Consider the following 72,089-nt stretch of genomic DNA (forward strand, 5'->3'; position numbering starts at 1 on the left):
GGGGCTACTCTTCTCATTGCAGTGGCTTCTCTTGTTGTGGAGCATGGGCTCTAGGTGCGTGGTCTTCAGTAGTTGTGGCATGTGGGCTCAGTAGTTGTGGCTTGTGGGCTCTAGAGCGCAGGCTCAGTAGTTGTGGCACACAGGCTTTGTTGCTCTGCAGCATGTGGGATCTTCCCGGACCAGGGCTTGAACCCGTGTCCCCTGCATTGGCAGGCAGATTCTTAACTAGTGCGCCACCAGGGAAGTCCCCCTACTTGTGTTTTTAAGGCACACCAACTCCTCTGTGTAAGGCTCTCTTTTAATAATGAATTATTTTAATTATTCTTACTACTCAAAAGAAATTTCCACCACTGCCCAGCCAACCACTCAACCCCAAGATGCTGAGAGTGGGGACAAGGACAGAGCCCAATTCATATCATGGATTCTGGTCCTTGGGGTCGCACTTGATCATGACTTTCAACCCCAGTCCCTTTTTGGATGTTTCAAAGGCCTCCAGAGCTTTCTCCAGAGGAAACCGATGGGTGACCAAGGGCTTTACATTCACAGACTTTGATGCAAGCATTGAAATCGCCATCGGCCATCTGGAAAAGATCACAAGCATCACACTCAACCTTCAGGAGGAAAGAGGGAGGTCCCCAAAACTACCCAGCACAAGATAAGTTTGGCTACATTTGTTTGTAGCTCTGTGGTTCTGCAAGGTCACTTCTACAGGCCAACAATGGTGGAAAGGATCTTATGACTTATAATTCAGGAGTACAGAGTCTGTTCCCAAATGTCCCCCGCCCGTCTGCAATGTCTGCCATGAAGCCTAGAATTCCTTTGGCATGAAGGCATAAGGGATATGGAAGCCACTGTGAAAAGGCAGATAAGCCTTCAGTGGGGAAGCCCAGGATGATCCAATCATACCCTTTAGCAGCTTGGCTTGGCAGAGTTTACTGGAAAACTAGCACTCTGCTGAGGGAATGGTTACAGACTCTAAAGATGGGAGAAAGGGCCACTGGTGGGGAAGGTGGTCCTGGACAGAGTGCCCCAGCAGGGGAGAGGATGGACCCACAGAACATGAGGTGGGATTTATTAAGACCCTCTCACTTCCCAGGGTGGAACCTGGGGCTCTGGAGTGAGAACCAAGGAACTTGAGTTCTTGCGGTTGTCCTGTTTCTCTCCTTCTTCCCTTTAAAGGGGGAAAATGGAGATCTGGCCACTTAAAGAAATGGAAAAGAGAGGGCCTAGGCAATGAGTGGCAGATATCCAAGAAGAGCATGTTTCAAAAACCCCCCTCCCTCCCTCTTTCCCTACAGCCCTGTCAGCTCTGCCCTCCCATTCTTTAACCACAAGTGAATGCTCTATCTTTGGATCCTTATTGTAACGCACGGCCGTCAGTGTGGCCAGGGAGTGCCCCTCATGAATAAACAGGCAGAGACTCTTGGTCCCAGAGGCCACGTAGGGCCTTCCCTGGACTTGCTGGCCACTCGCCACCCTGGCTCACCCAAAACATACTCACGTGTTGCAGTATCGAAACACACCCTTGATGTCCACCTCCCTGGTAGCTGCGTGCACTAGGGGCACACTGGTCATCTCAGAGCCCAGCCCCACAAGCACCAGTGTCCCACCAGATTGAGTGGCCTGAAGAAGAGGTAAGAACAAGAAAACCAAGAAGATGAGAAAATGCAGACCCCACTCACAGTAGCACTGTTGCCATACAAACAGGTAAGTAACCCAACAGAGCAGCAGAGTAAACAATGTCTCCTTTAAAGATCCTGAAATAATACACTTACCAGCAGAGGCACAGAGGGAGCATCTTCTGCTGTCCACAACATCCCAGGAAACAGCAAAGGTTCTCCAGAGAGCAATGAGAATCTCCCCTACAACCAACGCTGACCCTTCAGCAGCCACTGAGCATCTTTCAAAGGTTTACTAATTCAGGGGGCATCTCTGGTGGTGCAGTGGCTAAGAATCCGCCTGCCAATGCGGGGGACACAGGTTGGAGCCCTGGTCCGGGAAGATCCCACATGCCGCGGAGCAACTAAGCCCGTGTGCCACAACTACTGAGCCTGTGCTCTAGAGCCTGTGAGCCACAACTACTGAGCCCAAGTGCCACAGCAACTGAAGCCCACGTGCCTAAAGCCCGTGCTCTGCAACAAGAGAAGCCACCACAATGAGAAGCCCGCGCACCGCAACGAAGAGTAGCCCCCGCTCGCCGCAACCAGAGAGAAGCGTGCATGAGGCAACAAAGATGCAACACAGCAAAAATAAAATAAATGAAATTTAAAAAAAATAATAATTAAGAAAGAAAAAAAGCTTTACTAATTCAGTACCAGATGTTAGTGTCAGCCACTTCCTCCTCCAGAGTGCTCCCCACAAGACAGAGTGTCAAACCTCTAAGGGACCAACTTCTTGGTAAAAAAAAACAACTACCAAGTACTATACCAATGGGGAGGGCTATAGGACTTCTGTGGTTTAAAAACTGCCTTATATGTGCAGGCTGGCAATTAGAAATTTTTGTTCCAGAGACATTCACCCAATGGCATCAGTCATAATGGATTCATCAGTTTCCTCTTTGAGTGGGCAGAGAGCAAAATTTTCCCTGACAATCTCCACATAACTTCACATGAGTGCTAGGCCTGCTTCAGAGATTTTGGGTGGTCATTGTGCTCAATGCTGTGAGGGACAGAAAAATGGACAATTCATTCATGCTAAGTTTTCATTACAGTTAACAGCAGAAAGCACTTACTGGGACCATTCTAAGTGCTAAACAATGGAGCAGTAAGACAGCAAACATCACAGCTTCTACCTCCAAGGGGAAGGATACACCCTGGAGAGAGGCCTGTAGTGTGGAGGTGACTCCCAGCATTTGTACTTTTGAGCTCTGGGACCCTAGACGGTGCTCTCTCAGCCATGGGTTCCTCATGTGTGAGAATAGGACGATGCCTCCCCCTCAGCAGGGCTCTTAGGGGTCACAGTCACAGTGGCTGGCACTAGGATGGGCTCAACGTTTGGCACGTTTTCTGTTTTTATTGGCGCGCAGTCACTTACAAATCACCTGTGACATATAAACACTGTCAGTAAGGGGGAGGGTATCTCACAACTGAAAAACATTGCTGTCCTCATTGGAAAAGTGTTGGGGGAGGGGTTCAGAATCGTGAGGGAGCCACAGAATACACTGAGAAAATTTCCAGGAAAACTGTTGCCCATTCAGCACTTCCTCTCCACCTGGTAAGGAGGAAGAGGAACCTCTTCCGAACTGGTCATCCCAGGCTGCCAGGAGGCCAGTAGCTTACTGACCACAGGCAAAGGAAATCTCAGACCACTGTTTTGTTGTTGTGACTTCCACACCAAGGAGATGACATCAATTCTACCCTAAGCATTTGCTATGTCTCCTCACGAACATTATCTAGACATCACATGGCAGAAAGGTGACTCTCAGGTATGTCCATAAGGTGCCTCCGCCTAACCTGCCCCTTGGCAGAGTGACCTGCAGCATTCTACAGCACCTGTCATGCATGATGCTCCACTCCCCACTCAGGACAGGCACCGGCTTCAGGCTTCATAAGGCCCTTGGGTCACATTTACCTCCACGCCCACCTCAGGTAGCCTGGCAACTGGGCCCCCACCATCAACAGTTGGAGATATCAACTTGTTCTCAGATGCCCTCCAGGCAGGGCACAAGAGGAAGGAAGGACTTGCACTAGGAAGCCACGTCTTTTACTGCCTCTCTCTTGAGTGGGGGTCACTGACCTGCCGACAACTTGAAGACAGTAGACGCACCTTACTGGTCAAGCCCTCAAGGTGTCTGGCACAAAGCCAGGCACGAGGCAGGAACCCAAGACCTGCCATGGGTCGAACATAGCTCCACTGATGACACACAGACCCATCGCCCTCTGGGTTTTGGTTTCTCTTTGCCCCTTCCCACAGGGTGACCACTGACTGTCTCGGACAGTGGAGCAGAGAGCTGGCTGATTCCAGCTGGAACAAGGTTAGGGCAAAAGTGGCACCTGCTCCTGGCTTCTCCCGCTGCTTCCTTGGCCCCCGGTGCCATATGCATCTTGGTAGGAGGCGGGGAAGGCAGCTCTGCCTGGGTGTGCCAGGCTTGAGGGCCGTGCCACACAGCTCGAGGGATCAGGTTTTCCCAGAATGTCTTGTATGGTGGACAATGCCCTTGTGTGTGACTGGCTGTGACTCAGAAGGAAGGAAGAAGCATGTGCTGCTGTGGGAAAGCAGTTTGGGAGACAGGGCAGGAGTGCCCAGCAGTGGCAGCTACCGATGCTCTCCCCAGCCCAGCCCCTCCCACCCTAGCACTGGTTCCTTGTCCCCTCTGTCCCTTCCTCTCCGGAGGAGCCAGATGGAGTAAGGAAAGCCCAGGCACTGGAGCAGTGCGCTCAAGGCGAGTCACTGGGCCGCTCTCCTTGTAAAATGTGGAAGACGAGAACTCATTTTCAGGGCTATTATGCAGATTAGGCATCATGTTTATAAAGCACACAGCAGAGGACACGGTCCACAGTAGAGCTTGGAATCTAGCTCTTATTCTTTTCTTCCTTCTTTTCCTCATACTTTGATTTGTCAATTCTATTCCTCCCTGCCCCTCCCCCTCCAACATCCCATAAATTACTGGTTGGTTGCTGAGGGGTAAATCAGGTATTGGCAGCTTATCTGTTCCTAGTTCTGGGAAAGGACAGTAGTAGACAGCTGTGACCCTGAAATATCACGTCACCTTTGTGACTAACCGAATTAACAACTGTTAGTTTGGATCAAAGACTACAGTTTTCCTCAATAAAACAAGATAGGGATTTCCCACACTCAACTAAGGCATGGTTCCTTGTTCCTCCTGTTGATTTTTTTTTTACCAAGAGCACTATTTTCATGATCACAGATGTGATCATAGCAGCAATCCCATCCTAAAGGTATGGGTCACTTAACATCTTTCAAGGCCCATGTATATCTGTTACCTAGTTTGAACTTCACAGTAACCCAATGAAGATGTTAGGGAAATGTCACTACCTCCACAAGAGAGATAAGAAAGCAGTTAACAAGGAATTACCTGGTGGGGGCAGGGGTGGTCAACATAGCAAATCAGTGGAGAAGCTTGATCCTAGGAATCCTACTTGGTTCACTGCCCTGCACTGATTCCCTGAAGCTGCCTACCAGCTTAGCCACCCTTATTCCACTCACGTATATGCCCGCCTGGATGGAGGTCTCCACCCCTGTGCACTCGATGGTAACTTCTGGCTTGCACCCCAGCAGGCCTTCCACTTTATTGGCAATTTCCTGAGGGCTCTCGTTGGAGATCTGGAGGAGGAAATCAGCTCCAACTTCCTTGGCTTTAGACAACCGAGAGGCTGACAGATCTAAAGTTGAACAAAAGTTTCTTTCAAACTGAGAAACTGGATGGTGGATTAGGGAGAACAAAAGAAGGTGCAGATTCCAATGGCAAGGAAGCTCTGGTGTAGTGATGGTGTCACTGAGCCCAACACACATACTCTCTAAACACACCCTCACACACAATCTCTTAGATAACTTCTCAAACATCCACATCCTTCTACATTCCCATACACCCCCGTACATACCACACAGCTCTACACAGCTACACACATACCCTCTCACCTTCTCACACAAAACACGCAATGACACCCTTCTGCATCCCCACTCCCCTCAAATATCCACAACACCCCATACACCACACAACTCTACACGCTCACCCACACACTATCACATATAACCGTTCCTCACACGTACTCTCTCAGATACATTATACACACACACATTCTCTCTCACAGATGCCTTCTCCACACACACACACACCCTTCTATACCCCACACGCTCCCATACATACCACGCTGCTCCATACACACACACCCACATGTCCTGTCAGAGAACCCCTCCTCACACGCACATGAGTACATGTCTCTCACTCATACCACACACCTCACACATAAACATCCTCTTATACATCACATACCCCACTAACTCCACATCACACACACACACACACACGCACACACACCCTCTGAGCTTGGTCAAACAAACCAAGGGCTGAAACTCTTCTTAGGACCAAGTGGGCAGTATAAGCATCTGAGGTCCACATATAAAGAGCAACGTCCTCTTCTCTGCAGCAGCCACCCTCTCCCAGGAGCTTCAAAAGAGTCTCCTCCTCAGCCCTGACCTGGTCATCTCCTGGTGGGCTTTTCAACCCTGGAACCCAGAAGAAAAGAGCAGGAGCCTCTTTAGAAACCCACTACTCCAGGAAGGGAACAGGTCTCATGCCCCTGCTCCAAAACTGTAGGCCCAGCTGCTTCCATGCCAAGGAGATTTAAAAAGAAGAAGACCTTACCAGTCACCACCACTTGAGATGCACCCATTGCTTTGGCCACGAGCAAACTGACCAGTCCGATTGGCCCTAAATAAAGCAGGAAATAGGAGACATTTGTGAAATATTAAACACCAGCTCTCCCCCTTGTCTAGGCCATGGACAGGAACTGTATCTTTTGAGTACCTCTAGCATCTATCCCAGTGCCTAACATATAGTGAGACCTTAACACCTGTTTGTTGAATGCATGAGTAAATGAGTGCATGAGGGATTGTCCTCTACCTGGAATCTGCTCCCAGTGCTGGGCTCCTGTTCTCTCTTTGACCCCCTACCTTCTTAGAACCCATCATGCTTCCCCAAGGTGAGACGTATCCTTTCAGGTGCCCCCTGAGGACCACCTTGGAGGGTGTCCTAGGTCGACCCAGCTGCTCAGGCAGCTCCAGGATGTTCAGGTGCCTGAGAATCAGCTCAAAGACCACCTGCTTCCCCACTTTATAGGCACACTAGATGGTTTTAACACAAAAACCAGACCACAAATAAGGCTATGCAGAATATCTTTGAGGATTTGCTTTTCAGACACTCCCCTTGAGAATAATTTAGTGAGTTTGCCCAGAAAGCAAAACACTGAGAAATACCTGAAATAACCAACAAAGGGGTGATTAGTTAAGTAAACTACAGAAGGATACTACACAGCTATTAAAAATTATGTCATCTAACTCTTTTATCTAATGACATAGAAAAATGTTCACAATATATTAATTTTTTAAAAGAGTAGGTAAAATGAAGCATATTCAGGATGATCTCATGAATTAAACAAACAAAAACAAAAACCAAACTGAAATATTCTACATCAAAATGTTAACAGTGGTTCTCTCAGGCTGATGGGTGATGGGGCTATCAGTGAATTTTTGTGTGTGTGCACGTGCGTGCAGGTGTGGTATGTATGTGGTATGTATGACTTAACTTCTTTTTTTATGGCAAAAAAGTATTACTTATGCAGAGTTTTTTTAAAAAAAATCTGTCACGTGAATCCTACAGTCTGCTGGCTCATTGAGGCAAGTCTGTTCTACACCCATCACCCTGCTTAGGAAGCCCTGTAGTCACTTATTTGGTCCTGACAAAGAAAATCAGTCACAAAGTGTATGAGGATTAACTCAAAATGGATTAATGACTTGAATATAAGACCTGAAACCATAAAACTCCTAGAAGAAAACATAGGCAGTAAGCTCCTTGACATCAGTCTTGAGTGTTGGGATTTGACACCAAAAGCAAAGGCAATAAAAGCAAAAATAAACAAGTGGGACTGTATCAAACTAAAAAGCTTCTGCACAGCAAAGGAAACATCAACAAAACGAAAAAGGCAACATGTTGAGTAGGAGAAAAATATTTGTAAATCATATATTTGATATGGGTTAATATCCAAAAATATATATAAGAACTTGCACAACTCAATAGCAAAAAAGCAATGTGATTGAAAAATGAGCAGAGGATATGACTAGACAGTTTTCCAAAGAATACATACAGATGGCCAAAATAAACATGAAAGGATGCTCAACATCACTAATCAGAGAAATGTAAATCAATACCACAAAGAGATATCACTGTACACCTGTTAGCATGGCTATTATCAAAAAGACAACAAGTAACAAGTATTGGTGAGGATGCAGAGAAAAGGAAACCCCTATGCCCTGTTGGTGGGAATGTAAATTGGTGCAGACACTGCGGAAAACAGTGTGGAGATTCCTCAAAAATGATCCAGCAATTCTACTTCTACTCAGAAATGGAATTTTATCCAAAGAAAACAAAAACTTACTCAAAATGTTATCTCCACCCCCATATTCACTGCAGCATTATTTACAATAGCCCAGACATGGAAGCCACCTAAGTGTTCATCAATGGATGAATAGGCAAAGAAAATGTGGTGTGTGTGTGTGTGTGTGTGTGTGTGTGTGTGTGTATGTGTGTATATGTGTGTGTGTGTGTATGTGTATGTGTGTGTGTGTATATATATATATATATATATATATATATATATATATATATATAATATTCCATAGATATCGAGAATAGATATGGAGCTGAGCTCATAGATATGGAGAATAGATTGATTGCCAGAGGTGGTGGTGGCAGCAGTGAAATGGATGAAGAGGGTCAAAAGGTACAAACTTCCATTTATAAAATAAATAAGTCCTGGTTATCTAATGTACAGCATGGTGACTGTTATGTTAATGTTATGTTAATACTGTATTGCATATATGAAAGTTGCTAAGAGAATAGATCTTAGAAGTTCTTATCATAAGAAAAAAAATTTTATAACTGTGTGGTGACAGATGTTAACTAGACTTATTGTGGTGATCATTTTGCAATATATACAAATATCAAATCATTATGTTGTACACCTGAAACTAATATAATGTTATACGTCAGTTATACCTCAATAAAAAAATAAAAGTGTATGAGGAATACCAGATCACACCCACAAAGAGTGGAGCGTGCTGTTTGGGTCACCAGAAGCAGTTAGAAGCCTAGATGATTCAGTCTGAGGCTGCTAGGCTTGTTCAAGCGACTGGAAGCAGGGGAGGAAGAAGGCAGCTAGCTGCAAGCCAATATGGGCAGAGTGCTGACTCACGGTGGGCTGGACCCCACTCCTTCTGCTGGTCATAAGCATGGGCCGCCTCATTCTGGAAGGACCAGGAGACCAGTTCTCTAGGATGATTTGAAAGTTCCAAAAGTTGCTCTTCCCTTTACTACCAAAAATATTTCCCTAGTTTCCTGTCAAGGGTTGAAAAATAATCCCAAATTGCATTCTTTAAGTGAACAAAAGGGTATGTTGCCTAGGAAATAACATTGGTTACTACCATGCCTGCATATATTTATTTAGCAAAGTGCGTGTCATTGAAGGAATGGGACACTGTGATCCTCCCTAACCCGGAAAGATTCTAGGACCAATTTCAGCCCTTGGAGGGGGAATGAAGTGGGCAGAGGGATCCCCACATTCCCCTTTAATGAACTCATAACCAGGGTGTCATCTGTTTCTTACCAGCTCCGCACACAAAGACCCTGTGCCCCAGGGTGACTCCAGCTCGCCGGCAGGCATGGATCCCCACAGACAGTGGCTCGATCAGGGCCCCTTCCTCAAAGGTGACATTGTCAGGAAGTCTGAGGAGTCATACAACACACTTAGTTAGTCCCTCTGGTTTAACAACAATAACAATAGCTAATATTTATTGAGCTTTAATTTATGTGCTGGGCAAGGTGCTAAGTAATTTACATACACTCACTCATGTAAATCCTCAGAATAGTTCTGTGGTAGATATTATTATTCCCATTTTACAGACGAGGAAACCAAGCCTTGGAGGATTAAATGACTTGCTCCAAAATTTCAAAACCAGTGAGTTTTGAGAGGCTTAAAGGGTTTGAACTGGAAGCCAGATATGTCTGATTCCAGAGCCCATATCATACTGCTCCCCTCTGAAAATGCTATCCAAGATAAAGCGTGGTGTGGCTGTCATTCATAACTGAAAAGTTCATTTCACAAGGGTTTAACTTAACACCATTCCAGCATTTCATCTGCTTCTCAAACTTATAACCTTTCTGGTTTCGTTTTAGCAAACAATCCAGACTATCAGCAGCTTTGCAAAACAGTGATTAGAAGCTGACTTCACTCTGTACATTGTCTCCCATATTACACGCTGCAGAACCACATCTGATAGCAGCAGCTGCCTGGCTGTCCCTGGATTGGTTAAGCAGATTAAATGCTGTGTCACTTTTGCCACTGGGTTCTTGGTTTTCACTTCCCTGTCCACTGGCACCTTGACCCCCTTAACAATCCCACTGATGAAGACAGCAAATATTTGCATAATGCTTTACAGATTTAGAGAGCTTTCTCCTCCATATCTCATTTAATCCTCACCATGACCTTGTCAGGCAGGAAGGGCAGGCTTTGTTGTTGTTGGTTTTTTTTTTTTTGGCCACAAGGCTTGCAGAATCATAGTTCCCAGACCAGGGGTTGAACCCTGGCCCTTGGCAGTGAAAGCCCAGAGTCCTAACCACTGGACCGCCAGGGAATTCCCGGGCAGGCTGTGTTTTTACCTTTATTCTACAGAAGCAGAACCGAAGCTATAGACATTAAGAGACTTGCCCAAGGTTACAAGGCTAGTGAGCAGAAGAGCAAGACTTAAACCCAGATCTCCTGATTCCATACCCTCTGCCTGTCCTGCATCGGCTGCCTCTCGGTACAAGCAGCTCCGTAGTTAATATCTAACTTCTGCTAGCTCCTCACTGCCCAGTATTTATTCAGCGCACCCACAACCTCCACACGCAAGAATGTGAAAACCCTCAAGTTCCAAAAAGAGAAAAAAGCGGCAGCCAAACCATGTGCCCATCCCCATGATCCTTCTGTCCCTGATCCTCCACAGAATAAATAACAAGGCCTGCATTCGGCCTGACTGGTGCCCACCACCCCTTTTTTCTCCCCTCCCCTCTGCTTCTCTCACATCATTTCCCACACGCCAATCCACTCTCTTGCTCTGACTGTTTTCATCATCCCTTCTACCCACCAAACCTATCCCATCAATTCCAAATAAGGGGGAAAAGTTTGAAGTGAAATAATGAAGATTCCCAAACTCTCTCCAGGACCCCCAGTCACACACACTCTCTCCGACAGTCCTGCCTCTTCACATTTGGGCCTCCCCCAAAGCTGGTTCTGGGGCTAAACTGAGGGTGGCCTGTGGTCAGGAACTGTGTACTCCTCCCATCTTCTGCTCTGACTTCCCTTTGGAATAAGAATACCAAGGAGAAATGGGATTGGGGATGGTGATGAGAGAGGATTGTTACGTGGGAGATTATTCCACTGATTAGGCAGATGCTGCTTTATCACACATGCAGCCGTAGCCAGAGTCCTGGGGTCCAGCCCTTTTGCCACTGACCTGGGGAGAGTTCCTGGGTCCTCCTTCCCCAACCTTGTTCAGTGGAGGTTGAGGGAAAGGGGATGAGTTTCTTCCCGGCCCTAACTGTTCATGATTTTATAAACACCAGAAAATGACAAAGCAACTTGGTGGTTTTCACAATGGGATTCAGGAAATAGGAAAAAGGGTTAAAGAATGATCAAGAAGCCAAGGGGGAAGCAGGAAGACAGAAAGAAAATAAGGTGGGTCGGAGAATAAAGAAGGTGTGGCAGTGTACAAATCCGCACAAAGAGAAACCAGAGAGAAGGGTGTAGATCCAGGGCTGGGCTGGGGACATAGATACAAAGTACCCCGGGAGAAGAGGAAAGGTAGGGGTCGCATGTCCCCTAGAGGCCTTCCACAGCCCTCCCCTTGACATTGCCAACCAGAACACTTCCTCCCGCACCATTCCCTGCAGACCACTTGCGCCCCCGCCCCCCCCACCCCGATTCCCAGTGCAAGGCTCCTTTTCAGGCCTATCCCTGTAACATCCCCCAGATACAAGGTCATAGCTACGACACATCATGGCACTGTTTACTGAGCTCCTCTTATGTGCCAGGCCTCGTGTTGAGTACTTGATATGCTTTTCCCACTGAATCCCATCACTAATTCTATGCATTTCATCATGGCGATGCTATTATTTCCATTGCACAGGAGATTGAGGTTACAAAGTTTAAGTGCCTTGCTCAAGGTCACACAGTTGGCAAATGGGAGAGACCAGTGGTTAGTCTCAAGCTTTACCACCATGCTCTTCTGCCTTCCACGAAACACTTGTTTGGCACTTTGACTTGGAAAGGACCCAGAAAAAGTGGGCAGATTCAGGAACCACTTGCTCAAAGGTGGACTCTGCACAGGTAACCTGCTCTCTCCTAGAGTGCTGACTTAAACTCATCACGAGGTCCCTGGCCTGTGACTCCTCTCAAGGCTTCCAGTAGGCACTAGAAAACTCAGATCTGTCAGACTGCCCCTGTGACTGGCACCTGGACTTCAAAAGACAAGCCCCATCCTGGCCAAAAGAGTCACTGCCGGGGCCAGGCTGAGGTAGGAGGAAAATGCACCTGGTCGGTTCAGAAGGAAAGCAGCATCCCAGAGCTCCATGGGCTGGGCCCATGCAGAAGTTATAGCACTCTGCTTCTGCCAGACACAACTTCCCCAAATCACTTTGAGAGTTGAGGTAGGGTAATGAGCACAGGGCAGGAGCTTGAGAATCACAGCCACCCCAGCTTGACTCCTGGCTCTGTTCTGTGTTCAAGCCAATTAGCCAGTTAGCCTTCTCCTGCCTCTGCTGACTCTCACACAACACTGCAATACTGGTGCCCACCTCGCCATTACAGTTATGAAAGTTAAATAAGGCATGCAAAGCACTTATTAGCACAAGGCCAGGCACGTAATAACAATAATTGTGGGGACATCCCTGGTGGCACAGTGGTTTGGAATCCATCTACCAATGCAGGGGACATGGGTTCGAGCCCTGGTCTGGGAAGATCCCACATGCCACAGAACAACTAAGCCCATGAGCCACAACTACTGAGCCTGTGTGCCACAACTACTGAAGCCCACACACCTAGAGCCAGTGCTCCGCAACAAGAGAAGCCACCGCAATGAGAAGCCCGCGCACTGCAACGAAGAGTGGCTCCCGCTCGCCACAACTAGAGAAAGCCCGCGCACAGCAACGAAGACCAACACAGCCAAAAATAAATAAAAAAACAAACAATAATTGTGACTTTATGTGCATTGCCTTATTTAATCTCCAAGTGATTAAAAGAGACTGAAGCAGAAGAAGGTTAAGTCATTTCCTCAAAGTCACTCACTAGGAGGGAGTGGATCCAGGGTCCCAAAGCTCATGTCCTGGCTCCATGCCACAGTAAACCCTAGTTGTTGCCAAGGTCTCTACTGTTACAAGATCTCTTGCTCGTGGCTGCAGTGGAAACCAATAATGGAGGACAACCACAATAAATTATCTCCAAGATGGCTGGAGAGGAGTGAGTGATTTCAGCAATGATTTTCTATTATTGCTCTAGGTGAGGGAAAGTTAGACTGAAAGACTAAAACCAAGCACTGTGAGTCGGTCTTAGCCCTAGTCAGGCTACCCTCCCTCAGTGCCTCCAAGAAGGGCAGGCCTGCCAAGGGATGCCTCATGTCTAGAATTATGAGCTAAAAAGAATGAAGAAACCACTATAGGAAACTAGAAGAAAGAGCACCAAACAAACATTGGAGAAGAGGTCCCAGGTGGCACAGCTGGGCCATGGGCACTAACTTGTAGCAGAAGTTAGCATTGTGCTTGTAGAACCGGCAGAGGTTCCCGTCATCAGGGGGCGTGGCACAGAAGAAGATGGTTGGTGACAGATTGTATCGGCCAATCTTGCAGAATTCATCAGCTTCTCGGGGAGCACCAGGCTCGATGGCAACACGATCACCTGGGGGGGAAAAAAAAAACACAGGCAGGGGCAGAGATGCTGTGAAGAGACACGTGCTCATGGACAGATGCCAGCAGGGGAATCTGGCCGAATGAGCCTCCCTCCCCGCTGGGGACCCAGGGTACTCCAGGCAAGCCCAGCCCATTAGTGCTTCCAAAGGAAATACCAAATGCAGCACATACACTCTGGAAGAAAATGGCCAGTCCACCTCTCCACAGGCTGGTTTGGCCTGTCTGCTCTTTTATTGGCTCATGGAACACGCCAACTTGCCCCTCCAGCTCCACAGCCACCTCCCAGCTTGGGAAACACACAACCAGTCCCATCAAGCCAGGTTTAGTTCCCATTTCAAACTGCTGCGAAAGAGGTGGCTAGTGTGTGGAATTTGCAGGCATGTTTTTCTTCACCTGTTTTGATACTATGCTGAAGGGAGTCATAACGATGGCATGTTTTATGTTCAGTCTCCTAGACAATAACTGATTCCTGGTTAGCAGAACCACTAAGGCAAATGACGCACAGAGGCCTCGGACTCTGGTACAGCAGAGTAACATTCAGGCTTGTGAATGGCCAGCTCTATTGTACTTCTATTGTGTCTCCCTACGCCCACTTGGAAACCCAGCTTTAGAATGGCTCTTCCATCTTCTTAGTATGAAAATTTTCAAACGTGCAGCAAAGTTGAAAGAACTATATGGTGAACACCCAGATGTTCTCAACTTGGTTTCTTCAATTAACATTTAGCTACAAATTAATCTGAAACTTAACCTTCAAGGTAGCTGGGACAATATGCTTGTACAAGTGTTTGCTCCCCTTTGCTTTTATCATCCGTGTACCTCCTTAATCCCCTTCCAGCCTGATTCACTTATCTTGTTATGAGAATAATGTGCAACTTTGTGGCTGAAGACTTGCAAAGAATGAAGATAACGGGAACTTTTATTCTCAAAATAATGACATATTACCTGCAGCCACAGATTCAATATCAGCCCTGAGAATAAAGATCCTTGGTACTTAAAAAAAAAAAAATTTAGCTACATTCACTTCGTCACATATCCATCCCATCTATCTATCTCTCTTCCATCCGTCAATTCATCTTCTTTTCTAATGCATTTCAAAGTAGGTTGCACACATGGGTACACATCACTCAGCTTCCTATCATTATACTTCAGCTTGTATATCACTAACTAGAGTTCAATACTTGTTTATGGTTCCTTATTAAGGTAAAATTTAGATGCTGACAAAATGCACAAATATTAAGTAGATCATTAGATGAAGCTGATAAAGGCATTCACCTGTGTAATGTAAACTCCCATCAAGACAAAGAACATTAACACTACCTCAGAAATTTCATTCCTTCAAGTCCCTTCCCAGCCAATCCCCACCCCCGCCCCCAGAGGGTGTACTAACAGAGTTAGGGCCCACCTGTGCCTGAGGACTGTGTTAGGAGCCTGAGAAGAACCTGTGAGAGGTCTGCCCTTCACCAAGCAGAGACATGTTAAGCTATTTTTGTAAGTCTTTTGTGTTAAAACGACTTACCAGATAGTGTAGTCCTGGTATGTAGTAAGTACACATTAAAAGTACCGGTAGTGATGGTGATTGTAGTAGTAGTAATATATAGTAGCATTAATAACAATTTTTATTGAATTTATCATTATTATAATTATCTGAGCTGGTACTATCACAGAGGAAATTCAAACAATAAGATAAAAAGGCAGGAGGATGTGACCAAGATGGTAGAGTAAGAAGAACCTGAGCTCACCTTCTCCCATAGGCACACCAGAATTACATTTACAGAGCAACTATCAATGAGAACTAGCAGAACAGATTTTCCACAACTAAAGATATGAAGAAGGAACTACAACAGATGGGTAGGAGTGGCAGAGATACAGTATAGTCAAGACCCACACCTCTGGGTAGGCAACCCACAAACAGGAGAATAATTACAAATGCAGAGGTTCTCCTCCAAGAGAATCGAAGGTCAGAGCCCCACATCAGGCTCCCCAGCCCAGGGGTCCTACACTGGGAAGACGAATCCCCAAAACATCTGCTTTGAAGGCCAACAAGACTTTTGTACAAGAGAGCCAGAGGGGGCTGTAGGAAACAGGACTTCACTATTAAAGGGTACTCACAAAATCTCACACACTGAGACCCAGCACAGAGGCAGTAATTTGAAAGGCAGCTAGCTGGGTCAGAACCACTTGCTAATCTTGGAGAGCTTCCCAGAGAGGCAGGAGGTAACTGGGACTCCTTCTGGGAGCATAGATGGTGGCGGCAGCAATTTGCGGCAGCCTGTTCTACCACAAGAACACTGGTGCTAACAAGTGCCATTTTGGAGTTCTCCCTCTTGCTTATTAGTGCAAAGGGCTTACATGCCCACCAGTCAGTCAGAACCAGTCCCAGGACCCCACAGGCTGCACAGCCAGCCATGCCAGGACTCAGCCTCAGCTACCAGTGGCCGGCAGCCTCGGCACAAAGCAGGGCATGGCCGCCAACTAGGCCAGGGACCAGACCCACCAACCCACAGTAGTCAGCATGCCACAACAGAAGGCCCCATGCAGCCCACATAGGTGACACCCCTCTGGTGACCAGAGGGAGCATGCTGCTGGCCCCATAGTACATCTCTTACATCAGTCTAATTCTCTAAGATTGGGAAATGAAACTGATCTAACTGATGTATAGGAATAAAAACAGAATTAGGCAAAATGAGGTGGTAGAAGAGTATGTTCTAAACAAAGGAACAAGATAAAACCTCAGAAGAACTAAGTGAAGTGGAGATAAGCGTCTACCCAATAAAGAGTTAGTTCAAGGTAATGATCATAAAGTTGCTCAATGAACTTGGGAGATGAATGCATGAACACAGTGAGAAGTTTAACAAAGAGTTAGAAAATATAAAGAAGAACCAAACAGAGCTGAAGAATACAATAACTGAAATTAAAAAAAAATACACTAGAGGGGCTTCCCTGGTGGCGCAGTGGTTGAGAATCTGCCTGCTAATGCAGGGGACATGGGTTCGAGCCCTGGTCTGGGAAGATCCCACATGCCGCGGAGCAACTAGGCCCATGAGCCACAACTGCTGAGCCTGCGTGTCTGGAGCCTGTGCTCCGCAACAAGAGAGGCCACGATAGTGAGAGGCCCGCGCACCACGATGAAGAGTGGCCCCCGCTTGCCGCAACTAGAGAAAGCCCTCGCACAGAAACGAAGACCCAACACAGCCAAAAATAAATGAATAAATAAATAAATTTTAAAAAAAAAAAGGATAGAGCCAAAAAAAAACTTAAAAAAAAAATACACTAGAGACTCTGGTGGGGCTAATGGCGGACTTTGGGAGGGCTCACGTCAAGGAGTACTTTCCAGAACTTCTGCTGCCAGTGTCCTTGTCCCCGCGGTGAGCCATAGCCACCCCCTGCCTCTGCAGGAGACTCTCAAACACTAGCAGGGTAATATGGAAAATCAAAAACTGTGCTGTACCCCTACAATCATCCCTTGAACTCCCTCCCAAATTTCCTTATAATAGTTTTAGAAGATTTGCCTTTCTGAATAAAGTTATTTACTACTCCATCTGACTTTTATTTTCATGTAGGATATGAGGTGGAAGTATACATCATTGAGTTGGGACTTTTACTTTTCATATAAGAATCGAATGCTATAAACTTCCCCCAGACACTACTTTAGTCACATCCCACAACTGTCATTGTCTTTTTATTACCTTTAATTTCAAAAAAATTTCTTTTAGTTTCCTTAGTGACTTCTTCTTAGACATGTGGTTTACCTAGATGAGTGTCATTTAATTTCCACATATTTGGGAGTTTTCCAGATATCCTTCTGTTATTGATTTCTAGTTTAATTCCATTATGATCAGAAAATGTATTTTGTATGACTTAAATTCTTCTAAATTTGTTGAGGTTTTATTTCCCAAAACGTGTTCTATCATGGTGAATGTTCTATGTGTACTTGAAAAAAAATGTGTATTCTGCTGCTTTTAGGTGGTATGTTCTAAAAATGGCAATTAGGTCAAGTTGACTTTAGTGTTATTCAGGTGTTTTGTATCCTTTCTGATTTTTCCATCTTCCTGTTTTATCAGTTTTTTAGAGAGGAATACTGAAGTATCCAACTATAAATTTAGACGTGTCTATTTCTCCTTTCATTCTGTAAGTCTTTCCTTGGTATATTTTGAAGTTTTACTGTTAGGTACATCAATATAGAATTATCATGTCTTTCTGGTGAATTTTTGTAACACTTCTCTTTATCCCTTGTAATATTCTTTGCTCTGAACTGTATGTTTTATGATATTAATATAGTCACTCTGGCTTTCTCTAGAGTAGTGTGTGCATGCTAACATTTTGTATATTTTTATTTGTAATCTATTTAAATATTTATATTTTAAAATGGGTTCCTTATAGACAGCATTTTTTAATATGATCTGACAATGTTGAAACAGAGCAGGACCCTACTATGGTCCTTCCCCCCATGTCCTCAGCCTGCCTTTTGTCTGTGGAAAAACTTTAGCCAAAGAATAAGTTTAATCAGAGAAGTGAGAAAATGCAGAAACAAAGGAAAACAGTCAAAGGAGAACAAATAATAATAATTTAGTCATTAAGCATACTCAAGGACCTTTAGTTCCTTCTCAAGGGCTATAGATAATATTCTGAGCCATATCCTGTGAGCTGTCTTATAGATACTGAAACCCCCTTCCAGGTGGAAAAAATTAACTACATGATGACCAGACTGAAGCCATGACATAAGCTGCCACAACTCCAAGAACTGGCTTCAAGGAAATGGGAACAAACCAACCCTGGAACCGAAGACTAAATGTACTTAAGTCAAGATGACCCTGATCAGACCACCTCATGATTAGTTTCAAGACGACTGTCAGAGCTGACTGTGCTGCTTTTGCATGTAGCCCCCTCCCTCTGTCTATAAAAGCTGTAGCCAACTGATTGTCAGAGGGAGGAGTCGGCCTTTGGACAGGCGTCTACCCCTCCCCCCCGCCCCTGTTGCTGGCATCCAAAATAAAGCAAGCTTTCCTTTCCACCAAAAAGAAAACAAAACAAAACAAAAAAACACTAGACGTAATCAACAGATTAGATGATACAGAAGAATGGATCAGTGAGCTGGAAGACAGAGTAGTAGAAGAAAAAAAAATTCTTTAAAACAAGGATAATCTGGGACTTTCCAGGTGGCACAGTGGTTAAGAATCTGCCTGCCAATGCAGGAGACACAGGTTTGAGCCCTGGTCCAGGAAGATCCCACATGCCGTGGAGCAACTAAGCCCGTGCGCCACAGCTACTGAGCCTGTGCTCTGGAGCGCACGGGCCACAACTACTGAGCCCACGTGCCTAGAGTCCATGCTCTGCAACAAGAGAAGCCACCACAATGAGAAGCCCACGCACTGCAACGAAGAGTAGCCCCCACTCGCCGCAACTAGAGAAAGCCCTTGTGCATCAACGAAGACCCAACTCAGCCAAAAATAAATAAATAAATAAATTTATTTATTAAAAAAAAAAAACAAGGATAGTTTAAGAGATCTCTGGAACATCAAGCATACTAACATTCACCTTATAAAGGTTCTAGAAAAAGGAGAGAGAAAAAGGCAGAGAACTTATTTGAATAAATGATAGCTGAAAACTTCCCTAACCTGGGAAAGGAAACAGATATGCAGGCCCAGAAAGTACAGACTCTCAAACAAGATCAACCCAAAGCAAAAATTAAAGAGAAAAGGAACTAGTGACACACAAGGGAACTCCTATGAAACTATCAGCTAGCTGACTTTTCAGCAGAAACTCTGCAGACCAGAGAGGAGTGGCATGATATATTGAAAGTAATGAAAGGGAAAAATCTACAACCAGGAATAAGAATATTCTACCTGGCAAGAGTATCATTCAGATTTGAAGCAGAGATCAAGAGTCTCCCAAACAAGCAAAAGCTAAAAGAGTTCAGCACTACTAAAATGGCTTTACAAGAAATGTTAAAGGGACTTCATTAAGTGGAAAATAAAACCACAACTAGAAATTTGAAAATTATGAAAGGAAAAATGTCATTGTTAAAGGCAAATATACAGTAAAGATAGTAGATCAATCACTCATAAAGATAGGAGGAAGGTTAAAAGACAAAAGTAGTAAAATCATCTATATCCATAATGAGAAGTTAAGGGATACACAAAACAAAAATATGTAAAATATGATGTCGAAAACATTGAACATTGGATTGGAGGAGTAAAAATGCAGGATTATTAAAATGCATTTAAACTTAAGAGATCAGGAACTTAAAATAATCACGTGTATATATATATATAGGTTTTTATGTATATAAGTATCTATGTATATCCTGATATCTGGTCTCCTCAACTAAACTGAAGCATCCAGGGATCATATCTTCTCAATTTTCTATATCCCCCAAAGCACTGGGCACAAGGCTGGACCCATTGTAGATGCTGATTAAGCACTTGTTATAACTTAAATTTAGAGAAGCCCACTTCCTATTATGACTTATATTTAGAGACCTTGTCCCACAGGTAAGAACCAATCAGTGGCTGTTGGAAGCTATGAACCTTCCACTTTGGGATAACCCTGCAAAACTTCAGGGGCTTTCTCGACTTCACTGATGATGAATGGAGGGCCTGACCTAACATTCCCAAATGAGACACATGTCTAGCTTCTTCAAAGCTAGTGGATCCCTCACCATGCGGCCAGGCTCAGAGAGCCTTATAACACAGGATGGAACCTCCTGAGAACTCCCTCCTTCCCCCAAATAATCCATCATCTCCAGGCTATTCAGTGGCCTCATCAGGAAAGCAAGGTTAAAGCCAACAGCTGGCTATTCTAAGACAGCTTGGATTTAATCCACTTAGTTGGGGAACATCACAATCTGCCACAGCTGAGAATTCCTCCCTGAATTAAGCAAATCTAGAAAAATATTGGTGGTTTCCCAGTCATCCAATAAGGTCAATGCTGCACAGAAAGCCCTGGTTCTTAGCGTGTAGAGGCATTCTGTGGTTCCTGTGGCTGGAACGTTTTTCCCCTCCCCTTTACTTGGCTTATTTCTTACTTGCCTTCAGGTGTTGAACTAACTGTCCTTCTTCAGACAAGCCAGGGGTCTGGAGGGTAGTATACACTGATCGCACCCTGTATTCTCCTCTGCTGCCCTCAACACAATTTTGATTAATTTACTGTCTGTCCCAGCTGCCTTCTCCTGCAGAACATAAGATCCATGTGTGTAGGAACTGAGACTGTCTTGTTCATTGCTGTATCCCCAGTGTTTAACAGAGGGCCTGACCCTGAGAAATCATGTACAAATATTTGTGTTGAATGAATAAACAAATCCATTGGCTGAAGAGCTTTGCTGACCTGGTTTTAGGTGTTTGACCAATGATCCCACTTTTACGACTGTTCCTGAGGCTTCATGCCCCAGCACCATTGGCTTTTTCACAACAAAATCTCCAATTCGACCATGCTGCCAGTAGTGGACATCTGAGCCGCAGATTCCAACAGAATGCATCTTCAGCAGCACCTCTGATAAGATAAAGGAGAAGGAAAAAACAAGTGAGGGAGGGAAGGACCTCTCTGCCCCTCTGAGGCACCCTGGCGTTTTTCCTCTGGATGAAGGAGAGGGCTTGGTTTCAAAGGCCAGGTACAAAATTTAGATCACAGAGAAAAACAAGCTAAACAGCAACCTTGATTAAGTCTTGTAAGGCAAGAAAGCTTCCATAGAGCAAAATAATTACATGTGAGGGTTAATTCTATGCATCAACTTGGCTTGGATATGGTGCCCAGTTGTTTGGTCAAATGCTAGATGTTGCTGTGAAGGTATTTTTTAGATGTGATTAACATTTAAGCACATCCATGTTCATTGCAGCTTTACAATAGTCAAGATATGGAAACAATGTAAGTGTCCATTGATGGATGAATGGACAAAGAAAATGTGGCATATATACACAATGGAATATCAGTCATAAGAAAAGGAAATCTTGGGACTTCCCCAGTGGTGCAGTGGTTAAGAATCCACCTGCCAATGCAGGGGACACGGGTTCGAGCGCTGGTCTGAGAAGATCCCACATGCTGCAGAGCAACTAAGCCCATGCGCCACAACTACTGAGCCTGCACTCTACAGCCCGCAAGCCACAACTACTGAGCCCACGTGCCACAACTACTGAAGCCCACGCACATAGAGCCCGTGCTCCTCAACAAGAGGAGCCACTGCAATGAGAAGCCCGCGCACCACAACAAAGAGTAGCCCCCGCTCGCTGCAACTAGAGAAACCCCGTGCACAGCAACGAAGGTCCAATGCAGCTAAAAATAAATAAATAAATAAATTAATTAATTAAAAAAAAAAGGAAATCTTGCCGTTTGCAACAACATGGATGGAACTTGAGAGCATTATGCTAAGTGAATAAGTCAGAGAAAGACAAATACCTTATGATCTCACTTATATGTGGAATCTAAAACCAAAACCCAAACCAAAACAAAACAAAAATCTACCAAGCTCCATAGATACAGAAAACGGTGGTTGCCAGAGGCAGGGAGTGGAGGGTGGGTTAAATGGGTGAAATGGGTGAAGGAGGTCAAAGGGAACAAACTTCCAGTTATAAATCAGTCATAGGGAGGTAATATACAGCATAGTGACTATAGTTAATAATACTGTGTTGCGTATTTGAAAGTTGCTAAGAGAATAGATCTTAAAAGTTCTCGTCGGGACTTCCCTGGCAGTCCAGTGGTTAAAACTCTGCACTCCCAGTGCAGGGGGCATGGGTTCAACCCTGGTCGGGGAGCTAAGATCCCACATGCTGCACAATGCAGCCAAAAAAAAAAAAAAAACAAAGTCCTCATCACAGGAAAAGAAATTTGTAACTATTTGTGATGACAAATGTTAACTAGACATTGTGGTGATCACTTCACAATATATACAGACATCAAATCATTATGTTGTGCACCTGAAGCTAATATAACGTTATATATCAATTATACCTCAATAAAACAAACATTTAAACCAGTAGATTTTGAGTAAAGCAGATTACCCTCCATACTGTGGATAAGCCTCCTCCAATCAGTTGAAGGGCTTAAAAGAAATCTGAGGTTTCCTGAAGGAGATGGAATTCTCCTCAAGACTTACCTGAAGTTTCAGCCTGCTGGTTATCTCTACAAATTTCAGACTAGGCAGCTTCCCCCACCCTGTCTCTCTCTATATCTAAGTAAATCTATATATAAATAAATACAAATAATAACTTTTCTCTCAGTTCTGTTTCTCTGGAGAACTCTCATTAGTATACCAAATGAAAGACGTTAGTAGGAAGAAGTGTGTCAACTACCTAAGAGAAAAAAACTGTTTTCTAGGAGATAACTGTTTCCAGACAATTAATATGCTATGCTTGATTTTTACCTATTCATGAGAGAGGTTGGCACAATCTAGGCTTGCCAATACTTTGTGTGCTGTCAGGCTGAGTTCTTCGTGCCTGTTATTTTGTTCAAAAGTGCACCTTTAATTTAAACCATCCAAAGATTTCAACTGGCATTTCTCCTTCACAGGTTTGAATATAGTGAGATTTGGTAATATTGTTGTTGCCAGTTTTCCAAGTTTAAAATAATGATGCTACTGAGCCCCTTTGCTGAATTAAATCCCAAAGGATCACTGGCCTAGTCTGATGAGTTTACCACATTACAAAATATCTCCCTGAGAAAAAGTTCTGCCTTAGAAAGACAAAAGAGACCCAAAGCTCTGCTCTGCACTCAGATGTCTTACACACTGCCCTTGCCACAAACCATGGGAGATCCAACAGGTGTGGCTCTGTAGAACTTCCTTCATCCTTGGCTTTGGTGAACAGGGTAAGAAGTGGCAGGGTGGATCCTGAGATCAAAGGTAGGGAAAAGTCATCCGAGTTAGGAGAATTATCTCAGTTTCCTCTTGTGAAGTTACCAATTTATAATAAGAGATTAAATTTGAGTTGCTAGAACTCTAGCTGAAATTTACCATCATTTCCCCTTCCAATTCAAGAGCGGCAAGAAAGAGAGCAGAATGCTGCTCCAGAGAAACAGGAAAGGATCCTTTGGATCCAAAACAGCCCCCCCCCCTTTTTTTTTGCCACCTCTGGAATCCACACCAACTTTTCAGAACACAATGAAGTGTCTCTTTCACTTCTCTGAACATAATATCTCAGTAAAAACACTGAGCCTTAAATATACATTACTTGGTAAACACTGATAGAAACAGCTATTGTCTGTATTCTTATTGCTATAAATCAGTAACCCAACTGGCCTTTGAGTAGCAAAGCTCTAGAGGCTCCAAGAAAGCTGCCTTCAATCTGATGTTCACACAGAAGCCACAGTTCTGGGGTAAGGTGGGGAAGCACACCCCCAACTCATGAAGGACAGAAAGAGACCCGAGTGGCTGAGTGTGGGATGAGCTATCTATAGACACTTTGCCCCTTGCCACCAGCCTCACTTCCTGCTGTGGGACTCCAGAGATGGAAGGAATTAGAAAACTGTCATCATCAGTTGTGATCTGCCATAGCTAAGAGGGTGGCATGACCTCCAAAGGTACAGACACCACCCCGGGAAACGTGCATGTCAGCTCAGCTCAGCTCAGCAGGTTCGGCCAGAAGGACTGGAGCAAAGGTGAAAGGAACCCTGCCCCAGTGTGCTCACGCGCTTTCTGCTCCTGGTTGATTAGGGTGGTAGGGTAGGGCTGCATGAAGCCCCTCCCATCCCCACTGGACAGAAGGTCCTGGTCTTCCTGGACCTTCCTGGGTGTTCCCTTTTGTAATTAAAAGATTAAGATCTATAGACTCACTCCTTTTCAAAGTTTGGATTAGGGTCAGGACATGATTCAGCCACCCAAATATAAGCCACACAAATATAAGCCACCCTCCAGCTTAAAGAGGACAGAGTAACTCTGTCATTAGTTCAAAACAGGAACAATTCTGCCTTTGGTCCATAAATTGAAGAATTTTATGTCAAAAACTCTTTGGGACAAGTCAGCAGTTTGATGTGGTAACTCTCTTGGTTCTACCACTGTTTCTTTTATTTCACGTAGCAGCCAGATTGAATCTATCCAGTTACGCTGGGGACAATGGACTACGTTGAAAGCCTAACAAAAGCATAGTTTTTAATGGAAGCTTTTAAGTAATAAACAGTAGGAAAAGAGGGCTAAATGAGCAATGCACATGTGTCTCCAGGGTAAACAATAAGAAACAATAAAATATAAGGCAAGTATTCCAAGGACCTACCATTTGGGCCTGGTTCAGGGATAGGATAGTTCTCCTAAAGGAAACAAAATAGAAAAACCATTTAGTATGCATAATAACTTCACCTTATGAACATTTTCAATCTTTTTTTAAATTAAAGTTTAATTCAAATACTTCTTCTTATAATTAACACTGACTCAGACCATACTGCTGCTGGGTGGATGCCTGAGGGGCTACCCTGAATACTGCTGACTCTAACTTCTGACCTCATCCCACCCACTGGTGCAATTTGCCGTGGACCAAGAAAAAGGAGATACAGATTTGTTTGGTCTGGCAAACTCATACAGGGCAAGGATGAGGAGTTTCTGGCAGTTGCATAGGAGGGTTTTTGTCTCTAGACAGGTTGGAGAAATTGTGTGTGCTCCACTCATTCATATCAGTGCACAGACCAATACTTGTTACCTACTCTCTTCCAAAACCTCCCATGTGGTGTTTCAGAGGCCCCTTAGGAACACACAGGACCTGTATTTTGCCCACTCTCACCGAGTTAAAAAGCAATCTGGTGTTCACAGCTATTTATGATGAGGATGATGATAATTTACCAAGCTTTTTTCCCACTGCCAACTGGCTAGGAAATTCCTGGTGACAAGGAGGAAGGGCAGTGAGTGGCCAAATCCAAGTGTTCATTTTATTAATTCTTTGAAGGCAGCCAAGCAAGAAGAGAGAGAAGGGATGTAAAAAAAGTGTTCACTGTACTTACTGTGCCAGACAGACTACTGGGCTTTACATACATCATGGCACATGGCCACCATTTGCAGATGAGAAACCTGAGGCTAGGAAGTTAAATAACTTGGTCAAGGTCATGTGGTCAGAGTGGATAAACCAGGTCTAATCCCAGGTGTGTCTGACTCCCAAGCCTGCCTGACTGCATCCCACTGCACCCCCAAGGTGGAATCTGCCTTTTCTCCTTCAGTGGTGATGTAAGGAAAGTCAATCAGGGGATGAGAATTTTGGAACTGGGCCCAATGCACAGTGCTCTGGGAGGAAGCACTGCTCAAACCTTGCCTCCTTCAGAAGGCCTCCCCCAGATACTTTTATGGGTAGCAATAAATAATCCTAGGGCTGGGAAGGGATAGTTAGGGAGTTTGAGATCGACATGTACACTAAAATGGATAACCAACAAGGACCTACTGTATAGCACAGGGAACTCTGCTCAGTGTTATGTGGCAGGCTGGATGGGATGAGAGTTTGGGGGAGAATAGATACATGTATAGGTATGGCTGAGTCGCTCTGCTGTGCACCTGAAACTATCACAACATGTCAATCGGCCATACTCCAATATAAAAAAATAATAATAATCCTAGGGCTATTTTGCTAGCAAGATAAGTACCTAGTTGCCAAAGACTATGCCTTCCATCTCTGGCACCAGATACAGTGCCCTGCTCCAAACCTGGGGGGCTTGTACTTGTTAAATAATCACTCTCCATGACAGTATTTCCACAGGAAGTCTGAGGTTCTTGCTCACTGGAGATAACCAGCCCTTTCTGTTGTAACAGCTCATGCTTATTTAACTCCCTGTCTCCAGGGAAACAAAGGTCAAGGGGATAACGCTAATGCTGATTAGCTAATACTGACCAACTTCCTTTTGTCAGGTCCTGTGCTAAGCGCTGTGTATGCATCACCTCAGCTCATCCCCAGGACAATCCTATGTAGTACCTTTATTATTGTCCCATTTTTTGTATGATGAGGCTGAGGAATGGGGAGATTTAGCAATCTGTCTACAGTAACAGTAAGGTAGTAAATGATGGAGCTGCATCCAAAGCAGCATGATGTGGGGGCAAGAGGCAGCTTTTTCATCTCTTAATAGATTTGGAAGGCAGAGAGGAAAGAAGGAAGGAAGGAAAGGAGGGAGGGAAGGAGGGAATCCATCTAGGACAGGCAACTCCGGATAGCTGGCTGTCACCAAAACCTTTCTCAAAATTGCTGGTTCCACATCTGGCATTACACAGTATCAGGGACTGCTGTGTAAAGTTCTGCTTCTGTTACACAGAGTAAAATTTTAAATTGCAGGTTAAATTGAAACTAAAGAGTAAGTAAGGCCTTTTGTTTCAAACATGGAACTGTACTCTCCCCCACCCTCATAGCCCCCTAAAGGCACTAGTAGGCAGCTTCCCAGGCAGTGGGAATTCCACAGCATACTCTTCATATCCTTGGCTCCAACCAGGCCAGGCCCAAACACCCCATTTGGGGTGGAAAGGTGGTAAGAGCCAAACTCAAAGCAACAACAGCTGGGGACACCAAGTTGCCCTTGGGTCACTAGAGATTACTACTGTAAATGTCTGTTGGAATTAACAGAGCTGACCAACTTTGCCCTTACCACCTGGGCAAAGCTGCAGCGTCTCTCCTGGACACCAGAGGGTGCTGTGCCGATGACCTGGTTTTTCCTTCGTAGCAGAACACACATTATGGAGAACTTAAATACCTCTCCCTGAAAACCAGCTTTCTTTTTTTCTCTTTCTTGTTGATTCTAATCACCCTTACAGCTCAGCTTGGCTCCTGTCTCCCTTCTCTGCAGGAGACATGCCACCTAAGCACAAGACCATGTTAAGATCAGTCTTTAAGTTTGTAAATATTATCCTAAGCGTGGCTGCAGGGCTCACAATGTCTTCAAAAGTTATTACAGCATGGTTACTAAAAAAACCTTGCTTTTCATTTATGGTTCCTTGGTATGATGTTGGCTAAATCCTGTTTACTTAATCTCCTTTTCTGTCTCAGATTATGGTGGTGATACTCTTTCATTTATCCTATTTCTCATGTATCAAAATTTCTTAGCTCCTCTGAGATCTCGAACTTTCACTTTTAACCCCCTGTCCCCTTTCTTCATTCCCAAAGGTTTTGTAATCAGGCATATTCATAGTTTCCTAAACAGGATTTCTTATCTTTCTGTGAGTGATAGTGACAAGGGGATAAAGAGGAGTTGAGTAACCGTTCTTTACTGAGTTATGTAAGTTTTACAGCATTTTTCACTGAAATACTTAACTTACATATTCTCCTTTCTATGACCTTCAGGTCTCCCCACCACCAGCACCACCACCACAAATAAATCACGGAAATACTTCAGGAAGAACTTTCTGTGGGAACACAGAATCATCTCAAGTGCCTCTCACATCCTAAATGTTATCTTGCCTTTCCTAAATATATTTTCTCAAATTAGCTTAAATATATATTTCCTGAATATACACTATTGGCCCCCTTTCCTCAACTTCCAGGTGCACATCTGTGTTCACACCCTCAGTACATCTTGCCTGGATTGCAGGAATGGCCTCAACATGAGGAGAAATTAGAAGATGCCCTTTCCCTCCTCCAGCCAACATAGCTGGTACAGTGGTGAAGAACTCAGACTCTGGAATTGCTGTCTGTGCTGAAACCCAGGCTCCCCTCCAGGAGCTGTGTGACCTCGGGGCAGTTACATAACCTCTTTGTGCCTTCAATTTCCTCCCCTGTATAATGAAGATAATCATAAAATAGAGTGCCCTTGGGAATTCCCCACCAGTCCACTGGTTAGGATTCCTTGCTCTCACTGCCAAGGGCCAGGGTTCAATACCTGGTCGGGGAACTAAGATTCCACAAGCCATGCAGCACAGCCAAAACAAAACAAAAACAGTGCCCGACTCACAGTAAATAAATTAGCTCTTATTATAAAGAAATAAAATCAAAATCCTTTCTGTATAATCAGCTCACAATACGGTTGAAGCAGCTCTGGACAACCTTGTCCTTTTCCTTTTGAAAAGGGTAGTTTTTAAATTGTTTTGGGGAAAAGCTGTATTTCTCTTGTTTTCACGTCAATATTAAGAGAACTTGACTGCTCCTTAAAAGGCTGGAATTCAGAAGAAAGTCAAGTAGGATTCCAGCAGTGTTTTTAGGCTTGATTCTATCAGTTGAGTGTAAAAGCCGTGCTCCCTGCCTTAGAGTAAGGGACAACAGGCAGGGCTAGGAGAAAGCGGCCAGTTTTGCCCTAGGTCCTTGCAGCCCACCTTTGCCACCTGCTCTGCCTGCCAGGTCTCCTGTCAACCTGTTGGCTGGCTGCCCTACACCCTTAAGGAGAGCAGAGCAGACAATCTTACTTTTGCTTCCCTCCCTCCTCAACTTTCCCCCTCCCTTCAGGGCTTGAAGGGTGTTTTGAGGGTGGGAGGAAAATCCAAAGGTTTCCCATTTGGCCACTTTATCCTAAAAGGCTTTGTTCTAGCCGCATTGGTCCTGTCCTGGCAAACTCGGGGTCAAAGTAGAAGGGTCAGACACTCTCCCAAAGTTCACTGAGCCAGTCTCCAGCCTCCAGCCCAGGCTCTCTGGGTTCCAACCAGCCTTCTGCTGATAACAATCTTTCTAAAATGCAAATTCATTTAAAGTGCCCAGTGGCCCCGCAAAATCCTAAACCCCTCATTTTGCGGGCTACCTGCCTCCTTGCAAACCTCCTGCAATTCCCAAACCACCGCACACTCACTCCCTCACCTCAAGGGGGCCATTTCTCCACTGGCCAATTCCCCTCCTTCTTCACTGAGATCCCACAGGAGGTGGGAAGTGAGGGGAAGGGAGACATCTAGAATGACTTTCTAATTCCTGTGGGAACTCAGGGAGATTTTAGGTTTGGGTGTGTTGGGATTGTGGTGTCGGGGGACATCCAGGTGGGGTTGTCCAATAGGTGGTTGTACTCCTGGGACTGGGGATCAGGCATGGGTCAGGGACAGAGACTCATGAACATGAATCATGAACATGGAGAGAAACAATGACTTCCTGCAAAAAGCCTTCCCTATCCTCACCATCCTTCCTCTCCTGAGCTTCCCCAGCACCTACAATTGAATCCATATGGGATGGTTAAAGGATTATTTCTCAGCTGTGATAAATAAACTATAAAAAAATTCCTCCTAATTCAAAATGTATGAACATAACTATACATGAACCTATTAGATGCTTCTTTATTTAAAGCGAAAATATGAAGACTCTGAGCTTGGTTAGATGCTCTAGCCTACTAGTATCACTGATTAAGTGCTCATTGTGTTCAGGTCTATGTAACTGAACATTTACACTTCTAAAACATTATTGAGCTGAATATCACTTCACAAAATCCAACCATATTTTCTCCAATAATTAAAGTTCTTCTTGTAAGTCTGGTTTGGGGAAAACTGCCAGCTTTAACAGCCACACTAAAAGACTTAACAAGTGGACGCCAATACTGTATATATGAGTACGTATTTTTCCTCCGTAATTTCTCTATCATGCAATTTTAAATGAAATTTTCCCCACATCCATCCATAATTCTAGTTTTCCCCACAGAACAGGGTTACTTTTACCAGGTCTCTTAGTAGTGCTAGGACTTATTACATAAAATGTTAAAATCCTATTTGTGGTATTGTTTACTGTTCCTCCTGCTTTTAGGGGAAAATGTTAGCTTTCTACTTCTCGGCCTTTTGCAGACAAAGGCACTGCCCTTCCATAGGAGTTGGCAGAGATGACAGTATTTGCTGGATTTAACTGCCTATTGTTTATCTGGTTGAGTTTTGTTTTATTGTTGAAACATAATTAAGATGAAAGTGAAAGGAGGCATTTCTTTAGGCTATTTGCTACTACCTAGTTTTCTCTTTTTCTGAAGGAGTTTTAGATTCTGTTTTCAGCCTCAACTGCCTCTGACTGATAAGTCTAGCTCAGGTATTAAAGGGTTAAGTGGCCTGCATTTCCTCACTCACAGTAATCTCCCACTTTAACCCAGCTTTTCCTTGAAGCCTTTCAGGGCCCTTTAATTTGATTCTACACAAGCAAGCAGCTCTGTCTACCGGTCGCAAAACCAGGGAGAGACCTGACATTTAGGACCATTCCAGCTGCTGTATGTTCACGCCCCCCTCTTTCTACAACCCCCTCCTCCTCACCCAAAATCTTAACAGCAACGTGTATACGCAAGGAGGGGATGCCTTGAATGTGCTGTATTACAGATACAGAATTATCTTACTTTTTAAAATGTTACAGATTCAAAGCAATTCTTTTGACATCTGGCATAATACATTTCCTCACAGAGCAAAAGCTCTAAGAAATATCTTCATGGTACTCTGATTAATGTTTAAACTTGATGCTGACACACTATTTTCTCTGCCCTTTGTAATTAAAGAACATTAACCCATCACTCTGAAATGATTCTTTTCCCTTTAACTTGTTCTCTTCTCATGCAGCTAATCATAAAACAAAAATGTGACTACATCCCCTGCATGGTGTCCACCTCGCTGCTCCTGTTCTCCCTCTGCAGATGCCTGGAATCTCATAGAGCTGGCTATCAAGAATAAGGGAGGGCTTCCCTGGTGGCGCAGTGGTTGAGAATCTGCCTGCCAATGCAGGGGACACGGGTTCGAGCCCTGGTCTGGGGAGATCCCACATGCCGCGGAGCAGCTGGGCCCGTGAGCCACAATTACTGAGCCTGCGCGTCTGGAGCCTGTGCTCCGCAACGAGAGAGGCCGCGATAGTGAGAGGCCCGCGCACCGCGATGAAGAGTGGTCCCCGCTTGCAGCAACTAGAGAAAGCCCTCGCACAGAAACGAAGACCCAACATAGCAATCAATCAACCAATAAATAAATAAATCTTTAAAAAAAAAAAAAAAAAAAAAAAGAATAAGGGAGATAACGTATACCCAGTATGCTCCATGGACTGGCCCTGATAGGTGATGCAATATGCACAGAAATTGACTGGAGCATTTAGAAATGTTTACAGCACTCTGACATTGCTGCAACATCCAAATGTTGGTACAATCATATTGGTCCATGGCCAATTGGAAATAAAAATAAAATTGGTCCTTCATCTCTGATACTTTGTGAAGCACAAACTATCCCATCAAACAGCTTCTTCAAAGAAAAACTAATTTGACTATTTGATATCCCAACTCCATGAACTAGTAATTCAGAGAGAGAATTCTGTAGGGGAGCAGAATTTGCCATCCCAAAATATGTCTCTAGGACATATTAATTGTTTTAAGCTGGTTAATTTTTTTAAGAAACAGCAGATTTGGGAAAAGCTCTGAAAACCCAAGTGACACATTTGTAAGGGAAATCTCCACTGATAAGGGTGTCTCTCTCAAAGTACCGAAAAGAGGAGGATGACCAAATCTGTAGAAACTCATCAGTGGAGAAGGCAATGACTTAAAACTGTATAACAACCTTACCCTTGTTTTCTGTGCTTTTCCTGGCAACCTCCCATAAGTGACTCTCCCCGCCCTCAACATCCTCTTTTCTCTTTAGTTGAGGATGGTATTTAGGGTGAGGGCTTTGGCCATTTTGGCAACTTTCTCAGTTTTTCTGGGCCTCTCCCATGTATACATGTTAATAAAATTTTGTTTTTCCCCTGTCTCATGTCAATTTAATTCTTAGACCTGCCAGAAGAACCTAGACGGGTAGAGGAAAATTTCTTACTCCCCAATACTATCTAATCCTCATACAACCCAGAGGTGAGTACTACTATCATCCCCATTATACAGACAGAAAATTGAAGAAGAAAGTAATTTGCCAAGTCATACAACCAGAAGCAGTAGAGCTGGGGCTAAACTCCACTCTGGCCCCAACCTGGCTTGTGACCTCGTTACTGTTTCCATTTGAAGAGATCTCAGCCAGCCGACACTGTTTGCTGATAGGCTGTTCGCCTCTATGCATCAGCTTGGTCACCTCTTCCATTGCTCCTTAAAAGTCCACACGTTCTCTATTTAAAATGGTGTGTGTGGGGGGGGAGGAGGGGATATAGGAGTCCTAAGTCCTCATCATAAGGAATGATATAAAGAAACAGTCTCTCAGTATATACATGTGTATACACACTCCCACCCTCTCTGATTTACCACCCAACTTACAAATGCCCCAAAGCCCAAACCACTGTGCAGGCCCAAGTCCCCAGGCCAAGGAGCACTGCCTCCGCCCTTGCTGGGACTGTGGTGATCACTAGCTACCTAGTAGTGAAGGAGTTTAATTTTTCCTTCCCTGCAGCCACAGCTTGGAGAAAGAAAAGGGAATCCTGCCTTTTCCACAGGCAGGTAGGAGGAAGGCTGAAGGTCAGGTTTCCTTCCTGGTAGGTAGGGGACAAGTTTCAAGTGGCCCAGGTCTAACCCCATTTCAACCCCAAACCACTTAGCCTATTTGCTTTAAGGAAGGGGGTGCAAGGGCAGAGATACCCTACCAGGGGGTTCCCTATGGAGGCGCTGGGGGACGACCATGCTCAGGAAGGAGTGGTGAGGGCCAGAAGGGTCTGTGTTGGGTTGCAAGTGTCTCCAGATCCCTAGAACCAAGGTAATTTCTCAGAGGCCCCAAAATGTCCTGTCCCAGAGACATCTTAAATTCAAGCCTGATCTCATCATTTTAATCTACTCTCCATTGTCTAGTAAATGAACCCCATCACCTCCAACAGAGCTGGGGTCCTCCTGAACCCACCCTGAATGAACCCTTTCACCCAGTTAGTGTACAAATCCCACAACCGTAAGCTACATTCTCCAGCCTATCATATTCTCATCTCTTTAGGATACACTCACCCCAACCCAGGCCCTAATTCGGTCAGGGAGTGGATTCTAAGCACAGCTGATAAGACCAATTTTAGGTGAGCCTCCCCACCCTCCCTCTTCTTTATTCAAGGCTTTGTTCTACAGAGCCACATAAACAGTCTGGCTGAGCAGTGGGAGAGCCTGAGTTTAGGAATTAAGGTAAAGCAGATCCTGGGGTTGTAATTACAGTTCTGCTTATTATTAGGTACATGACTTTAAGGCAGGCCCTGAGCAGATGGAGAGGCAGGGCCTGTCTACCTCTCCAGCTTCACCACCGGTGCACTCAGTGCATCACACTATTTACAGGACCGGTAAACGAGACTTGCGATTTTGCACTTCACTTAGTTTGCACTTGCTCTTCCACTTACGTGAATGACCCCCAGTTTCCGTCCAAGAAACAGCTAAGTAGCATCCATCTCTTCTAGGGCCTCTACCCTGGGCCAAGGGTACCCTGTGAGGCCTTTACTCTCTATGCTCCATCAAAGCCCTCACACAGTTTTATTGTTTACAGCATCTGTCTGACTCCCTAGAGCAGCTTGGGGGTAGGGGCTGTGTCCTCCTCTTCCTCTCTGGACCCCCAGCCCAGTGCTTGGCACATGGCAGGCACCCTCTCATCTAGTAAATGTTTGTAGAATGCAGGACTGAGTTTGAAATCACTCTGTAAGCTGTCTAGAGCTGTACCACTTTCCCTTCTTCATAATACCATCTGGCATTCGCAGCAATAAAAATAGTGTCACTTTAATTCAGGACCTTGGGTGGAGGCTCCAAGGGGAGTAGAAGGAGCACTGGAATGGGAGTCTGAACCTCTGGGTTCTTTTCTGGGCTCTGTTAACTAATGAAGCCTGTCACCTTGGGGATGGCACTTTCCTCAGCTGAGGAAATGATGAGTTGGCTCTGGGCAGGAGTTCTTAGTCTGGGATCCACAGACCTCTAGAGGGTCTATGAAGGAGAGGCTTAAAGGAAGTCCATGAACTCTCTGAAATTGCTGCCAAACTCCATCTGTTTGCATTCTGTGGGGAGAGAGACCACAGATTCTCAAACAGTCAAGAACTGCTAATCTGGATACTTTTCTGAGTCTCTCCAATCTGGACCCTGGCGCATGTTCTCTGTGAGGGGGAAGGAAGTGCTAGGGAAACAGCAGAGATGGCCGGCACTGGTCCCACATACCCACTGCCCAGGCCCGCCTGTGAACGGCTCTGTCAAGGGAGCCCTGGCACAACCACAGGGCTGACTCTGCAGCTCCCAGAACTTTGGGCCCATGAGCCACTCACTGAGCAGAGGCAGGATCTCGAGTGGAGGAGACACACAAATAATGCTCTTAAAGCGACAGGGGAGCAGCATCAGGAAGGAAAATGGCTGGAACATGAACCAGATGTGGACTTCGTGAGGTAAGGAGGAAAGGAGCTTTAGAGACATTAAGACTATCAAGATCCAGAAATCTGGCACAGGCATGGCGAACACCAAGAGTCTTGGAGATGGAGGCCTGTGCTGGCAGGAAAGTGGAAGGAGCTCGCACTTTCTGAGTATCTATTAAGTGCTAGGTACTCCACTGATCATAATAATCCTGCAAAGGAGGTTTTATCAGCCCCAAGCATGAAAGATTAAATACAAGTTCCACAGCTTTTAAATGTCCCTATGGCCCCCCTTTCTGCCCTGCACTGTCTACCCAGAGAAGAAGTTCAGCACGTGTCGTAAATCAGGCAGCCTCTCTGGTATCTCTTCTGCAAAGTGCAATGACAAGAGGCTGGACTATGAATCTGCAGCTGGCAAAGGAGGGAGAAGGCTTCAATCATTTTGCAATCTTCCTGGGTTCTGGCCACGTGCCGGCCACGGGGCTTGGTTCCGGGAGGCACGCGACAAGAACCCTGCTCTTAGCGACTTAGAACTAACCGCCTACCGTGCCCCTCCCCCCAACATGGTAACCAGCTCCTATCTGGAAGGCCTGGGCGCGCCATGTGGGGCCCGCACCGCGCTGGAATTGGCGAGCTGAGACCGCGGCTGCGCTTGGAGGTGAATAGAGCAGGAACGGGCTAGACTTCCCACTCCCATTCCAGTTTTACCAAGCGCAGGTCTCCGGGTCCGTGTACCACCAGGGAGAGGTTCTCGGGCTTGGCCGCCGCCATGTCGCGCTCTACCTCTCGGGTCCGCCGAGGCTGCAATCCGCAGCTCTTGAGGTGGTTCGGTTGGCGGCCCCGTGCAGAGCTGGGGATAAGGGGCGGTAGGCTGGGCTTTGCCTGGGAGCGCGCGCCCGGCCCGGGCGGGGCTTGCTAAATCCCTGAAGGCCGGGGCGGGGCTAGCGTGGAGGGGCGGGGCGGGGCGGGGCGGAGCGGGGCTGCCCGGCTCCCTCCCCAGGGCAAGCCGGAGGAGGGGGTGGGGTGGGGGATTGGAGGAGGGGGGCCGGGGGCTGGGGAGGAGGGGGTAAGGAGGGGTAGAGAGTGTAGGGAGGGAGTAGGGAGGGGGTGGGGAGGGGTAGGGAGGGGTGGCGAAGCCCAACCCAGATCCACCTGCACTGTTTGTCTGTCTCACATTTAAGGGGACCAATCTGCCCTGAAAGTAGTCTGCAGAGGCAACCCCCCCCCCGCCCCAGACCAGAGTTCTGAAACTTTAGCTGCAGAATAATGGGGATGGGCAATGTGGGGCAATTTCTCAGGACCAGCACTGAGATTTTGATACAGTAAAATCTAGTCCTAGCTGAGGCCTGAGGGTCTGTATTATTAGCATTGATAATGCTGAGGCTGCAGGTGGGGCACGGTCTACAAGTGGGGAACAGGCCCTGCACTGATGCAGTGTCCATGTTGGCCCCATGTCCCCAGCATCCACAAAGTGCCTGGCACCAGAAGTGAATGAACGAATTGGTGCAACATCCCACGGGCCTGACACACCAGTGTAAAGGAGCTGTGAAATGAAATCTGTGAGCCCCTTTCTCTTAACCAGCTCTGCTTCTTATATTAGAAGCAGGATTTCTGCCCAAATTCTTTCTTGAAGCCTCTCTCCCCTTCAAGAAATAGTGAAGTTTTACTCTAAGGGGAGTGAGCTGCCCTCTGGAAAGGTCTAAGTCTGTAAAGACCCCACCCTCCTTTTCAGACTTTGAAGACAGTGTAGGGATTTCATTCCCTACAGCCTTTCCTCCTCCTCCAGACACTCTACCAGAGCCTCTGACCTCCTCCTGGACACTTTCCCCAGCACCTCATTCCTTGAAGATGTCTCAGTGTGGCACCTACTGCAGGCCTCACATACGGGACACAGCCTGTATTTTCACCAGTAATCATCCCTTCCCCAGATGCACTGGAAGACCACGGAGGCTAAGGCCTCATTTCCTTCCTTCTTTCTTTTTTTTTAAATATTTTATTTATTTATTTATTTATTTATTTGGCTGCCCCGGGTCTTAGTTTCGGCATGTGGGATCTTTAGTCGCGGTACGTGAACTCTTAGTTGCAGCATGTGGGATCTAGTTTCCTGACCAGGTATGGAAACAGGGCTCCCTGCACTGGGAGCACAGAGTCTTAGCCACTGGATCACCAGGTAAGTCCCAGGCCTCATTTCTTAAACAGAACCTGGTAAAGTGTTCTGTACAGTGTAGGATCTCAAAAACAAAAAGTTTTTTTTGGATGATGAACATGGATCAAGCTCTGGAATGCCAATAACGACAAAAAGGGAAGTGTGTGGGGGGAGGGGGGGAGCGGGGGGCGTATTACAAGGTATAACAGGCAATGGGATGGATTTTGCAGGGGACTTGCAGAGTCAGTCCTGTTTTTGCTTTGAGACACCTCCCACAAGGTTTGGCTGTGCTTGGCTTGTTCCCCAGGTTGCTCCTGCACTCAGCTCCTGAGCAGGCCTTGGAGAAATGACTGACTAGGAGTTACCTGCCTTCACTCATGCACCTGAATTTAAAATTCAGCCTCCCCTCCTTGTCTTGAGGAGGTTCATGACAGTCTCCCAGAATGTGTTTCCAATGAAAGCTGAAGATGGAGAAAGCCCCAGGAATGGCTTAAGAGATGAGGGCTACTTGAAGTAGACACTTCTTGAGTTTTAAATTAAGAAAACAGAACACCAGAACCAAAGCAAAAGTCACTAAAATAATGACACAACTGCCACACTTGGACTGGTATTTGTTTTCTCCTGAGCAATAGGGCTTTGAAACTCTCTTGAAGGTTGCTGGCTGAGGACCAAGAGATTTGGAAGGGCAGGAGATACCTTTAAAAATATATTCTATGACTAGGGCCCTTTATAGAAAAGTTAACATGGTGAGTTGATAAGGATTCTTAAGAAAGTGACATTTTTAAAACAAAAAAGCAAGTTGTTATTATAGTATTTAAACTTGTGATATTTCTACATAATTTCCTAACAGAGGCCAGCATCCACAGTGGTGAGGAACAGGTTTTTTAGGCATTTTACTGAATAAGGGATAAAATGCTGGCTTTGCCTTTGCTGGTGGCCTGCTTAGCACAGCTTCTCTGGGCCTCTGTCTAACTTTCCCAAACAGTACGTTACTTTTAGGCACTCTCTCCACTGAATATAACTTCAACAACTTGTCAGTAAAATTCTGCTGTGAAAACTTATTTGGAATTTAAAAATTAAATCACAGGATGCATATCTTCTGGGGGCACATATCCAGAAAAAGGGACACATTAGCCCAGGGAACATCCTATCACTGATACAGGGTTACTTCAGATCTGGAATTTTACACAGTATACTAACAAGAAAAATCAGTGTGCTGAGGCGCCTTAGTGTTCCAAAGATCAGAAAAGTTATAAAATTCTGATTTCCAGATTTCTCCATTTGGTCATCAACTATTCAATTACTCAAACCTGGCTACTTACAACAAAAGAAAGAAAGAAACAACAACAAAAACAAAAAACCAAAAAGAAACCATGAGGTTTCCTGCAGACCTTGGAAATAAGGTTACCAATGAGAGTTAAATTAGTAAAATCCATATGTAATGGATGAGATTAATGGGCTTCCCCAAGGAACTAGTAATATACCTGCCATTAGCAGATCTCAAGAAAGGATTAAGAAGGGTCAGAAAAAGGAACTAAGAGGGCAGGAGTTTTAATCTAGAACTATCCAGGGGAGAGAGGCGCTTGGTGGTAGTCGTGGCCGTGCTGCTGGCACAGAAGAGTGGAAGCAAGCAGACATGGAGTTAAAGGTTACTCCCACACGTCAGCTGAGGATGATAACTTGGACTTAGACAAATGGTAGAAGTAGAGATGGAGTGAAGAGGATAGATTTATTTTTGAGGTAGGTTCCATGGGACTTGGTAGGGGATTGGCTCATAGAAGTTGAGGAGAATGTAGTGGAAAGGTCTACTCTCAGATTTCTGACATGATTAACTGGAGGGATGAGATATAATTATCTGATAACAGACAGCACTGAGGGAGGAGAAGATTTGGGAGAAAGATCAGGCAGGTAATTTTGGATAGGCCAAGTCTGAGATGCCTATGAGACATCCAGGTGAAATGACCACGTGATGTAAGGGCATGTTTAATATAAGGGTCTGGGAAAGTCTAGGCTTGAAAAGTCTAGACTAAATTTGGAATCACTGATATATAGACTATATTTAAAGCAATAAGAGAAATGAGATAACCTAGGGAGAGGGTGTAGGATGAAAAAAGAGACAGCTCAGGTCTAAGCTCTGAGCATCCAACACTGAGGGATGAGGAAAAGAAAGAGGGACCAGCAAAGTATCCTGAGAATTAGTGAAGCCCTAATAGGAAAAGGCAGTGTTTTAAGAAGGAAGTGGCCAACTGTTGAATACTTACGAGAAGTCAAGGTAGAAACCAAAAAGTATCTCGTGGATTTAGCAACAAGGAAGTTATTGGTGATCATGGAAAATGGTTTTAGTGCAAAGATGGGAATAGGAGCCATAATAGGTTGGGATCATTCATCCATTCATTCAGCAAATATGTAATAAATATCTACGACATGCCAGGTACAAAGTGTTCGGAAGACAATGAACAAGACAAATACAATCCCCACTTGAGGGAGGCGAAGCTATTAAATAGATAAACACAAAAGTAAGGACTCATCCATAATAATGGTAAAGGCTATGAAGAAAAAGGTAAGGATACCACAAAAGTGTGTAACAGAGAAACTCAGTCTAGCTTGAAAGCAAGGAAAGTTTGCCCCAAGACAGTGATGTATAAGCTGTACTTGAAAGAATTAGGTAGTCACAGCAGTGAGACAAAGGAGAGAGTGTATATTCAATGCTGAAGGAACCACACACATGGAATCCTCAAGGGGGAGGAGACCGTCATTAAAAGTCAGCAGTCGGGGAGGGCCACATTGAGCAAGGGGACCCAACCCAGGGGTATATATAGGTCTTCCAGTGTTTCACATTGTTAAAAATGCAGGAGTGCAAGAAGAAATGTGAGAATGTCTGTGGCTGAAGACCTCAGGGAAAAAGCTGGAAAATTATACTTCTCTAAGGTGAGGAGTTCACTCTAAGGTACAAAGTCCATTTTGCAGCAAGAACAGGGAGCATAGCTTAGTGGTGGAAGCTCCAGAACTGGTTTGGTTCTGAGAATCAGAGAAGATGGGTTGAATAAGGAATCCTGTTGACAAGGAGGCAATGGGAAAGAACTGGTAGGTTCTGTTATAAACATCTCAACAGTTGCCTATCTTTGTGGCTGGGAGAAGTAGGAGCTAAAAGAGCTCTTATAGACAATCTGGGTCATAGGGGAAATTCCTGTTAGCCTAGAACTTAACCTTGTCCTCTTCCTTCATGTCATGTCTACAAATAGCTGGTCAGGAATAACTTACTTCATTCAGAAATTAGTTATCCATAAAGCATTATAATAGGAACTATACAAACATCATACAGGAAAAAAGGAAAGGGAAAAATGAAAAGAACATTCACCAGAAAAATATTGTTGGGGGGGCAAATGAAACTTGTGATAGAAGAGTTTGTCATAAAACTGAAGAGGGCATCTAATGTGGACATACTACACACTGGAGGTAAGGAGGGGGTCAATGAGGGGGTGGCAGCTTGAGTGGGATGAGAAGGGCATCCTCACAGGGGAGTGGTAGTAACATGGAGTGTCAAAGCCCTAGAAAGGTGAGGAGGATACCATCTGAGGGGAGCACAGCTCAGTGTGAGGTGAGGGAGACTGAGTATGATGAAGATGACGACCATGAGGAGGAGCCAGTGTGGGGTGTGGGAGCCTGGGTAAGTTGGGGACAGCATTTGCTTTGGTGAGGGGGCAAATAAGTAAATATATCAAGGATGATGGGAGCAAGGTTTCACTGTTAGAGAAGGAAGTTACAAATATGGAAAGAGAGGGAATTCCCTGGAGGTCCAGTGGTTAGGACTCTGGGCTTTCACTGCCGAGGGCACAGGTTCAGTCCCTGGTTGGGGAGCTAAGATCCCGCAAGCCGCGTGGCATGGCCAAAAAAACAACAACAAAAGCAAATACAGAAAGAGAGAAAAACAGAATGAACCCTGTGTGGTATTGGATAAAATTGAAGAGATCAGTGTGAACTTATGGTTTTCAATATAGACAGACAAATAAATATAAATATCTGTACGTGTACACACACACTCCATAGTTCTGTCTACTGAAAGAGCTTGGGAACAGTGATACTCAACAGCAAAAAGCACATGTAACACCAAATCTTAGCTTCTAAATACCATTCTCCACTAACAGAAACTAGGTCTTCTTGAAGAAATGACTTAATCTAGGGCTGAGAAAGGAAAAGTATGCTGAGAAAGGAACATACAGGATGAACCTGTGAACTTGTTGTGGCAGAAAGTAACGCAGTATTCCAAGAATGATGGAATATATTAAAGGTCACAGAAGCCAGCTTGAAGACACTTCTACTGGTCAAATTAGAGAAAAATTGAGCATAAAAATAAATAATAATAGTAACAGATCATAACCCATTGAATAAAATAGGAAACTGGGGCTTCCCTGGTGGCGCAGTGGTTGGGAGTCTGCCTGCCAATGCAGGGGACACGGGTTCGAGCCCTGGTCTGGGAAGATCCCACATGCCGAGGAGCAACTAGGCCCGTGAGCCACAACTACTGAGCCTGTGCGTCTGGAGCCTGTGCTCCGCAACAAGAGAGGCCGCGATAGTGAGAGGCCCGTGCACCGCGATGAAGAGTGGCCCCCGCTTGCTGCAACTGGAGAAAGCCCTCGCACAGAAACGAAGACCCAACACAGCCATAAATAAATAAATAAAAATTAAAAAAAAAATAGGAAACCACAACTCAATAATGATAAAAATTAATTAACACTTTGAAAGTTTGACAAAGAATGGGTAGTTACATAATCCAAAGCACTTACCCACAAAGTGTTAATTAATTATACAGGGAAAACAGTAACTTTATCATGGAGAAGACTGGCATATATCACCTTAATCAAGTGATCAAAGTTGGTACCATAAGGAATGGGGCAAATTGCAATTCTGTACCACTTGATAGGACACAATGAGAAGAAAACATTAGTAGTAGCATTACTACTGAGATATTCATGCCCAAAATGCATAAAATGAATCTAATAATGAGAAAGCATTAGATAAGACCAAACTGAGCAACATCCTACAATAACTGGTGTTTAATCTTTAAACATGTCAATGTCATGGAAGTCAAAGAAAGCCTGAGGAAATGTTTCAGACTGAAAGAAACTAAAAAGATATGACACTTAAATGCAACACAGGATTATGAATTGGATCCTTTTGCTATAAAGGACATTATTGGGACAGTTGGTAAAATCTGAATGAGGTCTGAGGGTTAGCTGATAGTAATACTATATATCAGTGTTAATATCCTAATTTTGAGGGGGCATCATGTTGGCAATTTATACTCCATGGGTTAGGAAATAAAGTACTTTGTATTGTACTTGTAACTTTTCTAGAAATAAAAATTTAAAATAAAGATGCAGGGAAATTCAATAATGCACTTGCCTTTATAAGAAAACAGCATAAAGCAGAGATGAAAAGCTCAGGGAAGCAATCCTGAAATATTAGAAAGAAATGAAATGTGAGCTGGAAGACCTCAGGAAGGAAAGTAGAATAAACAAGAACATAAATTAAAAAAAAAAAAAAAGAAAGAAAGCAAAACTGGAAGTATCACAAAGGAGAAAGACCCTGCCAAAAACACAGCAAAGGACATAGAGGACAGGATTGAGGACAGTAAGCAAAATGAAATGGAAATGAGAAGTTTAAAGGGATTAAAGCTTAAATGATGGATATGAAAGATAGGCAAAAGAGATCCAGTAGTTGCATAATGGATTCCCTGATAAAGAAAACCAAAATAACAGAATAGAAAATCATTTCAATGTATAATTCAAGAATATGTTTCAAAAATAAAAGAACATTTGAATCTACAAAGATCACACCATATCCAAGTTAAAGTTAACATGGAAAGGTCAACGCTGAGAAGCAGTTACTTGGTCTCACAGATAAATAAAGAATCCTTTTGCACCTAGGCAAATAATCAAGTCATTTAAAAGGGGGGAAAAATTCAGGCTTAGCTTAGACATTTCCATAGAAATATTCATTGCTAGAAGCAATGCCTAGGAAGTCCTCAAGGAAAGTAAGTGTCGCCCATACATTTTATACCCAGCCAACTGTGGTTTACCCAAAAAGGCACAGTGAGACACTTTTGAACATGCAAGAACTCAAGAAATATTGTTTCCATGAGCCTTTCTTGAAGTAACTACTAGAAGATGAACTTAAGCCAACCAAGTGATGAATGAGAAAACTATGGCAAAAAGAAAAGGGCTATAGAGGGCAGGAGAAGGAGAAGAAAAGAAAATATACTAATTTCAGGGACTTCCCTGGTGGTCCAGTGGTTAAGAATCCGCCTTCCAATGCAGGGCACATGGGTTCGATCCCTGGTCAGGGAACTAAGATCCCACACGCCACGGGGCAACTAAGCCCACACTCCACAAATAGAGAGTCTGCGTGCCACAACTACTGAGCCTGTGCTCTCTGGACCCCACATGCCATAACAAGAGAGAAGCCCACGTGCCACAACAAAGAGCCCACACGCCACAACAAAAAAAAATCCTGCATGCTGCATTGAAGATCCCATGTGCTGCAACTAAGACCTGATGCAGCCAAATAAATAATAAAATTAATTAATTAAAAAAAAAGAAAATATACTAATTTTATTATTTGTTCAAATTAGGGGATTGATAAAATAATGACTAAGAAATGAAGATTAGGTGTATAAGTTATAAAGACACCCACTAAAACAAAAATACAAGCCTTCCAAATTTTCAGAAAAAATAAAAACACATACCACATTTTCAAAGAGTTTTTAAAGAATCTATGAATAGAAGGCGTCATATCAAATAGTATGACAGAACTAAGACTATATGTCAATTTGATAAATATAAACGGACCAAAATAATTTATTAAAATAAAAGAAATTTACTGAATCAAAGCAAAATACAATTTTATTCTGTATACAAGGGATCCAAAACAAAATAATTCAGAAATCTTTGCAACTGCAAACAAGAAGAAAGCAGAGGTTGTAATTTTAACATCAGGCAAGGTTAACATCTGGACAAACAGGTGTTAAAGGTGACAAATAATAGTCATTTATAATGATAAAGAATGCAATTCACATTAAGTTTACAAAGTTATGAATATATGTACCAAACAATATAGCATCAACATGAATATTAATTAAATCATAAAACCACAGGATATACAAGGAAAAATAGAAACACAGTAGTAGGAGCCTTAAAGACTTTGGTCTAAAGTGCATAATTAGTAACATAGATAAAATTTTCTAAAAAAAAATACACTTTCCTTTAAGTATCTATGAATAATTCACAAAAACTGACCATATATTAGACCAAAAAGAAAATCTCTGCAAAGTACAAATGGTACAAATAGTATAGATAAGATTTTCTAAACACAGACAATAAAAAAAGAGGGAACCCTTTCTAACTTGTTTTATGAGGCCAGCATAACCTTAATACCCAAATCAGACAAGGACATTACAAGAAAGGAAAATTACAGGCCAATCTCTCTCATAAATACAGATGCAAAAATACTGAACAAAATATTAGCAAATTTAATTGCAATAATATATTAAAAGCATGTGTGGTTCTTAAAAGCTCAACATGAGTTGATATGCAGTCAGATTTGAACCACTGTTTACATGGTATAAGATGTTGTCACTAGGCAACATAATAGTAAATTCCCAATTGAAATGTCAGTTTGGAAGCTTGACTTTTCACAGTCATTTTTCATAGTCACTTCAGTATTATGTAGGAAGAGGCTGAACTTTGAAATCAGACTTATCTGGAATGGAGTCACAATTCTATAATTTACCAGTTACGTTATTTTGGACAAGTTTGGACAAGTCTTAGAGTCAGTTTTTTTCAGCTTTAAAATGAGAATAACACTAACTACTCCATAATGATCATTTGTGGAATCAATGAGACAGTATTTATATGGACAATATGTTGGGTTGACACCCCAATGTATCCTCGAACTTAGGATAAAATCAATAAGATCCAGATAAAAGGGATGAGATCAGACACCAGGAGAAACGACACAGCCAAAGGGATTATTTGTGAATGTGTAATAGATGAGTCTCACCCAGATCAAATTAAAGTGACATGGGTATATTGTCATTTCAGGAAAATAGGATGGGACTGGATTAGGTTAAATTTAAACCTAAATCAGTTGCGTAGTAATGTGAGAAGAAAAAAAAAATGTGCTAGCAGAAGGGGTACTTTGTTTCCAAAAACACCCTAGAGAGATAGTTTCCTGACCTGAGAGTATGAGGAGCCAGTCTCTATAGATGGAACATCCCCATGACAGATGTAGAGGAATCAGGCCACAAAGCAGGCTGGCATCAGCCATTGGAACCATCCCCTCCCCCACTCCCTGGTTTCATGCTTCTGAAACAATCTTCTGGTGACGTTTTGACTTCCACACAGATTTGCCCACAGGAAGGGGAGATACTGGTGAGCCAACAGTGTATCCAATCAATTCCCTTAGAGCTGTATGGGTGGAAATCTAAACATCCTAGACCAGGACCTTGTCCACCTCACTTCCCCTAGTGCCTTGGAGTTGCTGGCGAGGATACTTGGTTACTGTTGGTAGTTTCCATCTTTTCCTCCCACCCCAATCTACTCAGGTTACGTGAAAATAAGGAGGGAAGAGGAGGCTTTGGTGATTCAGGTTTCTGGGGTGGCTGCTACATGATGCATCAAAGACAAGGTTGTGATGATGATTTTTCAGAGTTACCAAATACTAACTAGCCCTTTCCCCTTCTGAAGGAAAACAGGATTATTAATTTTTATATGGTCACTTCTGGTTCCTTCTCTCATGTTCTAGAAAAAAATCTTGTATTAACCAAGCTCTTTCTCCTTCTCATTGCCTAGCTCTAAGCCTCTCTTTTCTTCTCTTTCTTCATGTTTCATTATCTCCCGGGAACGCAGTTCCAACATCACATACTTCCATTACCTTTCTTCTCCTTCACACAGTGCTTTTCCCCACTGTCACTCAGAATACTTATCACGTTGACCTTGTGGATACCTCTTTCTTCATAGTTCATTCCCTGGTTTGACCATCTTCTGTTGAATGACGTCCATCTCCTACCCATCCCCATGCTATACTGAGTTTAACCACAGTCCCAACATGCCAGAGAGACCAGAACATGCTGCATTAACAAAACACTATGTAGGACTTCCCTGGTGGTGCAGTGGTTAAGAATTCGCCTGCCAATGAAGGGGACATGGGTTTGGGCCCTGGTCCGGGAAGATCCCACATGCCACGGAACAACTAAGCCCATGCGCCACAACTCCTGAAGCCCATGCGCCTAGAGCCCGTGCTCTGCAACGAGAAGCCACTGCAATGAGAAGCCCGCACACCACAATGAAGAGTAGCCCCCGCTCGCCGCAAGTACACAAAGCCTGCCGTAACAATGAAGACCCAACGCAGCCAAAAATAAATAAATAAATTAACTTTTTAAACAACCACTATGTATTCTTCATAGAACAAAATGAGAAGATGTTTTCCTGAAGAGTGGTTGTTCTAATTTCTACATGTCCCAGACACCAATATACCTGCTGACCTTTAGAAGATGAAACTAAACTTCTCAATTTCAACTCCCCCCTCACTATGTCAGCTTCTAAGGGTGGCACAATAAGGATGTAGATTTTGTTCTGTTTGATCAGTATTGTTTGCACTTAATTATCTTCATGGTCTCCAGCTTTAGCAGTTAAATCAACATTGATTTGTTTTCAGTACATGCAGAGCAACAACCACAAGACAAGGTGCATGACAGACTCCCTTGTCCTGAAAAAGGTGACAGTCCATGGGGAAGGATCTCCCTTCCCCAAGAAAATATGCATCAACTCAAATGACTCAAATAGAAAAGTAGGCTGGAGCTTCACTGTTATTGCAAGGGGAGTAATAGATATGCTCCTCAAAGCCAGCCTGTGATAGAAGCCAAGAGCATGGGCTCTGGAGTTAGTCTCTTATATTGGAATTCCACTTACCATTTGATTTTAGGAACTATATAAGCTCTCAAACCTCTTCTCTGTAAGACAGGGATAAATATAGTCTCTACCTCATAGGATTGTACTGAGGATTAAATGACATAATACATTGTGAAGTGCTTAGCACAGTAATAATAATAGCTAATGTTTCGTAAGCATTTACTTTATGCCGATGTGGCAGGCTGAATAATGACCCCCAAATATATCCAGGTGCTAATCCCTGGAACCTGTGGATGTTACTTCATATGGCAAACAGACTTTGCAGATGTGATTAAACTGAGGATTTTGAGATGGGGGAAATTATCCTGGATTAAATTGGTAGACAGTAAATGTAATTGTAGGTGTCCTTAAGAGAGGGAAGTCGAGGGAGATTTTACCATCAGTGTGAGGACTGAAGCAATATGCTACACTGCTGGCTTTCAGAATGGAGGAAGGTGCCACCAAAGATACAGCTCTAGATCCTGGAAAAGATGAGGACATAGATTCTTCCATAGAGCCTCGGGAGGAAGTGTGGCATTGCAGACACCTTGATTTTGGCCCAGAGAAACTGATTTCAGACTACTGACCTTCAGAACTGTAAGAGAATAAATGTGTGTTGGTGTTGGTGTTTTTTTCCAGATTTATTGAGATGTAATTGACATATAACACTGTGTAAGTTTAAGGTGTACAATGTGATGATTTGATACATGTTTATATTATGAGATGTTTACCACAATAGGGCTAATTTAGCTTTAGCTCATCCTTTAGCTCATATAATTACCATTTTGTTGTTGTTATAGTGAGAACATTAAAGCTCTACTCTCATAGCAACTTTCAAGTATACTTCAAGTTACTTGCTGTAGTCACCAAGCTGTATATTAAGATCTTCAAAACTTATTCATTTTGATTTGCATTATGTTTAATACACTGTTGAATTTGGTTTGCTAGTATCTTGTTGAGAATTTTTGCATCTATATTCATCTGGTCTGTAGGGATATTGGTCTATAGGTTTCATATCCTGTAATGTCTTTTTTTAAAATTTTTAATTTGTCCGTGCCGCTTGCAGGATCTTAGTTCCCCAACCAGGGATCGAACCTGGGCCCCAGGAGTGAAAGCCCAGAGTCCTAACCACTGGACCGCCAGGGAACTCCCTCCTGTAATGTCTTTATCTGGCTTTGACATCATAGTAACGTAAGCCTTGTAAAATGAGTTTGGAAGTGTTCCCCCTTCTTCAAGTTTTTGGAAGATTTTGAGAATATTATTAATTCTTTTTTGAATGTTTGGAAGAATTCACCTGTGAAGCCATCGGGTCCTAGGCTTTTCTTTGTTGTGAGGTTTCGACTACTGATTCAGTTTCCTTACTTGTTATTGGTCTATTCAGATTTTCTATTTCTTCATGATTCAGACTCGGTAGATTGCATGTTTCTAGGAATTTATCCATTTCTTCTAAGTTATCCAATTTGTTGGTGTATAATTTTTCATAGTAGTCTCTTATGATCCTTTGTATTTCTGTGGTATCAGTTGTAGTGTCTCATTTTTTTTTTATAATTCAATTTATTTGAGTCCTCTCTCTTTTTTTTCTTGGTAAATCTAGCTAAAGGTTTGTCAGTTTTGTTTATCCTTTTTTTTTTTTTTTTTTTTGCTGCACTGCATGGTTTGTGGGATCTTAATTCCCCGACCAGGGGTTAAACCTGTGCCCTCAGCAGTGAAAGTGCATAGTCCTAACCAGTTGACCACCAGGGAATTCCCAGTTATGTTTATCTTTTTTTAAAAAACAACGCATTTTAGTTGATCTTTTCTATTGTTTTTCTATTCTCTATTTCACTTATTTCTGCTCTGATCTTTGTTATCTCCTTCCTTTTGCTAACTGTGGGTTTAGTTTGCTTTTCTTTTTCTAGTTCCTTGAGGTATAAAGTTAGATTGTTTATTTGAGATCTTTCTTTTTTCTTAATGTAGGCATTTATGCCTATAAACTTTCCTCTTTGCACTGCTTTTGCTGTATCTCATAAGTTTTGGTATGCTGTGTTTGTTTCAATTTATTTTTTGATTTTATCTTTGACCCACTGGTTGTTCAGGACTATGTTATTTAATTTCCATGTATTTGTGAATTTTCCAGTTTCCTCCTATTATTTATAGTTTCATACCATTGCGGTCAGAAAAGATAGTTGGTATAGTTTTAGTCTTTTTTAGTTTGATGAGACTTGTTCTGTGACCTAATGTATGATCTTGGAGAATGTTCCAAGTGTGCTTGAAATGAATGTGCATTCTGTTGCTATTGGATGTTCTATACATGTCCTCTATGTTCACTTGGTCTAAAATATAGTTCAAGTCCAATGTTTCCTTATTGATTTTCTGTCTGAATGATCTATTAAAAAGAAATTTTTTTAATGTATTTTTGGCTGTGTTGGGTCTTCGTTGCTGCGTGCGGGCTTTCTCTAGTTGCGGCAAGTGGCGTCTACTCTTTGTTGCGGTGCACAGGCTTCTCATTGCGGTGGCTTCTCTTGTTGTGGGGCACGGGCTCTAGGTGCATGGGCTTCAGTAGTTGCAGCACACAGGCTCAGGAGTTGCAGCACACAGGCCCCAGCATGCACGGGCTTCAGTAGTTGCAGCACGTGGGCTCAGTATTTGTGGCTCACAGGCTCTAGAGTGCAGGCTCAGTAGTTGTGGCGTACAGGCTTAGTTGCTCTGCGGCATGTGGGATCTTCCTGGATTAGGGATCGAACCCGTGTCCCCTGCATTGGCAGGCGGATTCTTAACCACTGTGCCACCAGGGAAGCCCATGAATGATCTATTCATTGTTGAAAGTGAGGTATTTAAGTCCTTTACTATTACTGTATTGTTGTCCATTCTTCCCTTCAGATGTGTTAGTATTTGCTTAATATATTTAGGTGCTCCAATATTGGGCATGTGTATATTTACAACTGTTATATCCTCTTGATGAACTGACTTCTTTATCATTATATAATGACCTTCTTTGTCACTTGTTATAGTTTTTGACTTAAATTCTCTTTTGTCTGATATAAGTATAGCTACCCCTGTTCTCATTTTCACTTGCATGGAATATCTTTTTCCATCCCTTCACTTTGAGCCTATGTGTGTCCTTGAAGCTGAAGCGAGTCTCTTATAGGCAGCATATAGGTGGATCTTGTTTTTTCATCCATTCACTCTATGCCTTTTTATTGCAGCACTTAATCCATTTAAAGTAATTATTGATAAGAAAGGACTTACTATTGCCATCTTATTCATTGTTTTCTGGCTGTTATGAAGTTCCTTTCTTCCTCTCTTGCTGTCTTCCTTCGTGAATTGATGATTTTCCATAGTGGTATACTTGGTTCCCTTCTCCTTATCTTGTGTGTATCTATTATAGGTTTTTGTTTTGTGGTTACCCTGAGGCTTACTTGAAACATAGATATTACAGTCCATTTTAAGCTGATGATAACTAAACTTCAATCATATGCAAAAACTATACCCTTTTATTCCCATTTTATGTTTTATGGTTTTTGATGTCACACTATACATCTTTTATATCATGTATCCACTAACAAATTATTGTACTTATAGCTATACTTTTAATACTTTTAATACTTTAATACTTCAACCTTTATATTAGAGTTAAGTGGTCAACATACCACCATATTATAGTATTAGAGTATTCTGAATCTGACTGTATGCTTGCCTTTACCAGTATGATGTTTATTTTCATATATTTTCCTGATACTAGTTAGCATCCTTTCATTTCAGCTTGAAGAACTTCTTCCAGCATTTCTTATAAGGCAGGTCTAGTGGAACCAGGTCTGGGGGTCATGGTGACTCACTGGCTCAGGCCATCGGGGTCCACATCATCTACAACTGCATGGCCCTTGACAAGGGCTGTTGGGAGTCCGCAGAGACTGCAAGGGCTGTTGGGGTCCTCAGCAGTGCCTCCAGATCCAGCAGCTATGGACCAGGGCAAGCAGCAGTGATGGCTGGAGCTGATAGTATGCACACAGTCAGCTGTGGGGGCCAGCTGTTGGTGCCTGTAGTGGCAGGGGGTAATTGAACACACATGTAGTGGTTGGGATCAGGGCAGGCAGCAAGGGCCAGGGCCAACTGTGTACACACTGGCACCTGCAGGGGCTCTGGCTGTCTGTGTGCACTACCATGGCTGCTGGGTCTCACCATGGGCACATGGCAGTGGAGCCCACCTGGGATTGGACCAAGGGTACACAGGTACGCAGCTGGAGGGGCTAGCTGCAGGTGAGTGTTGTGGTGAAGGTCAGTGACAGAAGACAGGGCCTGATCCAGGCCCACAAGCAGCTGCATGGTCCCAAGTCATTGGTGTGCTGTCCGTTGGCTGCATAGTCTCCTCATGGACATCCATACAATATTGGTGTCTGGTGACAGGCGTCAGGCCAGTGGCATGCAAATACACAGATGGAGGGGCTATCCCCAAGTGCATGCACAGTGACAGGGGTCAGCTGCAGAGGTCTAGCTTGGCATCTTGCATTCATGTGCTGCAGAGGCCTGGGCTGGCTGCCAGGGCACTTCCCGAGCTCCAGTGGGCAAGGGGAGGGACTCAGGAAGCTGGCATTAGCAAATGCAACTACCTGTGGATAAAAGCCAGTGAAATCTGCAGGGGATCCCCAGCAGATGTTGGGGCTGTTGGCTTCTTCAGTGTTGAAAGCTGTTGGGGTCACCTGTGGAGCAGGGGTGACCTGGGAACTGTGGTTGCTCTGACTGCATGACTGCTACTGGAACCCCCACTTTTCTTCCCTATTCCTAGCCATCTTTATACATCTCAGCTTTGCCAGTCTCTGAGTGGGGTGAAACTGAAGCAGGTCCTTCATGTGATGCCCCAAAAGGCTGCAGAAGCTGGTTGCTCACCCTGTTCTTCCTTTCCTGGTGAGTCCTAGCTGGAGAGTTCTGTCTTGGTGCTGAGCAATGCTAGCTTGGGAGATGGGTTCATGCAGACAAATAAAGCTGTCTTCCTTCCCTTTTCGTGTGGTTATTCTCAAGTGTTTTGTTCAATAGTCTTAAGTGGACTCCAGAGCTCTCCAGAGCTGTGTTTATTCATAGATAGCTGTCTAATTGCTGATCTTTGTCGGGGAATGGAGGCAGAATCTCCTACTCCATCTTGGTGATGTCACTCCCAAATCTGTGTTGTTTTAAGTGAGTAAGTTTGAGGTAATTTATTACAGCAGCCATAGAAAACTAATACAGCCAGGCATTATTCTAAAGGCTTCCCTTATATTATTTCACCCAACTCTCACCTTTTCCCATCTCCTCATCTGTCAGGGAGAAGTGTGTTAGTAAGTAGATACTTACTGATTTACCACCCTCAGTTTGTCCCACCACACTCACCCTGTGCCCACATGTGCAGAATCTTCCTGACTTTTATTCTAGGACAGGGAGAAATCTGAAGGGCCTTAAGCCTGGGGCTTCCCTCAAACCACTCCTACACCAATCCCATAACCCAGGGTCCAGAATAAGGTGGAAAGAAGTTGCAACAGGAAAAAAAAATTATATTTTCATTGACTTGTTTTGTAAATCTGGATTTTTACATTAAGATGATACATCTGTATTTACCATTTACCTTAAGGTGGATTATGGTATAAGACGGATTTGTCTTAGACTTTATCCATCAGGCTTTATTCTAAGTAATATCCCGGGTTTGAATGCACAGGATGCCCCCCCCCCCCTACACACACACACTAACCATGGGTTAGTTCTCCTAGGAAAACCTGTCCTTTATGCAGTTGTGGGAGGACCATAGGGCAGCAGCAGTGCTGTCCAACCTCTGACATCTCTCTGCCTTGTAATTTTGTTTCGAGAGAATTCACTTAACGTTAGCTTCCTTGAGGCTTCTGCATGGTGATTTCTGATGGCAGATTTGAGATTGCATGCTGACTTTGCCTTAGTTAATCCCTCTGTTCCCTAGATTCTTCATCTATAGAAAATAGGATGGTATCTATTGTCAGGATTATTATAAGGATTAAAATGAGATGACATAAGTGAAAGTATCTTGGACACGGCAATCATGGTGACTGGTATTCTCACAGCCCTTGTTGAGAAAGAACTTGGGCAGCCTAGTTGGTCCACAGTTGATTGGACCATGTGTGGGCACCCAATTCCCCAAAGTCAGCTAGATCCACAGGCTGATCAGATAGTAATGATGTAGCTTAGTGGAGAAAGTTCTGCCTAAAAAGTAAGGTAGCAGCAGGTTGCTCTCTACAATCTGAAATGGGAAGTAAGAAGAGAATCAAGAAATTAGGGGCAGGAACTGAAGCTAAAAAGACATAAGGAGGGAGGAAGTTGTGGGGCCAGAAGCAAGTTGTAGTTCTTGAGTAGGGCTAAGTTATGAGGAAACAGAAACTATGAGTATACAAAAGTAGTGAGGTCAAGAGGAGATATCGAATGGATGCTGATGAAGTCAGGAGAGGTGGTAACTCCCCTAATAAGCAGAGTCTTAGTAGATAAGTCACAAACAGAAGAACAGTACAATGAAGATCTATTAACTCCTGTCACTGAGATTCCTAGAGCCATCTTGCACCCAGAAGATTCCCTGTTCTTGGATTTCCATGGTTTGCCTATCTTCCTTATTGCTACATGCCATCTTAAAATAAACTCCTATTACTTGAGCTGGACTATTAATCCTTATTTCTTACAAAAGAGCTTAATTAAAACAAAAAGAGGGCTTCCCTGGTGGCGCAGTGGTTGAGAATCTGCCTGCCAATGCAGGGGACACAGGTTCGAGCCCTGGTCTGGGAAGATCCCACATGCCGCGGAGCAACTGGGCCCGTGAGCCACAACTACTGAGCCTGCGCGTCTGGAGCTTGTGCTCCACAACAAGAGAGGCCGCGATAGTGAGAGGCCCACGCACCGCGATTAAGAGTGGCCCCCACTTGCCACAACTAGAGAAAGCCCACGTACAGAAACGAAGACCCAACGCAGCCAAAAATAAATAAATAAATAAATAAATAATTTTTAAAAAATTAAAAAAAAACAAAAAGAATCCATGTGGTAGTTTCATCTCATTTTTAAAAATGGATCATGAAACAGTGGGGCCTAAGGGAAACAGGAGACTATTCCTGGCACAGGGAATACCTTGGAGAGAATATTAAGGGTGGTGGGCAGAATCTGAAAGCATTAGTCAGAGGGCTGTGGGAGATCAGAACCAAAGGGTAAAAGCAGTAGGGTAGGGTAGGGCACTTGGGAACCTAGATGCCCATGATGGGCAGCTTTACTGTGTTATCAAGGGCTGAAGCTCCTCCACTAAGACTTTGTTGTTCTCACACCCTCAGGGTTTTATTTTAGTAATGCAGATCATCTTAAAGATCTTTAAAGATCAGTCAGCAATTTGATATAAGTCCCACCCCCACCTTGGGCAAGCAGTATACCAACCTAACTGATTAATGATCAAAGGCCTAGTTGTTATTATGGAAGACTCCACCAGACCAGCCCCTTATCTTTGCCTCTCAGAAACTTCAAGGAAGCTGCTTGAAAGAAACACAGAAGACAAACCAACTCCCTGTCATGTTTGTCCCTGTGACCTTAGTCACAGGGAAATGCAGTAGGGAGAGAACCAACTTTCCCATCTGTGGCCAAACTCTCTGCCCCAGCCCAGACCCAAGTGATGACTGAAGTCCCTGAAGGTTTGGATCCAGGTCAGGAATGGTAAATACCACTGGGCCTGGGTCCTGGTTCAGTATCAAAATCTGTCTGTGTTTTCCAAATTTTCTAGGTTCCCTGAACCTGGGGAACAGACTTCAGAACAGTGCTGCCCAACAGAAGTATAATGCAAACCCTGTATCTATTTTTTAAAATTAATTAATTAATTAATTAATTTTATTTTTGGCTGCGTTGGGTCTTCGTTGCTGTGCGCGGGCTTTCTCTAGTTGCGGCAAGCAGGGGCTACTCTTCGTTGTGGTGCACGGGCTTCTCAATGCGGTGGCTTCTCTTCGTTGCGGAGCACCGGCTCTAGGTGCACAGGCTTCAATAGTTGTAGCTCACAGGCTCTAGAGCACAGGCTCAGTAGCTGTGGCCCATGGGCTTAGTTGTGTGGCATGTGGGATCTTCCCAGACCAGCGCTCAAACTTGTGTCCCCTGCATTGGCAGGCGGATTCTTTTTTTTTTTTTTTTAAATAAATTTACTTATTTATTTATTTTTGGCTGTGTCGGGTCTTCATTTCTGTGCGAGGGCTTTCTCTAGTTGCGGCAAGCAGGGGCCACTCTTCATCGCGGTGCTTGGGCCTCTCACTATCATGGCCTCTCTTGTTGCGGAGCACAGGCTCCAGACGTGCAGGCTCAGTAGTTGTGGCTCACAGGCCTAGTTGCTCCGCGGCATGTGGGATCTTCCCAGACCAGGGCTCAAACCTGTGTCCCCTGCATTGGCAGGCAGATTCTCAACCACTGCGCCACCAGGGAAGCCCGGCAGGCAGATTCTTAACCACTGCGCCACCAGGGAAGTCCCACTGTATCTAATTTTAAATTGTCAAGTAGTCACATTAAAAAGGTAAAAAGAAACAGGTGAAATTAATTTTAAGAATATATTGTATTTGACCCAATATATTCAAAATATTAGTTTCAACATGTAATCAATATAAAATTAATTTTTGTACTAAGTTTTCAACAATCCACTGAATATTTTATATTTAGGTACATCTCAATTCAGATTAGCCACATTTCAAGCGTCCAGTAGTAGCTACATCTGGCTGGTGGCTACTGTATTAGACAGCTCAGGTCTAGAGTAACCTGACTTGCTTCCTCCTTCCCATTGTTACCTCCCATTCCCATCAGGTGCAGAGATTTGAGGGGTGAGCCAGAAAAGTTCAGGGGCCTTGTTGTCACGCTGATGCTATGAGTCCAATGGAGAAAACAAAGTTGCTCTTCTTCTGAGCCATCATCATCTATTCCAATGTCCCCCTACCTTCCCCCTCCTGAAATCAAGGACTAATGTTCTCAGAGAATTTGGTCTATACTTTATTATAGTACCTATTTCACTTTGCCTTACAGTCAGATGTTTATGTTTCAAACTCCTAAACAAGATTACTAATGCCTTAATGGCATTTGTCCTATTCCCTGTCATATCTCTTCACTAGGTTTAGCACTTAGTCTCAATAGGTGTTTGTTGATGAATGAATGAGACAATTCTTACAAGATTGATGAACATGCTTTATGGAAGCCTTCGTTTCATCTGGGACCTCCAGATTCATACAACCCATTTCCTGATTAAACAATGAAGCCACTCAGGGCACTGTTGGTCTCAGCCTGAAAACTGAGGGAAACACTTGCCTTTATCCTCTGGGGTCTCATGTTCATGAATTCAATTTAACAAATAGTCCCTGAACAGCTCCCATGTTCCAGGCACCATGCTGGGTGCTTTGGGAGCTGCAAAGATGAGTAAAAAGTATCCTTGCCCTCAAGTCCCTAAGTATCTAGTAGAGAGTACAAATAATTATACACAATAATTATACACAAATAATTATAATTTTCGATTGAGTAAACTAAGTGCTATAAGTAGAATAAACAGTCCTGTGGGGAGAGGGGGGCAAGAAGAGGCACTTGCAAAAGAACCTTCATTCAGACTTATCCTTTGAGATGATACTTGAAGGTAGGACAGGATTTGAACAGTTGGAATGGAGGGAGGGAAAGAAACAGCTTTAAAAATTTGACAGATGAGGAGGAAACACAATGCAGAGGAGGTGTGGTGAAGAGACTAATTAAGACAAGGAAATGAAATGGACTCCAAAGAGCAGGGTGGAAGAAATCACAGGGTGGCAGAGAAAAAAACCCCATGAGAGAGGGGAGGGCTCCATAGGTCCTTCTTCTTTTTTTAAAAAATTTTTATTGGAATATAGTTGATGTACAATCTTGTTATTTACAAGACAGAAATAGAGTCACAGATGTAGAAAACAAACCTATGGTTACGGGGGGCCGGTGCGGTGAGAGGGAGGGATAAATTGGGACATTGGGATTGACATATACACAGCTCCTTCTTAAACTCTTGTTTAAGAAGGCAATGCTGCGAAGAAGAACTCGCCTGGAGAGGGAGCAAAGCTGGGAATTCCAGGTGGTGAGGTAAGTCTGTGTCACAAACTCAAAAAAGCGGCAGAGGCAGGGACTAGAGGTATGAAGAGCCCTCCGACCAAGGAAAGGGAAATCTCCTAAAGAATGTTACACAACCAGATCTGAGCAAAGCCCCAGAGTGACAAAGTATGAGCAGAGATCAGATAAGGCAAAAAGAACTTTATGTGACATGGGCGATATTCTGGCTAGAAAGTACTGAATGCCCGGAGATCAAGGAGCAGTAAGAACAAGAATCAGACAACAGCCTGGGAGACAGAAGAAGAATGGAAACAGCCATTGACTGGGTTGGAGTGTAAATTACAAGTTCTGATAGCCTTTTCCAAGCCACTAAAGTCGAGATTCATGCCTGGAGGTGTGTAGGCAGTTCTGCACACAAAAGTTGCACCCACAACGGCAGGAAAAATTGTACACTGAGGCAGGTGTACAAAAGGAAAGCAGAGATAATCTGATTTAAGGACAAAACTGATTTACTTTCAATTTTATTTTAAAATTTCAAATGCATCTAGTGCCCCCGACCACTTTTACTTCAGAAAAAGAGAGACCAGGCCCTTTTACCTTTCAGAACACGCATACTAGGGCACCTGCAGAGCACGTTTTTGCATTCAGTGATACACACCCAGAGCTGTAAAGGAGACTCAATGGCTAGCTTACACTGAGCAGGTGGCAACTACTAGGCCATGGGAAAAGTGTTTTTACAGGCATTATCTCATTTAATCCTCACAGTGTTACCTATGACATTATGTTATTATCTTCATTTCTCATATGGGGAAACAGGTACATAGCTTGGCAAGATCACAACACTAGTAACTCATGGGGCTGTAGAAAGTTTTTTATCTTATAAATTCATATTTTTTATAGTTATAAGACTAATCAGATTTCCTCTTTTCTGTGTGTCAGTTTTAGTAAAATATATTTCCTAGGAATTTAGACAGTTCATTTAAACCTTCAAACTTACTGGCATAAATTTAGTCAAACTTCTCTCATAATTTTTTTAAGGTCTATTGGGCCTGAGATGTATTCCTCTTCATTTCTGCTATTGGTTTTATGTGCTTCTTTCTCTTTTTCTTAACTAGGCTTACCAGAAATGTACCAATTTAAATAGTCTTTTCAAAGAAATATTTTCTTGATTTGTTGTTCCTTTCTATTATAGGTTTGTTTCTTATTTCATTAATTTCTCATCTTATCCATATTATTCCCTTCCTTCTATTTTCCTTGGGGGTTTTTGGTGATTTTTTTTCTAGTTTCTTGAGATGGATGCTTATTAGATCGATTTTTAGCCTTTGTTCTTGTCTAAAGTGTGTATTTAAGACTATACAACTTCCTAAAGCACACATCCCACATGTTTTGCTTGCTGCATTCCACAACTTTTGTATTTTATTATCATTTAGTTTAAAATATTTTCTAATTTCCACTGTGATTTCTTTTTTGATGCATGGGTCATTTAGATGTATTTATATCTCTTATTATTCAAATATGAGGGTTTTCCAGTTATTATTTTCATTGATTTCTTGCTTAATTGTACTGTGGTTAGAGAACATACTTTGACTATTTCAATTATTTGAAATTTGTTGAGACTAGCTTTATGGCCCAGCATATGGTCTGTAGAAGATTATATTTTCCAGAGATGGCCACAACAATATCCCAATGCCACATACCCTTTTACTATGTGACTTTGCCACTGTCCCATCAAGGGGCGAGTCTATGTTTTCATCCCCTTTAATCTAGGAAGGCCTGTAACTAACCAGGATAAAATAGCTGTCCTGGCAGCTTTTGCTTCCAGCTTCTTGGAAGATGGCCACCATGTAAGAAGGTTGACTACCCTGAGACCACCAAGCTGTGAAAGACTCAAGCCATGTGGAAAGACGTGGAGGATGAGATACATTGAGAAGAGAAAGAGAGGGCAAGGAGCACCAAGATGCCAGGACATGTGACTAAAGGAGCCATCTTGGATATCTGTCTGCAGTCACATAGGAGACGCCAAGTGAAAACCACCCATCTGAGCCCAGTCAACCCACAGAACCTTGAAAGATAATAACAATAAAGATAATAATAATAATAAATTGCTGGGAATTCCCTGGCAGTTCAGTGGTTAAGGCTCTGCGCTTTCACTGCCGAGGGCCCCGGGTTCGATCCCTGGTCGGGGAACTAAGATCCCACAAGCTGTGCAGTGTAGCCAAAAATAATAATAATAATAATAAATTGTTATTTTGAGTTCTACATTTAATGATAATTTGTAATGCAGCAATAGCTATCCAGAACATGGTCAAATTGTTTAAATGTTCTGTGCATATTTAAGAAGAATTAAGAACTGTAATTTCAAGGTGTGATGTTCTATGTGTCAATTAAGCCAAGTTCACTGGTTTGTATATCCAAATATATATCCTTAATGATACAGTTTGCATTCCATAAATTACTGAGAGAGGTATTTTGAAAAGCTCTCAATATGATTCTGTATTTGCCTATTTCTCCTATTAGTTCTATAAATTTTTGTTTTATTTGAGGCTAAGTTATTAGGTTAGTATAAATTTAGAGTTGTATATCTTCCTGGTGAACACAATCTTTTATCATTCTTACTGAAGCCCGCACGCCTACAGCCCACACTCTGCAACAAGAGAAGCCACCACAATGAGAAGCCCGTGTACCACAACGAAGAGTAGCCCCCGCTGGGCTTCCCTGGTGGCGCAGTGGTTGAGAATCTGCCTGCCGATGCAGGGGACACGGGTTCGAGCCCAGGTCTGGGAAGATCCCACATGCCGCGGAGCAACTAGGCCCGTGAGCCACAACTACTGAGCCTGCGCGTCTGGAGCCTGTGCTCTGCAACAAGAGAGTCCACTATAGTGAGAGGTTCACGCACCATGATGAAGAGTGGCCCCCACTTGCCGCAACTGGAGAAAGCCCTCGCACAGAAACGAAGACCCAACACAGCCAAAAATAAATAAATAAATAAATAATAATTAAAAATGAATATCTGCTTATAAAAAAAAAAGAATCACTCATCTATAGTTTCTTATATGTCTTTCAGAATTAAAAAAATAAATAAAATAAAAGAGTAGCCCCCGCTCACTGCAACCAGAGCCCACGCAAAGCAACCAAGTCCCAATGCAGCCATAAATAAATAAATAAATAAATAAATAATTTTAAAAAATAAAAAAATAAACAGGGCAGTCTGACTCTGTGCTCTTAGCTACTCCTTTTTATTGCTATTGAGATGTGATGCCCTCTCCAGTGCAGAGGAGATGAGTGCAAGTATCATTTAGGAGCATGTTTGCTTGCCATAATGAAGAATGCAAAGTAGGAAAAAAAAAAGAACAGATGGGTATTCCAGGAAAGATCTGTATATTTTAATAAAAGTATTAAAAAAATAAAAAATAAAAAAAAAATAAAAGTATTAATAGCTTAAAGTGGGTTCTCCTGGTATAGAGTAGTAACAAGATGATAGATACATCGCTGGGCCACTAGGCCCTTCCTTTGAGTCCTTCAGGGAATAACTCATGTTAAATAGGAAGTTATGCTAAATAGTATTCCTGGGAATAATTTGTACCTCATTAAATTTTATATACACATAGGTGTGGAAGGTCCCTTAGAGATCAGTTATTCCAGACCACTCGTTTATAGTATTAACAGTTATTATCTTTGGAGGTAGAATTCTAAGGGCCTTTTACTTTTTATATTATTTATTTACATGCCATTTAATTTTTTATAGGAACACATCACACATAATGAGAAAAATAAAAGAGTTAGTCCTGCTAAGACAATTAAATGGGAGAAAGAATAGTCTTTTCAACAAATGGTACTAGAACAACTGAATATCCACATGCAGAAGAATGAATTTGTACTCCTTCCTCACACCATGAACAAAAATTAACTTGAAATGAACCACAGACCTAAATGTAAGAATCAAAACTATAAAAGTCTTAGAAGAAAACATAGGACTAAACTTCATGATCTTGGTTTAGGCAAAGACTTCTTAGATACAAAACTAACAGCACAACCAACAAAATAAAAATAGAAAAAGTGGATTTCATCAAAATTAAAAACTTTTGGGCTGCAAACAGTGCCATCAAGAGAGTGAAAAACAGGTCTCTGGCGTTTGAAGCTGATGCTCACAACAGTCGAGCTCCATGCCATAGCAACAGAAGGTGGCTATGAAATTACCACAAGACTATGGGAGATCATCTTTGGGGATCTTATGAAGAACTTCTTATGAAACAAGATTCAAATTGGCTTATTCTAAGAGGTAAACATACCATAAGACCTCTGCATCTGTTGTGAAAATCAAGGATAGCAATGTTGCTATGCCATGAAATGAGAGAATGAAAATTTTCTTTGACTCTCAACTTTGCTTGTCTGGCCGTGTGGCTGACAGGGTCTTGGTGCTCTGGCCAGGTGTCAGGCCTGAGCCTCTGAGGTGGGCGAGCCGAGTTCAGGACATTGGACCACCAGAGACCTCCTGTCCCCACATACTATCAATCGGCGAGAGCTCTCCCAAAGATCTCCGTCTCAACACTAAGACCCAGCTCCACTCAACAACCGGCAAGCTCCAGTGCTGGACACCCCATGCCAAACAACTAGCAAGACAGGAACACAACACCACCCATTAGCAGAGAGGCTGCCTAAAATCATACTAAGTTCACAGACACCCCAAAACACACCAACAGACGCAGTCCTGCGCACCAGAAAAACAAGATTCAGCCTCATCCACCAGAACACAGGCACCAACTCCTCCACCAGGAAGCCTACACAACCCACTGAACCAAGCCTTACCCACTGGGAGCAGACACCAAAAACAATGGGAACTACGAACCTGCAGCCTGAGAAAAGGAGACCCCAAACACAGTAAGTTAAGCAAAATGAGAAGACAGAGAAATACACAGCAGATAAAGGAGCAAGGTAAAAACGCACCAGACCAAACAAATGAAGAGGAAATAGGCAGCCTACCTGAAAAAGAATTCAGAGTAATGATAGTAAAGATAATCCAAAATCTTGGAAAGAGAATGGAGAAAATACAAGAAACCCTTAACAAGGACCTAGAAGAACTAAAGAGCAAACAAATAATGATGAACAACACAATAAATGAAATTAAAAATTCTCTAGAAGGAATCAATAGCAGAATAACTGAGGTAGAAGAACGGATAAGTGACCTGGAAGATAAAATAGTGGAAATAACCACTGCAGAGCAGAATAAAGAAAAAAGAATGAAAAGAATTGAGGACAGTCTCACAGATCTCTGGGACAATGTTAAATGCACCAACATTCGAATTATAGGGGTCCCAGAAGAAGAAGAGAAAAAGAAAGGGACTGAGAAAATATTTGAAGAGATTATACTTGAAAACTTCCCTAATATGGGACGCGAAATAGTCAATCAACTCCCGGAAGCGCAGAGAGTCCCATACAGGATAAATCCAAGGAGAAACACGCCAAGACACATATTAATCAAACTATCAAAAATTAAGTACAAAGAAAAAATATTGAAAACAGCAAGGGAAAAGCACCAAATAACATACAAGGGAATCCCCATAAGGTTAACAGTTGATCTTTCAGCAGAAACTCTGCAAGCCAGAAGGGAGTGACAGGACATATTTAAAGTGATGAAAGGGAAAAACCTACAACCAAGATTACTCTACCAAGCAAGGATCTCATTCAGATTCAACGGAGAAATTAAAACCTTTACAGACAAGCAAAAGCTAAGAGAATTCAGGACCACCAAACCAGCTTTACAACAAATGCTAAAGGAACTCTCTAGGCAGAAAACACAAGAGAAGGAAAAGACCTATAATAACAAACCCAAAACAATTAGGAAAATGATAACAGGAACATACATATCGATAACTACCTTAAATGTAAATGGATTAAATGCTCCAACCAAAAGACACAGACTGGCTGAATGGATACAAAAATAAGACCCATATATATGCTGTCTACAAGAGACCCACTTCAGACCTAGGGACACATACACACTGAAAGTGAGGGGACGGAAAAAGATATTCCATGCAAATGGAAATGAAAAGAAAGCTGGAGTAGCAATTCTCATATCAGACACAATAGACTTTAAAATAAAGACTATTACAAGAGACAAAGAAGGACAGTACCTACTGATCAAGGGATCAATCCAAGAAGAAGATACAACAATTGTAAATATTTATGCACCCAACATAGGAGCACCTCAATACATAAGGCAAATACTAACAGCCATAAGAGGGAAAATCGACAGCAGCACAATAATAGTAGGTGACTTTAACACCCCACTTTCACCAATAGACAGATCATCCAAAATGAAAATAAATAAGGAAACACAAGCTTTAAATGATACATTAAACAAGATGGACTTAATTGATATTTATATGACATTCCATCCAAAAACAGAATATGCTTTCTTCTCAAGTGCTCATGAAACATTCTCAAGGATAGATCATATCTTGGGTCACAAATCAAGCCTTGGTAAATTTAAGAAAACTGAAATTATATCAAGTATCTTTTCTGACCACAATGCTATGAGACTAGATATCAATTACAGGAAAAAAATCTGTAAAAAATACAAACACATGGAGGCTAAACAATACACTACTAAATAACCAAGAGATCACTGAAGAAATCAAAGAGGAAATTTAAAAATACCTAGAAACAAATGACAATGAAAACACGACGACCCAAAGCCTATGGGGTGCAGCAAAATCAGTTCTAAGAGGGAAGTTTATAGCAATACAATCTTACCTCAAGAAACAAGAAACATCTCAAATAAACAACCTCACCTTACACCTAAAGCAATTAGAGAAAGAAGAACAAAAAAACCCCAAAGTTAGCAGAAGGAAACAAATCATAAAGATCAGATCAGAAATAAATGAAAAAGAAATGAAGAAAACGATAACAAAGATCAATAAAACTAAAAGCTGGTTCTTTGAGAAGATAAACAAAATTGAAAAACCATTAGCCAGACTCATCAAGAAAAAAAGGGAGAAGACTCAAATCAGCAGAATTAGAAATGAAAAACGAGAAGTAACAACTGACACTGCAGAAATACAAAGGATCATGAGAGATTACTACAAGCAGCCATATGCCAATAAAATGGACAAATTCTTAGAAAAGCACAACCTTCCAAGACTAAACCAGGAAGAAATAGAAAATATAAACAGACCAATCACAAGCACTGAAATTGAAACTGTGATTAAAAATCTTCCAACAAACAAAAGCCCAGGATCAGATGGCTTCACAAGTGAATTCTATCAAACATTTAGAGAAGAGCTAACACCTATCCTTCTCAAACTCTTCCAAAATATAGCAGAGGAACACTCCCAAACTCATTCTAAGAGGCCACTATCACCCTGATACCAAAACCAGACAAAGATGTTACAAAAAAAGAAAACACAGGCCAATATCACTGATGAACATAGATGCAAAAATCCTCAAGAAAATACTAGCAAACAGAATCCAGTAGCACATTAAATGGATCATACACCATGATCAAGAGGGGTTTATCCCAGGAATGCAAGGATTCTTCAATATACACAAATCAATCAATGATATACACCATATTAACAAACTGAAGGATAAAAACCATATGATAATCTCAATAGATGCAGAAAAAGCTTTTGACAAAATTCAACACCCATTTATGATAAAAACTCTCCAGAAAGTAGGCATAGAGGGAACTTACCTCAACATAATAAAGGCCATATATGACAAACCCACAGCCAACATCGTTCTCAATGGTGAAAAACTGAAACCATTTCCACTAAGATCAGGAACAAGACAAGGTTGCCCACTCTCACCACTCTTATTCAACATAGTTTTGGAAGTCCTAGCCACGGCAATCAGAGAAGAAAAAGAAATAAAAGGAACACAAATTGGAAAAGAAGAAGTAAAACTGTCACTGTTTGCAGATGACATGATACTATACATAGAGAATCCTAAAGATGTCACCAGAAAACTAGTAGAGCTAATCAATGAATTTGGTAAAGTAGCAGGATACAAAATTAATGCACAGAAATCTCTTGCATTCCTATACACTAATGATGAAAAATCTGAAAGAGAAATTAAGGAAACACTCCCATTTACCATTGCAACAAAAAGAATAAAATACCTAGGAATAAACCTACCTAGGGAGACAAAAGACCTGTATGCAGAAAACTATAAGACACTGATGAAAGAAATTAAAGATGATACAAACAGATGGAGGGATATACCATGTTCTTGGACTGGAAGAGTCAACATTGTGAAAATGACGATATTACCCAAAGCAATCTACAGATTCAATGCAATCCCTATCAAACTACCAATGGTATTTTTCACAGAACTAGAACAAAAAATTGCACAATTTGTATGGAAACACAAAAGACCCTGAATAGCCAAAGCAATCTTGAGAAAGAAAAACAGAGCTGGAGGAGTCAGGCTCCCTGACTTCAGACTACACTACAAAGCTACAGTAATCAAGACAGTATGGGGGACTTCCCTGGTGGTGCAGTGGTTAAGAATCCACCTGCCAATGCAGGGGACATGGGTTCGAGCCCTGGTCCAGGAAGATCCCACATGCCGTGTGTGTGCAACTAAGCAACTAAGCTCGTGTGCCACAAATACTGAAACTGCACTCCAGAGTCTGCAAGCCACAACTACTGAGCCCACACGCCGCAACTACTGAAGCCTGCGTGCCTAGAGCCCGTGCTCCGCAACAAGAGAAGTCACCACAGTGAGAAGCTCGCGCACCACAAAGAGTAGCCCCCACTCACCGGAACTAGAGAAAGCCTGCACGCAGCAACGAAGACCCAACGCAGCCAAAAATAAATAAATAAAATTTTAAAAAATAAAATAAAAAAATAAAAATTCTAGAATTAAAAATTAAAAAAAAAAAAAGACAGCATGGTACTGGCACAAAAAGAGAAATATAAATCAATGGAACAGGACAGAAAGCCCAGAGATAAACCCACACACATATGGTCACCTTATCTTTGATAAAGGCGGCAAGAATATACAATGGAGAAAAGACAGCCTCTTCAATAAGTGGTGCTGGGAAAACTGGACAGCTATATGTAAAAGAATGAAATTAGAACACTCCCTAACACCATACACAAAAATAAACTCAAAATGGATTAAAGACCTAAATGTAAAGCCAGACACTATAAAACTCTTAGAGGAAAACATAGGCAGAACAGTCCATGACATAAATCACATCAAGATCCTTTTTGACTCACTTCCTAGAGAAATGGAAATAAAAACAAAAATAAACAAATGGGACCTAATGAAACTTAAAAGCTTTTGTACAGCAAAGGAAACCATAAACAAGACGAAAAGACGCCCCTCAGAATGGGAGAAAATATTTGCAAATGAAGCAACTGACAAAGGATTAATCTCCAAAATTTACAAGCAGCTCATGCAGCTCAATATCAAAAAAACAAACAACCCAATCAAAAAATGGGCAGAAGACCTAAATAGACATTTCTCCAAAGAAGATATGCAGATTGCCAACAAACACATGAAAGGATGCTCAACATCACTAATCACTAGAGAAATGCAAATCAAAACTACAATGAGGTATCACCTCACACCGGTCAGAATGGCCATCATCAAAAAATCTACAGGGCTTCCCTGGTGGCGCAGTGGTTGAGAGTCTGCCTGCCAATGCGGGGGGCGTGGGTTCGAGCCCTGGTCTGGGAGGATCCCACGTGCCACGGAGCAGCTGGGCCCGTGAGCCACAACTACTGAGCCTGCGCGTCTGGAGCCTGTGCTCTACAACAAGAGAGGCCGCGGCAGTGAGGGGCCTGCGCACCGCGATGAAGGGTGGCCCCCGCTTGCTGTGGCTGGGGGAAGCCCTCGCACAGAGACGAAGACCCAACACAGCCAAAAATAAATTAATTAATTAATTTTTAAAAAAAATCTACAAACAATAAATGCTGGAGAGGGTGTGGAGAAAAGGGGACCCTCTTGCACTGTTGGTGGGAATGTAAATTGATACAGCCACTATGGAGAACAGTACAGAGGTTCCTTAAAAAACTAAAAATAAAACTACCATACGACCCAGCAATCCCACTACTGGGCATATACCCTGAGAAAACCATAATTCAAAAAGATACATGTACCACAATGTTCATTGCAGCTCTATTTACAATAGCCAGGACATGGAAGCAACCTAAGTGTCCATCGACAGATGAATGGATAAAGAAGATGTGGCACATATATACAATGGAATATTACTCAGCCATAAAAAGAAACAAAATTGAGTTATTTGTAGTGAGGTGGATGGACCTAGAGTCTGTCCTACAGAGAGAAGTAAGTCAGAAAGAGAAAAACAAATACCGTATGCTAACACATATATATGGAATCTAAAAAAAAAATGGTCCTGAAGAACCTAGGGGCAGGACAGGAATAAAGATGCAGACGTAGAGAATGGACTTGAGGACACGGGGAGGGGGCAGGGTAAGCTGGGACGAAGTGAGAGAATGGCATGGACATATATACACTACCAAATGTAAAACAGATAGCTAGTGGGAAGCAGCAGCATAGCATAGGGAGATCAGCTCGGTGCTTTGTGATGACCTAGAGGGGTGGGATAGGGATGGTGGGAGGGAGACGCCAAGAGGGAGGGGATAGGGGGATATATGTATACATATAGCTGATCCACTTTGTTATACAGCAGCAACTAACACAACAATGTAAAGCAATTATACTCCAATAAAGATGAAAAAAAAAGAAATTAAAAAGAGAGTCCAAATATAGAATGGCAATTTCATAAAAGCTTAATTAAGAAATAAATTTATACATAAAAATAAAAAGGAAAGTGAAAAACAACTCACATAGTGGGGGGAAGTATTTACAAATTATATATATAAGTGACTTGTATCCAGAGTATATAAAGATCTCTTATAACTTAATAATAAAAAGACAACCCAAATTTAAAATGGGCAAAGGAAGAAAAACATAAACAAACAAACAAAAACAACAAAACAAATAAAATGGGCAAAGGACTCGAATAGCTATTGGTTGGCAAACTTGGGAGCTTCCCGGGTAAAATCTGTAACTGGTCCCCCTACATGGAGGGTAAGGAGAGACCAAAGGAAAAGGCAGACCATTGCAGATTAGAAGATGGCAGTTTCAATAAGCAAGGGAAGTGACATATGAGGCTTGTCTTGTGTGGCCACAATACGAGATCTCCACACCCATCCACTGGAATCTTAGAAGTTTATAAAGAGTCCTTAACTGGGTTCAGTCACGTATATTGTCCAGATGGTCTCAACAACACATTACTCTCTCAAGGATGTGTCCTTTTTTTTTTTTAATTTTATTTTTTGGCTGCACAGCACAGCATGTGGGATCTTAGTTCCCTGACCAGGGATTGAACCCACACCCCCTGCACTGGAAGCACAGAGTCTTAACCACTGGACCGCCAGGGAAGTCCCAAGCCTGTGTCCTTGAAAATGGCTCCCACTGTGGGAACAGTGGGCAGAACAAACATTCCAAAGATAGGGGATGGGGTGGTAAGCCACTGACCCCAGGTCCAGCTCGCAGGTCAACCAGTGGTCACATCCTCTTGATGACCAACTATGTCCCCAACAATAGACATCAATGAGATACCACTTCACACCCACAAGGATGACTATATTCAAAAAGATAGATAATAACAAGCGTTGGTGAGGATGTGGAGAAACTGGAACCCTCACACGTTGTTGGTGGATATGTAAAATGATACAGCTACTTTGGAAAACAGTTCGGCAGTTCATCAAAATGTTAAACATAGTTTCCATGTGATCCAGCAATTTCATTCTTAGATATATACCCAAGAGAAATGAAAACACACATCCACACAAAAACTTGTGCATGAAATGTTCATAGCAGCACTATTCACAATAGCCAAAAAGTGGAAACTCAAGTATCCATCAATTGATGAATAGATAAATAAAATGTGGTATGTCCATACAATAGAATACTACTTGGCGATAAAAAGGAATAAAGTATTGATACCTCATGCGATAACATGAATAAACTCTATATTATGCTAAGTGAAAGAAGTCTGTCACAAAAGAGCATGTGTTATATGATTCCATTCATATAAAATGTCCAGAATGGGCAAATCTACAGAGACAGAAAGTAGATTAGTGGTTGTCTAGGGCTAGCAGTATGGGTGTGGGAGAGGGGCATGGGTGCTGACTTCTAGTGGGCAAGAGGTTCCTTTCTGGGATGATGAAAAAGTTCTAAATCAGACTGTGGTGATGGTTGCACAACTCTGTCACTATACTAAAAACCATTAAGTTGTACCCATTAAATGGGTGAATTGTGTGGTATATGATTATATCTTAATAAAGCTGTTAAAAAGAAAAAAATTACTATTCCATTAAATTGATACAATATGATTTAAGGTGCCATTCTATTAATTCATTATCAAATACTGAGGTCATTTTCAGTTTTTCCACACTGCTGAGTAACAGTGTAACCAAACATTCCATTTGAAAGAACTATTTTCTACTAAAGTTGCTATAAATCTAATAGACATGTAATGTCACTAAGGTCACCTTTATAACTTCAAGATTAATACTTTACAGATGTAAAGAACTAGTTATCTTCCACACAATTATCTTCCATAAAACAAGGTCAGTAGCCTGTTCTTAAGTCTCATTTATGGTTAGTTTGGCAGTAAGAGACACAAAAATATAGTGCCTTAAACAAAGGAGAAGTTTATTTCTCTGTCACATAAAATTCTAAGGCTTCCCTGGTGGCGCAGTGTTTAAGAATCTGCCTGCCAATGCAGGGGACACGGGTTCGAGCCCTGGTCTGGGAAGATCCCACATGCTGCGGAGCAGCTAAACCCGTGCGCCACAACTACTGAGCCTGCACTCTAGAGCTCGCGAGCCACAACTACTGAGCCCGCATGCCTAGAGTCCGTGCTCCACAACAAGAGAAGCCACCGCAATGAGAAGCCGCGCACCACAACAAAGAGCAGCCCCCACTCACAGCAACTAGAGAAAGCCCGCGCACAGCAACAAAGACCCAACGCAGCCAAAAATAAATAAATAAAATAATTAAAAAAAAAAAGTCTAGAGGTAGGCAACCTAGGGCTGGGGTGGCAGATAGCTCCACAATGTCCTCAGGACCCCAGGCTCCTTTTAGTCTACTGCTTTGCGAATCGTAGCGTATGCTTTTACAGTTCAAATAGTAGCTATCACATCCCCATTCCAAGCAACGGGATGAAAGAAGCAGGAAAAATGAGTGGAAGGAAAAGGGCAACACAGGGGACGTGCCAGATGTCTTTAAGAAAAGTTCCCAGGGAATTCCCTGGTGGGCCAGTGGTTAGGACTTGGCACTTTCACTGCCAAGGGCCTGGGTTTGAGCCCTGGTCAGGGAACTAAGATCCTACAAGCCACGCAGCACAGACAAAAAAAAGAAAGTTCCCAGATGCCATTTCTACTGTGCATCCATTGACCAAAACATTGTTACACAGCTATACTTAATTTCACGTGACACTGAGAATATCATCTTTATTCTAGGTAGCATGTGCCCAGATAGAAATTAGGGGTTCTGTCATCATGGAAGAAAGGGAAACAAACAGACATTCAGAAGTTAGTAGCAGACTCTGCCAATGACTCATAGCTTATCTAATGACACAAAACCCTACCAAAAGCTAGAAAGAAAAATAATCTGATCACGAAGGATGAAATAAATAAGATGAACTAAGAACTACACACTAAATAAACAGTATGAGGACTGACTATGCCTAATAGTGAAAAGCATCATAGGAGACATGTTTGCAAAAGGGTAGAGAAATAACCAAAAGTTCTAATGTGGGGCAGCATTTTAAATAAAATGGGAGCCAGAGGCAATCTATCAGATACAGAAAGGCAAATAAAAAGAAACAGTTTAAATGATCAATGAAAAAATCATACTGCTTTTCACTTCCCATTAAGGTTCCTTAAAAAACTAAAAACAGAACTACCATACAACCCAGCAATCCCACTACTGGGCATATACCCTGAGAAAACCGTAATTCAAAGAGAGTCATGGGCTTCGCTGGTGGCGCAGTGGTTGAGAATCTGCCTGCCAATGCAGGGGACACGGGTTCGAGCTCTGGTCTGGGAAGATCCCACGTGCCACGGAGTAACTGGGCCCGTGAGCCACAATTACTGAGCCTGCGCGTCTGGAGCCTGTGCTCCGCAACAAGAGAGGCCGCGATGGTGGGAGGCCCACGCACCGCGATGAAGAGTGGTCCCCACTTGCCGCAACTGGAGAAAGCCCTCGCACAGAAACGAAGACTCAACACAGTCATAAATAAATAAATAAAAGAACGTGAATTTCCTTAAAAAAAAAAAAAAAAAAACAAAGAGAGTCATGTACCACAGTGTTCACTGCAGCACTATTTACAATAGCCAGGACATGGAAGCAACCTAAGTGTCCATCGACAGATGAATGGATAAAGAAGACAATAGATTTTTAACAAAACAGTTTATCTTTGCCTATTTTATTTGTTCACATGCTTCTAATTCCTGAAAGGCTTATATTATCAACTGATTTTATTGCTTCTGGTTCTATTTCAAGCATATATATTGCATGTGACCTTTTCTATATACACTTAAAGATATAATCACTTTTGTTTGGGAATCACTTTTGTTGTAATTTTTTATTTACTTTGTTAATACATGCATACTACCTATGTCAGAAAAATACTTGAACACTCCCAAGAAATCCCAAGTACATAACTTGGTGTAAATTTACTTAATCCTTTTAATCAATTCAAGATACACAGACAGGCTTGGTTTTTACATAAGAAACATAATCAACTGGATGTGACTAAGATAAAGTGTTCAGGAGAGATTATATTTAATACATTTCAGGAAAAAGATAATTGATACTTAGGTGTTCAGAAGAATTTAACCACAAATATGAAGATATATAAGGAAAAGTTACCATATGGGAAAAACAGAACTTTCTCAGCTGATGCTGAGATTAGTGTTAAAATTTTGTATTAAGAATTTGAGTCATGAGAGAAAGTCCAGGGCCCACATATACACAAATGATCCAAACACTAAAAAAAGTTCATTTTCTTTAGATAATTCTACAACTGGTATGCACTTCCTAGAAGAAAGTACAGTTTTAATAAGATCATAGCTTCACAGGTATGTCATTTACAAATCTCCACAATGTAATAAACCCACCAGATTCTACATAGCATGATCATATGAATAAAGATAAGAAGTTGCCTTCTTGAAATCACTAAATCTCAA

General features: G+C 42.8%; 1 protein-coding gene across 1 annotated transcript; it reads right to left on the reverse strand.

Moving 5' to 3' along the window:
* Positions 1-292: 292 nt before the first annotated feature.
* On the reverse strand, positions 293-35,631 carry SORD (sorbitol dehydrogenase). The gene is made up of 9 exons (XM_007169685.2): positions 35,443-35,631; positions 24,871-24,904; positions 20,999-21,163; positions 13,505-13,664; positions 9,342-9,460; positions 6,326-6,391; positions 5,167-5,342; positions 1,502-1,623; positions 293-581 (listed from the first exon to the last, which is right to left on the reverse strand). The coding sequence occupies exons 1-9, from the start codon at positions 35,503-35,505 to the stop codon at positions 416-418; spliced, it is 1,071 nt and encodes a 356-aa protein (XP_007169747.1). The 5' UTR covers positions 35,506-35,631; the 3' UTR covers positions 293-415.
* Between the last annotated feature and the right edge of the window lie 36,458 nt (positions 35,632-72,089).

The sequence above is a fragment of the Balaenoptera acutorostrata genome, chromosome 3, assembly GCF_949987535.1.
Source record: "Balaenoptera acutorostrata chromosome 3, mBalAcu1.1, whole genome shotgun sequence".
In the NCBI taxonomy this organism is placed as follows: Eukaryota; Metazoa; Chordata; class Mammalia; order Artiodactyla; family Balaenopteridae; genus Balaenoptera; species Balaenoptera acutorostrata.

Excerpts from the sequence above, each read along its gene's own strand:
- SORD (XM_007169685.2), bottom strand. The coding sequence starts at position 35,505 with ATGGCGGCGGCCAAGCCCGAGAACCTCTCCCTGGTGGTACACGGACCC. Across the intron at positions 13,665-20,998 it reads GGTCAAACACCTAAAACCAG|GTGATCGTGTTGCCATCGAG; the intron begins GTCAGCAAAGCT and ends TTTCCCCCCCAG. Across the intron at positions 582-1,501 it reads GTGTTTCGATACTGCAACAC|ATGGCCGATGGCGATTTCAA; the intron begins GTGAGTATGTTT and ends GATCTTTTCCAG.